We start from the raw sequence: 72089 nt of genomic DNA on the forward strand, positions 1-72089 counted from the left end.
GTGAAGCAAGATTTTCACATTATTGAGATAGAAGATTAGAGTTGGTGCTTATAAGAATCTATGGGGGGATGGAGGAGGGATGAGTTGGAGGCAGACATAGATATTCTGCTGCAAGTATTCTTGAAATAACAGTTACACTTTAAAGGAGTTGTCCACTTTAAAACAAACAAAGTCTTGTGTAGTCCACAAGCTCTCCTTGCATCCCCCTGCACATCGCATATATGTCCCGAAGATTTATGAAATAAAGAACTTTGTATTTTTATAAGGAATGGTGAGTGCGGCACTTTCCTTTTTAATATTTAAGACTGTTTGCTGTACTTTTTTGAGCAGAAGCACCACGATCATTCCTATTGTCGCATAAGCTCAAAGTAGGGAAAGTGGAAACATGTTATAATTGTTTGTTGGAGCCACAACTCTCACTTTACACTAAAAAACATAAAGTCTGCAGGCACTCAGTGTTTGCAGACTGCAGAATCGTGACAGTATGTGATGCGCATACTGTCAAAGATTCCATGTAATCCCGATTTAGGTGTGCGGTCATGTGACCTCTGATAGAACATTGAGAAGTGGAACGATATGACTTCAAGTATGTACAGTAAATTGCATACATGCAAATATGTGACCACATGGGAAATGCAGGGGAATCTTGACAGTGTGCGATATATACATATAGGCCCCAATTCATCAATGCCTTTATGCCTATTTTTTGACTAGATTTTGTGTTTTGCTCCTTTTCTTTGTTTGCACCCAATTCATCATTTTATTAAGCCCTGTTATAATGGTATAAAGAACAGCTACTTCTACTGGAGTGACATGTCTATTATACGTGCCGTAAGAATAATATCAGTGTTGGTAATATGATTGTGGTTATTGTACAGGATGTGTGAGATTATAGATGTGTATGAATTAATGTCATTATCTACAGGAAAAACATATATCTTTGAATCATATTAGCCAGAAAATAGAAAAATATTAAGATTTGAGAGTCGTCAGTAGTTGATACCTTTCAACGGCTAACTGAAAAGATGGTAGCAAATTGCAAGCTTTCAACAATACTCAGGTCTCTTTATCAGGCATAGAATAACACAAAATCTGAAGAGTCCAATATACAGTACAGACCAAAAGTTTGGACACACCTTCTCATTTAAAGATTTTTCTGTATTTTCTTGACTATGAAAATTGTATATTCACGCTGAAGGCAACAAAACTATGAATTAACACATGTGGAATTATATACTTAACAAAAAAGTGTGAAACAACTGAAAATATATCTTATATTCTAGGTTCTTCAAAGTAGCCAGCTTTTGCTTTGATGACTGCTTTGCACACTCTTGGCATTCTCTTGATGAGCTTCAAGAGGTAGTCACCGGAAATGGTTTTCACTTCACAGGTGTGCCCTGTCAGGTTTAAAAAGTGGGATTTCTTGCCTTATAAATGGGGTTGGGACCATCAGTTGTGTTGTGCAGAAGTCTGGTGGATACACAGCTGATAGCCCTACTGAATAGACTGTTAGAATTTGTATTATGGCAAGAAAAAAGCAGCTAAGTAAAGAAAAGCAAGTGGCCATCATTACTTGAAGAAATGAAGGTCAGTCAGTGCGAAAAATTGGGAAAACTTTGAAAGTGTCCCCAAGTGCAGTTGCAAAAACCATCAAGTGCTACAAAGAAGGACATGAGGACCGCCCCAGGAAAGGAAGACCAAGAGTCACCTCTGCTTCTGAGGATAAGTTTATCCGAGTCACCAGCCTCAGAAATCGCAGGTTAACAGCAGCTAAGATTAGAGACCAGGTCAATGCCACACAGAGTTCTAGCAGCAGACTCATCTCTACAACAACTGTTAAGAGGAGACTTTGTGCAGCAGGTCTTCATGGTAAAATAGCTGCAAGGAAACCACTGCTAACGACAGGCAACAAGCAGAAGAGACTTGTTTGGGCTAAAGAACACAAGGAATGGACATTAGACCAGTGGAAATCTGTGCTTTGGTCTGATGACTCCAAATTTGAGATCTTTGGTTCCAACCACCGTGTCTTTGTGCGACGCAGAAAAGTTGAGCGGATGGACTCTACATGCCTGGTTCCCACCGTGAAGCATGGAGGAGGAGGTGTGATGGTGTAGGGGGGCTTTGCTGATTGACACTGTTGGGAATTTATTCAAAATTGAAGGCATACTGAACCAGCATGGCTACCACAGCATCTTGCAGCAGCATGCTATTCCATCAGGTTTGCGTTTAGTTGGATCATCATTTATTTTTCAACAGGACAATGACCCCAAACATACCTCCAGGCTGTGTAAGGGCTATTTAACAAAGAACGAGAGTGATGGGGTGCTACGCCAGATGACCTGGCCTCCACAGTCACCAGACCTGAACCCAATCGAGATGGTTTGGGGTGAGCTGGACCACAGAGTGAAGGCAAAAGGGCCAACAAGTGCTAAGCATCTCTGGTAACTCCTTCAAGATTGTTGGAAGACCAATTCCGGTGACTACCTCTTGAAGCTCATCAAGAGAAAGCCAAGAGTGTGCAAAGCAGTCATCAAAGCAAAAGCTGGCTACTTTGAAGAACCTAGAATATAAGATATAATTTCAGTTGTTTCACACTTTTTTGTTAAGTATATAATTCTACATGTGTTAATTCATAGTTTTGTTGCCTTCAGCGTGAATATACAATTTTCATAGTCAAGAAAATACAGAAAAATCTTTAAATGAGAAGGTGTGTCCAAACGTTTTGTCTGTACTGTATATGCACAATAAGACACTGGAATAATGCAATAGATAAGACAAGTGTGTGAAGCAGAACTATCAATGTGGGAAGGACTACAAGATCCCAAGTACTTTCAGCTGCATCACATCTAATGTGGTGTACTTAACTATATGTACCAAATGTCCAACTTGGAGTCTGTATATTGGGAGACAGGTCAAATGCTTAGAACAAGGATGAATTCTGATCACCACACAATATAAGAAAAAAGAATAGATCTACCTGTGGCCAAATATTTTTGTATCCCTGATAACAGCATCATGGACATGAAATTACTGGTATTAATAGGTAACTTCAAATCTCAGAGAGACAGAAAAATTTGAGAGTACAATCTTATGACAACCTTTGACACCCTCAGTACAGGAATGAATGTATCACATGGATTGATGCCTTTCTACATTAACTAAGAAATATGCTCCTCAGACCATTTGAGGGCATCACAACCATGTACCAGACCACAATCACAGGACAATAAAAATTCACACTCCTTACCTTTGAACTGTTCCAATATTTACGACCACAACTTTTTCTCCCTGTCCCACATTGATAGTGCTGCTTCACGTCAATTGTTTTATCTATTGCATTATTCCTGTGTCCTGTTGTGCATAAATATGTGACTCTTCAGATTTTGTGTTACTCTATGCCTGATGAAGAGACCCTAGTAGTCTCAAAAGCTTGCAAAACTGTAGGGGTTTTATGAGACATATAATGTCAAATGATCATTGCAGCCAATGATCAGCTGCAGCCTTCACAATTCTGTCCGAGTGGAAGAACATTATTTATTCTGCTCTTACAGAGTTGAGAAGGCTGCAGCTGATCATGAAGCATGTGACATTGTTTATGTCATGAGAACATTGGGCAGTTGTCCTTTAAATATGTAAAAGACCCACAGTTTCAACTTATACTATCTACTGAACCTCCCTTTGTAGGAAGTATGTTTAAAGATCGAAGATGGAGTTTTGGTAACCCTTTCAAGAGGAGCAAAAAAAGAGATCCCATGAGAGGCATTATTATGGACAATACATGACATGCAACTTTATAAAATGCAAGATTTGCAACATATCTTGTTAATTCTCTGTTATTATGTCAAAAGAAATTATTCTTCTAGTTATATAGTATGGTGGCAGGAAAAAAGTTCTGGAATGCAATGATGTATAAATGAACCAGTTAAAAAAAGAAGCCTCAATTAAAAAATAAACTTTCATCAGCTTTGGATAGATAAGACACTGGTAGTGGTATAATATAGTCATAACTCATTGCATACATTTGCAGATTTTTTTTTTTCATACTCTCTGAACCTTAATCTACTTGTTCTGCTTGATAAGAAGATGCCATTTGAGCATGGTACGTGTATCATTTTTATTATTTGAAAGAAATAAGAACCAAATCGCCTAACTACACCGAGCTTCTTAAAATATTAATCCACCTTTGCAGGACTCGTTATTATGTTGTATGTGTGAAATTTGAAGAAAAATTAGAACAGTTTATAAACATAAACCTAGTTTCTGTTATTTTCTCCAGGCATTCAGTATGATATCTTATTTCTCAATATTTATCCAAATTGGCTTTAATGCTTAATGTTTATAATACGTTTTATATGAATTGCATGAGAAAATGTACAGTATATATATTCTCCTTCACGTTGATATTGCAACACAAGAAGGAAAAGTTTTTTTATTATTATTATAGCTTGGGAAATTACAGGATCAATTGACATGTAAATGATATGCAAATCATTAAAAATAGAGAACAGCACACGCTTACAGTGGCTTGCAAAAATATTCACCCACATTTTTTGTATTTTACTACCTCACAACCTGGAATTTCACTGTTTTTTTTAGGGTTTTCATTAGTTCATATAAAGTACATGCCTACAACTGTGAATATTTTTTTTCTTTTTATTGTGAAGCAAACCATAAATAGGAAAAAATTACTGAAAACTTCAGAGTGCATAACTATTCACCCCTCCTAAAGTCAGTACTTTGTAGAGCCTCTTTTTGCAATAATTACAGCTGCAAGTCGCTTTGGAAAAGTCTCTATGAGCTTTCCACATCTTGCCACTGGGATATTTGCCCATTACTCAAGCCAAAACTGCTCTAGCTCTTTCAAGTTAGATGGTTTCCTTTGGTGAACAGCAATCTTCAAGTCTGACCCCAGATTCTCAATTGGATTAAGGTCTAGGCTTTGACTAGGCCACTCCAAAAAATTTACACATTTACCCTTAATAAACCACTCGAGTGTTGCTTTAGCAATATGCTTTTGGTCATTACCTTGTTGGAAGGTGAACGTCCATCCCAGTTTCAAATCACAGACAGACTGAAACTTGCTTTGCTCAAGAATACCACAGTATTTTTCACTATCCATCTTTCCCTCGATTGGGACCATTTTACCTGCCCCTTTTTTCTGCTAACTCTTCCATAAAGCCCACCTCTATGGAGTATATGGCTTATTGTAGTTGTGTGGACAGATACTCCAGTTTGTGGTTGGGAACTCTGCAGCTCCTTCTGGGTTACCTTTTTGTCTCTGGCTGCCTATCTAATGCCTTCTTTGTCCAAACTGAGGTTTTCGACGACGGTCCTCTCTTGACAGCTTTGTTGTGGTACCATGTGGCAGCTGGATCTTGTCTTTATTCCAAATACATTAACAGTAGTGATGAGCAAACATGCTCGGTACTCTTCCGAGCAGTGAAGTTATTGACACCAGGTTGCTGTGAAAAAAAGTAACCTACAGGCCAGCTACTTAAAACTGTGGTTTTCCGTCACACGTATCACATACAAGTTCTCTCCAAATTCAGCCATTTCTGGCCTCCATGAAAATTTTGTTGCAGTGTGTTAGTAAAGTTATTTACACCAGGTTGCTGTAAAAATAGTAATCTACAGACCAGCTATTTAAAACTGTGGTTTTCCATCACACGTATCAAATATATGGTCGCTCCATATTCAGCCATTTCTGGCCTCCATGTAAATTTTGCTATAGTGTGTCAGTGAATTTATTGACACCAGGTCGCTGTGACAAATAGTAACCTACAGGCCAGCTATTTAAAACTGTGGTTTTCCGTCACACGTATCACATATATTGTCGCTCCATATTCAGCCATTTGTAGTGAATGTGGAAAATATTGTCCTCCATTTAAAATGGGCAAGGCACGTGGCAAGGGACGGGAAAGTGGACGTAATTGTGATGGTGCATGCAGAGGACGAGGCCGAGGCCGTGGGCAAGCTGAAATTGTGCCAAAACAAACACCCACATCTTCTTGCTCGACCTTTCTGTCCCAATTAATAGGGGACCGCAGAACACCACTATTGAACACAGAACAGTGTGAAAAGGTTATTGGTTGAATAGAAGATAATGCTTCCTGTCACTTAGCCACAACCACCACCACCACTACCCTGTCTTCCACACGGTCAAGTCTCAGTAGCTGTGAGTCTGGACTACATATTCCTCACCCTCATACTCTTTCCTCCCACCATGCTGAGTGCCCGGAGACAACTGATCCCACACTTGGACACTCCGAAGAGCTGTTTTCCATTTATAGATTCGGTCCTCTCGCCCGGTCCACTTGAAGCGGGGCAAGAGGAGTCGCATGTAGCAATGCCCAAATATTTGAGCAGCCACAGTGACACAAAGGCGATGGTGAAAAACTGTCACAAGAGGTAGATGATGATGAGACACAATTGCCAGAAAGTCAGGAGGAGGACCAGGGTACGAAAGTGGAAGATGAGGTGATGGACAATGAAGTCACTGAACCAACCTGGCAAGGTGACAAGCAGAGCAAGGACAGCAGCACACAGGGGTAGGGAGGTGCAGCACCACAACAGGCAAGAACAAGCAGTGTGGTGACCGCAGACAGATGGCGAGCAACCGCTCCCTGTAACATCAACACAATGGAAGTTGCCAGTACAACTGTTAGGTCTACCCGAGTCTGGTTGTTTTTTAAAGACTCTGCCGATAACCCCATAAAGGCCATTTGCACCACCAGCCAGGCCAGCATCAGCAGGGGCAGCAAAACTACAAGCCTGACCAGCATGATCAGGCACATTGCAGCAAAGCACCCGACTAAGTGGGCCAAACCCCAGGGTCCAGCAACAGTGTCTGCGGATGACACCAAAGTTTGATCCACTGTTGTACGTGCACGCCAATCACCTGTCCATGGCACATGCCAAGATGCCTTCTGCCCTGCACCTGTCATTGAACACTCTCAACTAGCACCATCAGCAAGCACATTCACGTCTTTGCCCAGCGCAGCGTTCAGTTGTCCCTACCCCAGTCCTTGGAATGCAAGCGCAAATATGCAGCTAATGCCCCACAGGCCAAACTACTAAATTCACACATTTCACAAATGCTTGAGCTCAAAATGTTCCCTTTTAGGCTCGTGGAGACGGAAGATTTCCACAACCTGATGGCGGTGGCTGTCACACGGTATTCGGTCCCCAGCCGCTACTATTTCTCCCGGTGTGCCATCCCTTCCTTACACAAGCACGTGTCCCAAAACATTAGCCATCCCCTCAACAATGCAGTTACAGGGAAAGTCCACCTACCCACGGATATGTGGACAAGTGCTTGTGGGCAGGGATGGTACATCTCGCTGACAGCACACTGGGTTAACATAGTGGAAGCCAGGACCCAGTCGGATCTTGGGACGGAACGCATCCTCCCGACACCGAGAATTGCGGGCCCTGGGTCAATCACGGTTGCCCCCACAGTCTGCAGCTCCTGCACCTCCTCCTCCTTTTCTGCATCCATCTCCGAAATGACCACATCAGTCGCAAGCTGGAAGCACTGCAGGACTGCCTTTGCCAAGCGGCAACAGGCTGTGCTGAAGCTAATATGCTTTGGTGACAAACCGCACAATGCTGAAGAGTTGTGGACAGCTCTGAAAGAGCAAGTAGATCTGTGGCTGACATCGCTGAACCTACAGCCAAGCATGGTCGTGTGTGACAATGGCCGGAACTTGGTGGTGGCTCTGAGGCGAGGCGAGCTCACATACGTACCATGCCTGGCCAATGTGCTTAATCTCATGGTTCAGTGGTTTCTTAAAACCTACCTGGATCTGTTGGATCTGCTTGTCAAAGTACGCCGCCTGTGTGTCCATTTTAGAAAGTCAGCTACAGCTTCCGCCTCTCTTGCCGTGTTTCAGCAGCGTTTGCAGATTCCGGCTCACCGACTTGTGTGTGATGTACCCACTGTTAGAACCCTCCTGTTTGTTTTTTCCATCTTGTGTTTTGCGGTCACGTGACCATCTGCCTTTATATTCCAGCTCCGCCCTTCTGGCTGTGCTGGACTTCAGTGTTTGACTGTTTCTCTAGCCTGGTGCTTCAGTGCCTTTCTCTGTCAGTTTGCTTGGTCCTTCTGGGACCTCTAGTACCTTTTTGTCAGTTTGTCTTTTTGTGTTCTGCAACAACTTCTCTGTTTAGGAGCTGTCCTATTTTTGTCCCAGTCCTTAGTTCTTTTTAGGGACCCCTCCCTTAATGCTATACGTCTTCGTTCAGACTAGCCGAGGACTAAGCTGGGTCTGTTCGCTAGGAACAGGCAGCCAGCTACATCGTAGGGATTCTGCTTAGTCTTACTGAAGGGACAGCTTTCCCCTATCATTCCTTAGTACATGTTTCAGATCTGAACACCCACGCGTTGGAACTCTATATTGCAGATGTTGGGGAGGATTTGTGAGCAGAAGAGGGCAGCTGTTCACTACCTGCATCAATAAGGCTGTCAGACTCCACACATAAAATCTCTGGAGTTGACATGGATGTAAGACATCTGTACCATCCTCCAAAACTTTGAGGACTCCACCAAGATGGTGAGTGGCGATGACGCCATAATTAGCGTCACCATCCCACTTCTCTGTCTTCTGAACGCTCTCTGCTCTAAATTAAAGAGGATACATCACAGGTGGAGCACGATGAGATGGAGCAAGGAACCATACAGGGTGATTATGCACAGCCCAGTCTCATCTCATCTCTACGTGGATTGGCTGACAATGAGGAAGAGGAGGAGGAAGAACAGGAGCTAGTTTCCTGCGCTATAGATGGTACTACCTGCACAACTGCCATACCGCCTGTTCAACGTGGATAGCCTGAGTACATGGTGAAGGAGGAAGATGAGGAGGAGAGAGCGTGGTCAGTCGTTCTCTTGGTGAGGACGTGGAAGTCTTGCCTTTTTGCAGTCTGTCACACATGGCTGTGTTTATGTTACGCTGCCTTTCTCGTGACCCTCGTGTGGTCCAAATTTTGGGTGACAGTCATTACTGGTTGGTGACGCTTCTAGACCCATCTTACAGGGAGAACTTTATGTATCTTATTCCTTTGCAGGACAGGTATAACAAAATGGGGCAGTACGAGAAGGCCCTTGTTGCAGAATTAGTGAAAAAATTCCCGTTTGAAAATGTTGGCGACAGAGGTCACAGTTCGTTGGACAACCAAAGAGTACAGGTGAGAGAGCCACAAATGCAAATCAACAGAGGCAGGGGAATACTGTCAAAGTTCTGGACAGTTTTCTCAGTCCCTCCCTTCACACAGGCCCTGAGGTGAGGGGTACTCTGAGAAGGAGTGCAAAGTTTTGAAAGATGGTAAGGGAGTACCTTGCCGACCGTACCAACATCCTCCGTGATTCCTCTGTGCCTTATAATTATTGGGAATCCAAGCTGGACACGTGGCATGAACTGGCTCTCTATGCCTTGGAGGTCCTGGCCTGCCCTGCCACTAGCGTTTTGTCAGAGTGGGTTTTTAGTGCCGCCGGTGGAATTATAACTGGTAGGCACATTCGCCTGTCAACTGAAAATGCTGACAGCCTGACTCTTATAAAAATGAACCAGGGCTGGATGGGGCGAGACTTCTGAACACCACCGAATGATAGCAGCGTAACATAAACTCAAATACAGTGTCTTTTTTTGGGGAGGTCTAACTCTATTCCCATGCACCTCTGTTTTCACACCCAGACATGGGTATACGCTTAATGATTTTGTCTATTTGCTCTTGTCCTCCTCCTTCTCCACATTCTCATCCTCCACCATCATATCACCTCCATATGTACAATATCAACAAATCTACGTCTCCTGCAAGGGGCATTGGAGTTCCTCCAAATTTTTGGCAGCCGTTGCTTCACTGCATAGGCAAACACTATGGGAGACCCACTTCCTAATAATGGGAACAAAGTTTTTAGGAGGCTCTCTGACCTCTACATCTCTTGCAAGGGGTATTGGAGTGCCTCCAAATTTTTGGCAGCCCTTGCAGTCGCTGCATACGCAATAACAGTATAAGAGACCCACACATTAATAATGGGAACAACAAAGCATAGCCGACTGCTGGCCCTTTAAGAATAGTAAGGGCCGCCTGATGGCCCTATAAAAATAGGCATTGTGACTTTCAGAGTCCCTCCTTCATAAATGAAACAGGATGTGTCTGACTAAGTGTCACGCACCATATGGCCAGATAAGGTTGTAAAATGTTAAAATGACAGTTCCTGGTGAATGCATTTGTCTTGGTTGACAGCAATGCAAAAGTGCAAAAACACATCAAAAATGCTACATGTGAACATAGCCCAAGGTGTGAAGGAGCGTTTTTATTTTTCGTTATTTATTTTTGCTTATATACAAGTCATTACCCTGGAAAGGATGTTCTTTAACATATTTCCCAGAAAAATCCATTTTGGTTTCATTTTTGCATGTTTTATTGTGAGTCCGTAAAAGTGGCATAATGCCTCTGACAACGTTGCTTACAGCAGTTACCTGGGAGTCAGAAATGCTTCCAGGGGTCTTCCCCATGCTGTTCCCATGTCATTTGAGTACTGTTCCCGTCAATTTGGGCAATTTTTAGGCCCTCTGCTGACCGCCGGCGGGAGCCGCCGGAAAAATGCTCGAGTTTCCCATAGACTTACATTAAGCTCGTTATTCGGACTGAGCACTCGAGCATTCCAATTTGCTCGACCCGAGCAAAGAGTACCCGAGCATTTTAGTGCTTGCTCATCACTAATTAACAGCTTAGAGTCATATGGAGTAAGTCATGGAACCAGTGGAACAGTCATTTCTCCAAAGTGTTCCATGAGTCGTTTTTCAACATGATAACACTAGTCCACTTGTTGCTCATGTTACTTTATGCAGCCTGAGTGGCCTAAACATGCTACCATAGTGTTTCTGGATTATTGGTTGACAAATGCAAAGTGAGCTGCCAGCAGTGGATCTAGATGATTTGTATGTCAAAGTGCATTCAGCATGGAATAACATTCCTCAGGCAGCCAATAATCATCTTATTGATAGCATACCAAGATATGTAAGCATGTCTACTTCTACATGTGGAGACTATTCTAGACACTGAATAAATGAAAATGTTTTGAAAAAATTGCTTACATATTTTCATTAACATTTCTATTGATCTTATGATGTCCATATTTCCACAACTTTTCTTTCTTGGTGTTGCAATTTCAAAGTCGAGGAATATGTGTGTAAACTGTGGAATTATGGACATCACTGGATCAATAAAAATGTTTATGATATGCAAATGATGAAAATATGGAGACATTTTTATTTCCAAAACTTAGTTTATCAAGTATCTAGTATGCAAAAACTATTATCACTATCTTTAGGATGTTTTGCCACCACCCCATACCCTCCCCTCTTGAAAACAAATGTTTCACCACATATAATGAAGCAGATGCTAACTGCAGTCCTTTGTAACACCACAGATAACTCAGCGATAATTATTTGATTACAGGTAATGTAGATGTTTTCTGCAGTCCCAATTAGACTAGTTGACTGGGGCCATTAAACAGTTGATGATCCGCTACATGCAAACTGATTGGTGGTCATTTAATGGCCAATTTAGATAGGCCACTCTCATTTCTATGCTCAGAGTATGATTGTAATGTTAATATGAACATAGAACAACACCCGGAGATGGCGAGGAACGCCAGCCCCGGTACCCTGATGAGTGGCCTGCTGCACGCCGAAGCAGCTCCGTACAGCCTCACGGAGCTGATGGCCCAGCTCCCCAGAGAGGACCCTGAATTCCTACGGGTGGGACTGGAGGATTTGGACCGGAGGATGGTCCAGGCGCAGCGGGAGGCCATCGCGGGATGGAAGGAGGAAATGGACTGGCTGGTCGTGACCCAGCAGCGGGTGGCGTTGCCAGCACCCGACAGCGTGCCTGCCCCTGAGGACAGAGGAGGACCACCGGAGGCTGAGAGCAGCACTGCAAAGGGAGCAGGTAAGGGGGACGCACCTGCTACAAGCCCGGACGCCACTAGCCTGCCCCTGGACCCCGTCGCAGAGCCGATCGCCCCGGAAGTGGCTGCACCTCCTCTGCTCCCGCCGCCTACACCTAGGCCCCAAGCCCCGAACGCAGACACCGGACCACGCCCCACGCCGTGCACCTTGATCCCGGGTTCGGCCGGAGGCGGCCTGCTCCAAGCCTGGTCACAAGGCCTGATGCCCCCAGACGCCTTCCACCAATGAGCGCCCCCGGTCCCAACACTATCACCCCTGGGCGCGGACTTATACAGTCAGCTAGCCGGTCCTAATGGAGAGCCAGTCCCCCTGCTACGTGGATGGGTTCACCCTTGCCATCGGAGGGACCTGTCCGCAGGGGCCAAAGCACTACTTCCTCCGCTCCTGCCCGCTCCGCAGCCAGTCACCATTCCCCAGCTCCGGGATGAAGAGGTCCAAATAGAGTGGGACCAGACCAGGGAGGACTTGATGGGGTTCTTGCAGGAGACGCGGGCGGACGCAGCTCGCAGGCGAGAATTCTGCCGCCAGGAGATAGAACTGCTGGAGAAAGAGAAGTGGGCGTGGCTCCAGAAACAGCAACAGCTACAGGCCCGGAGCGCGGAGGAAAAGACCCGAACCCGCCGATACCCCCAGGCTGCATGCGGTCCCAAAGTCACCGGGATCGTGGTCTGGTTCCACCAGGAGAAGGGGTGGGGTTTCATTCGGGACCCGACGACAAACACAGACCTCTTTTTTAATCGGAGGGATGTGGAGAGTCGCCTACCCAAGAGTCACCCGAAACGGGATCTGTTCCCGGGGGATCAGGTGTCATACACCCGACAACGAGACCTGCGGGGGTGGTACGCCCTCAACGTTCAGTGGGAAGAATAACACCGCTACTCTGAATTCTGCTCCATGCAGGACCTGGATGGGTCTGAAGAGTACGAGGAACAGGAATGCCCACAAGGGGGACACAGCTACTAGATAGCAGCAGCACGCACTGTAAATAGTTACCCGCCAGGGTGGAAGAGGAAGAGTCACACCCGTTTGCGGATTATAAAAAGTTCACCCGGTTCGGTGTTGTTGACAGATTATTTGTTTGCTATAGTTACCCGAAAAGGGTCTGTGAACTATCCGGCTGAGGACTGGGAGCAGCCAACCCTTTCTATCTGGCTGAGGACTGGGAGCAGCCAACCCTTTCTATCCGGCTGAGGACTGGGAGCAGCCAACCCTTGTAAATAGTTGCACTTCTTAAAGTGCCCCCTATTGGTTTTATACACACCTACCTCAAAAGATACCTGAAGGTGTTTGAAAGTTTGCACTTAGTAAAATTGCACCTTGTTGGGTGACATGGACACCTGGTCGCGGCAACAACTGTGGCCTGTTAAAGAGACTTCGCCGTTGAAATATTGCTGATAATGTTTTTAGATTTTCTACTTTAAAAAAAAAAAATGCTTTACATGTGACTGATGTGTTTATGCAGGTGAAGAGAGTTTTGTGGTGTCTTATGTATGTGAAGAAAGTATAATATTTTTGAAAAGAGAAAAAGTTTTATGACAAGTAACGTTTAAAAAAAAAAAACTTTAATTCTGCATGTCTTGAAATCAAATGTCTTTTGCTCTGTTCCAGCCCGCGGACGTGCTGTGATTTACCAGGGGGGAATGTAGCACCCCGAGTGTTCGGTCGCTACAGAGGTATTGCATCTCACCCAGAGGTGTGGTATCTCACTTCCAGGTAAGGATGGAGTGTGTCTCAGGACCCTAACACCCACATCCACTACACCACATTGTAACGGGTCTGGGATGCGGAACCTCTGAGCTACTATACAAGGGGGCGGTCCTTGTAAGGGAGCGGGTGGCGACCAGGGAAGACGGGCAGGCAGTCACAGCAGGTGACCGGGACAGTCTCTGGGTGAACGGGCAGGAGGTCACGGCAAGTGACCAGGGCAGTCTCTGGATGATCGGGCTGGAGGTCACGGCAAGTGACCGGGGCAGTCTCTGGATGAATGGGCTGGAGGTCACGGCAAGTGACCGGGGCAGTCTCTGGATGAACGGGTTGGAGGTCACGGCAAGTGACCGGGGCAGTCTCTGGATGAACGGGCTGGAGGTCACGGCAAGTGACCGGGGCAGTCTCTGGATGAACGGGCTGGAGGTCACGGCAAGTGACCGGGGCAGTCTCTGGGTAAAGGGTAGGTACGACCTGTGATGGCTGAACCTCCAGGTAGGCTAGCAGGCAGATGGAAGATGTGTGCTCCCAGGTGAGCAAGCGAGAGTCTCTGGATGAACGGGTGGTCACAGCATGTGACGGCGGATCCTCCAGGTAGGCAAACAGGCAGGTAGCGGAGGAGCGCTCCCAGGTGAGCGGGCAGGAGTCTCTGGAATAGCAGGTGGTCACAGCACGTGACGGCGGAGCCTCCAGGTAGGCAAGCAGGCAGGTAGCGGAGGAGCGCTCCCAGGTGAGCGGGCAAGAGTCTCTGGAATAGCAGGTGGTCACAGCACGTGACGGCGGAGCCTCCAGGTAGGCTAGCAGGCAGGTAGCAGATGTGCGCTCCCAGGTGAGCGGCCAAGCTGGTCCATAGACAGACTGACAGGAGTAGGAAGGCAGACCGTCGGACCTCAGACTAGCAAGCAGGTAGCAGGAATATCAGGCAGGAAACAGACAGCAAACTGGCAGGACTCTGGCAGGAATCAGGCAGGTAACTGACAGGTAACTGGCAACGGGACCTGAGGGCTGAAGCAGAGTAGTGAACAGTGCAACAACATTGCTCGGGCACCTCCATTTTGGAGGAGGTGCCTTATATATGGTGAAGTCCTCCGGCCATTGGCCGGGGACTCCTTAGGACGGCGCGCGCGGCCCCTTTAAGAGGGAGGGAGAGCCCGCGCGCGCGCCCTAAGCACAGTGGCCGGGAAGGAGCGCGCGCTGCCAGCAGAGCGGGAGGAGGACGCCGGGCACGGAGCAGAGAGGTGAGGTGAACAGCGTCCCTGCCTAGCAGAGGGCAGGGACGCCGGCGCTACAGTACCCCCCCCTTTAGGCCCCCCTTTTTTTAGGCCAGACAGAAATTTAGCAAGGATAAGAGGGGCATGGATGTTCTCCCGGGGCTCCCACGTTCTCTCCTCAGGACCAAACCCCTTCAAATCTACTAGAAAAAAGGTCTTTCCTCTTACCCTTTTGGTGGCAAGAATGTTCTCTACCTCAAACTCGTCCTCAGCAGAAACCGGAGCAGGAGGCGTACCTGTAGACTTGGAAAAAGAGTTAAGTACCACAGGTTTGAGGAGAGATACATGGAAGGAGTTAGGGATCAGTAAGTTGGCCGGGAGTTTCAATTTATAGGCCACCGGGTTGATCTGACTGATGACCTCCAGAGGACCGATGAACCGAGGCCCTAACTTGTAAGAAGGTATCTTGAGTCGGACATATTTAGATGAGAGCAGGACTTTATCTCCAGGACGAAATTGTGGAGGATCCAGGCGTTTTTTGTCAGCGTGTCTTTTCATCCGTTCGGACGACTGAAGGAGTGTGGATCGGGTACTCTCCCAAATGGAGGAAAATTTGCTAACGAGAGATTCCGCAGCCGGGTTGTCCACAGAGGTGGAGACAGGAAAAGGAATCCGAGGATGCTGACCGAAGACTACAAAAAACGGGGATTTGGAGGAGGATTCGCTCTCGTGATTGTTATAAGAGAACTCGGCCCATGGTAGGAGATCCACCCAGTCTGAATGATGGGCATTAACGAAGTGCCGGAGGTAACTGGTCAGGTTCTGATTGATCCGCTCCACTTGACCATTGGACTGTGGGTGGTAAGCGGAAGGGAAGTCCAGGGTGACGTCTAGCAGTTTACAAGTGGCTCTCCAGAAGCGTGAGGTGAACTGTACCCCACGATCCGACACGATGTGGAGGGGCAGGCCATGAAGACGAAAGATGTGACGAATAAAGTCTTTAGCTAGCTCGGGTGCAGACGGGAGGCCTGGCAGGGGAACGAAATGAGCCATCTTGGAGAAGTGGTCAGCGACCACCCAAATGACCGTACAACCGGCAGAGACTGGGAGGTCAGTTATAAAGTCCATTGCTATATGCTGCCAGGGGGCAGCAGGAACAGAAAGCGGAAGGAGGCGACCGGCTGGCAGATGTCTCGGAACCTTGTTGTGGGCGCAGGACACACAGGCAGAAATAAAGTCTATTACGTCCTTGTGCAGGGTAGGCCACCAGTAGTGCCGGGTAATAAGCTGGAGGGTCTTTTTCTGACCGGCATGGCCAGCCAGTTTAGACGAGTGACCCCAGTGAAGGATCTTCTCCCGATCAGGTACTGATACGAACGTCTTTCCGGGAGGGAGACGATTTAGACTCACGGGAGCCACCTGCATTACTCTGGCGGGATCGATGATGTGTTTTGGATCTTCCTCGAGATCAGACACCAGAAAGGATCGAGACAAGGCGTCCGCCTTGACGTTTTTGTCAGCCGGGCGAAAATGAAGAACAAAATCAAAGCGAGCAAAAAACAAGGACCACCGGGCTTGGCGCGGGTTAAGTCTCTGGGCATGCTGGAGGTAAGCCAAGTTCTTGTGGTCAGTGTAAATTATTACCGGGTGAAGAGCCCCCTCGAGCAGGTAACGCCACTCCTCCAATGCCAGTTTGATGGCCAATAACTCTCGGTCTCCTATGGAATAATTGCGCTCTGAAGAGGAGAAGAGTTTAGAGAAGAAGCCCCAAGTTACCATCCTCCCGGAAGATGATTTTTGAGTAAGTACCGCTCCGGCTCCAGAGGAGGAGGCGTCAACTTCCAGGAAGAACTGCTTGTTGCCGTCCGGGCGATGCAGCACCGGGGCGGAAGAGAAGGCCTGTTTTAAGGAAAGAAAAGCCTCCTCTGCTTCGGGCGGCCACTCTTTGGGATTAGTACCCTTACGGGTGAGCGCGGAAATTGGGGCAGTCCGGGAAGAGAAGTGTGGTATGAAGAGGCGGTAGTAGTTGGCGAAGCCCAGGAACCGCTGAATGGCCTTCAACCCCTCCGGTCGAGGCCATTTCTCGATGGCAGACAGTTTCTCTGGATCCATTCGTAGGCCGGTCTGAGAAATAATGTAGCCCAAAAACGGAAGCGAGGTCTGCTCAAAGAGGCACTTCTCGTATTTAGCGAAGAGGTGATTCTGCCTGAGCCTGAGCAGGACCTGACAAACGTCCCTCCGGTGAGTCTGGAGATCCGGAGAGAAGACCAAGATGTCGTCCAGGTACACCACTACGCAGGAGTAGAGAAGGTCCCGGAAGATGTCATTGACCAACTCTTGAAAGACGGCAGGAGCGTTACAGAGACCAAAGGGCATTACCAGATATTCATAGTGGCCGTCCCGGGTGTTGAATGCCGTCTTCCATTCATCCCCCTGACGGATACGAACCAGGTTGTACGCCCCACGGAGGTCCAGTTTGGTGAAGATTCTAGCCCCCCTCAGACGATCAAATAACTCCGGAATGAGTGGAAGGGGGTACTTATTCTTCACCGTGATCTGGTTAAGGCCTCTATAGTCTATGCAGGGACGGAGAGAGCCGTCCTTCTTTTTGACGAAAAAGAAGCCTGCTTCCGCCGGGGAGGTAGATTTCCAGATGAATCCCCTGGCCAGATTCTCCTCAATATATTCGGACATCGACCGGGTCTCAGCAGCGGATAATGGATAAATACGCCCACGGGGAGGAGTAGTACCGGGTAACAGGTCGATAGGGCAGTCGTATGGTCTATGAGGGGGTAGTGTCTCTGCCTCCTTTTTATTAAAGACATCAGCATAAGACCAATAAGGAATCGGAAGTCCAGGTAGATTAGCTGGGGTAGGAGAAGGACGGACGGGATGGACGGGAACCAGACAGGTCTTATGGCAGTCCTGTCCCCAGCGAAGGACCTCTCCGGTCTGCCAGTCAAGCACGGGTGCATGTCTCTGGAGCCAAGGTAGACCTAGCAAGAGGGCGTGAGAGAGTCCAGGCAGAACATGAAAGGAGATACTCTCAGAATGCAGCATTCCCACCTGCAGAGTAATGGATTCGGTGATGAGTTGGATGGGGCGTGGTAAGAGACCCCCATCCACGGCAGCAACAGACAAGGGTACAGCCAGAGGTTTGGTGGGGATACGGTATTTCTCTACCAGGGACTGTGAAATAAGATTCCCGGCTGCTCCAGAGTCAAGTTGGGCTAGTTCGAAATAACGGTTCTCCCCGCAGACGATTGAGACTGACAGCAGCAGAGATGGAGAGGATTTATTCTTGTCTAGGTCGACCTCTCTGAGCGAACCTAGACACAGCCGTTTCCCGACCTCTCCGGGCAGGCACGGATCCGGTGCTCCTTACTGCCACAGTAGAAGCAGCACCCCTCGGCACGGCGTAAGTCCTGACGGGTTTTGACCATCTTGGTCTGGTCGACCTGCATAGGCTCAGGAGAGTGTACCTGGGGAGAGACGGAGGGAGTGACGGGTTTCTGAAAAGTAGGAGCTAGACGTGGAAACTAGTGTTGAGCCACCCCCGTAGTGTTCGAGTTCGGTTCGGTTCGTCGAACACCCGTGTGTTCGCCGAACTGTTCGTCGAACTGTTCGTCGAACACCTTCGAAAACCGTTAAAACCAATGGCAGGCAAACAAAAACACATAGAAACACATAGAAAACACCTTCAAAGGTGTCCAAAAGCTGACAAACTGCTCAGAAGACATAACTAACACATGGAAAAGTGACAAGTACATATAGTCATGCGAAAATAAAAGAGGTGGAGGAGTAAAAGGAGGGGGAGACACAGATATAGGCATGTCATGCCCTTCTAAAATCCAAAAAGTGAGAAGCCGACACGGCCAGTCCGCTCCTGCCCGTGCCACCTGCGTGTTGCCGGGTTTGTGCCAGAGCCGCGGTGAACCCTGACGGCCAGCCCCCCTCTCCCAATACTGGTGCCTGTCCGCTGGTGGGTCGAGCGAGCCCCCCTGTGGTGGAGGCAGCTCTAAGCTTTTTAATTTAAATTGTCTCTCTAATTTGAATGAATACACTTTAAATCGATTTACAAGGATCTATTGGAGGGCAAGTCTCATGCTAGCAGCCGCGGTAATTCCAGCTCCAGTAGCGTCCACTAAAGCTGCTGCAGTTAAAAAGCTTTTATAAGGATCGAGCTCGGCTGTCCACCGCAAGGCATCCTACTGCCAGTCCCAGCCCCTATGCCTTGGGGTGCCTCCTGATGCTCTTCACTAAGTATCCCATGGTCCCGAAGCATTTCCTTTGAAAAAATTAAGTGTCTAAACTACAGGTGGTGCAGCTTGCTTAACAGCCGGGATAATCCGCTCACTAGCAGACACTGCTACTAGGCACAAAGTATTTCCTGGGCTAGATGCAGTTAAAAATTTGTAATTAGATACTCTCGTTGGATGCTGAGAAAGCATTCCATAGAGTCTCCTGGCACGCCATATATGATTCTCTTAAAAAGCTTGGGGTAGGGGTCTAGGGGACCCTTTTATAGCCAAAATCACGGCCCTGTATCGCAATACGTCACCTAGGCTGAAGATAAATGGAACTGTAGCACCCTGAGGGCTCGGTTGCTACAGACGTATTGCACCTCACCCAGAGGTGTGATATCTCACTCTCAGGTAAGGATGGAGTGTGGATCAGGACCCGACACCTGCATGCATTACACCACATTGCCGTGGGGCAGGGCGACCAATATGCCCCTGAGATGGGCACGACAGTCCCTGTCCCTGGCTGGAGTGGGGGGAGGGAACACTGAGGAAGGGGAACCCTGTAGTGCAGGAGCAGGGAGGAAGCAGTTCCTGGGTGCATTGAGAAGGGAGTATAAAAGGTGGGCACCATCTTAGTTCAGTGCAGAGAAGTCTGAGCAGAAGTGGCAGGGAGCAGGGGCTCTGCATGAGCTCTGCTCCGGAGGCGGGCCTAGTAACAGAGGCCCAGGCCTGGAAGAGGGAGAAGGAAGGAAGAGGAGCGGAGAAGGCTCCAGGAACGAGGAATGAAGGGATCCCAGGGGTGCGGACGGGCGAGTCGCCACCGCACGCCCGAATCCACCTGCGTGGAGGGGTCAGGCCAAAGGGGGAGACCGGTCCCCGAACTAGTGGAGGCAGGAAACGACCCTCAGCTAGAAACCGGAGGCTCTTACATTTTATGTGGCGCAGCCCCTCGCTACACCCGCTAGGAAGGCACCACATAGGGTCAGGGAAACTGGCGCCAAGTTTACCAAGAGGAGGCCCGAGGCAGCCGGACAGAAGTGTTGGTAAGAAAGGCCAGACAAAGGACACACAAAGGGGGTCCTGCGAAGTGCTCCAAAGTTATCTGGGAGTTGTCTGAGCCCCTCACCTGGTGAGCACAGTACGACGTGGGCAGCCGTTACCTGCAGACGTGGTCTGGATAATAAGAACTGTGAGTAAAGGCCCTGAACGGCATCACTGACTCCGTGTCGTTACTGCTGCTGCCCTGCACCATCACCCCCATCCTCCGCATACACTGCCCTGAGGCTATACTTCTCCCGTGGGGAGTTATGCTACGCTCTGCTGCACCCACAACACCAGCCTCAGTGGTCTGCCCTGTAGCGGCGGTTCACTCTGACCGCAATCCACGGGTGGCGTAGTCGGACATTTAAACATGAAAACCACATAAATAGTTCCGCCACTGGTTTGACCGCCCTGAGCCACGGAACTGGGTCGCCGCCACGAAGACTACAACCACCAGCATCCACCAAAAAGGGTCCGGCTCCGGGTGTCCCAAGGCCCAGGGGGTGCGTCAGAACATTTTCATCACCTTTCACAATCACCAATGGGACAAGGCAGTGATGTCCTCTGTCCCCTCTCTTATACATCCTAGTGACGGAGCACCTGCTCTCATCAATTCGCCATAACCCCAATATTAGGTGGATTGAGGTGGGAGGCACCGAGTACAAGTGCTCTCTATTTGCTGATGATGTCCTAGTATATATCACTCAATCACATATATCCATCCATGCTGTTATGGCTGAAATAGATCACTTTGTTACATGGTAAAATTTTAAAATCAATGCAGCGAAGTCTGAGGCCCTCGATGTCTCCCTCCCCAAATCCATATAGGATTCCATCCAGTCCAACTTTCCCTTTGCCTGGCCCTCACAGGGTATCAAATACTTAGGAATTCCTATTCATAGAGACCTCTCCCATCTATGTTATCTTAATTTTGGGCCCTTAATTGAACAACTCCATACAGACCACGGTTGGCAAGTTAGAACTGTAAGATTCACTACGTGAACCACTGGTGTTTTGTGGAAAAGCACATGTACACTGCGTTCCAAATTATTATACAAAAAGTGTTTAGGAGTGATAAGGGAAGAATTTGTTTGTTTGTCAGTTAAACTCATTGATGGTGATGTGTGTCAGGACTCTTTATATCACTGTAAGCAATTGCAGACACCTGTGCTAATTAGTTTGGCAGGTGTGTCCAATTAAAGGCAAGACTACTTAAGAAGGCTCTCTCACATTATTAAGCAGCCTACATTTTCTGCCAAAATGGGAAAGAAAAAGGATGTGTCGGCTGCTGAGAAGCAACAAATTGTGGAGTGTTTAGGTCAAGGCATGACTACAATCAACATTGTGCGATGATCAGGATGAAGTGTCTTGGCAATCAAGAAGTATGTAGCTGATTCACAGTACACACGTGTGCGTGCTGATAAGGGCAAATTGAGGACTCTTTCCTACAGGCAATTACGTCAGGTTGAAAGAGCAGCGGCAAAAAAGCCTTGTCATAGCAGCAGACAAGTTTTTGAAGCTGCTTGTGCCTCCAACGTCCCCCGAACAACAAGATGCAGGGTCCTTCAGAGGTTTGCAGCTGTGCATGCGCCATCCTGTCGACCTCCTCTATCCACTTCACACAAGCAGAAACGGCTCCAGTGGGCCAAACATTACATGAAGACTGATTTCAAAACTGTTTTGTTCACGAATGAGTGCCGTGCAGCGCTCGATGGTCCAGATGGATGGAGTGGAGGATGGCTGGTTGATGGACACCCCACGCAAACACGGCTACAGCGCCAACAAGGAGGAGGTGGAGTAATGTTTTGGGCTGGAATCATGGGGAGAGAGATTGTCGGCCCCTTTAGGATCCCTGAAGGCGCTAAAGATGAACTCCATAATGTATGTGGATTTTCTCAAACAGCACTTCCTGCCATGGTTCAAGAAGAAGAACCGTGTATTTCACAGCAAGATCATTTTTCTGCATGATAATGCACCATCTCATGCTGCACATAAAACATCTGCATCTCTGGCTGATATGGGCATAAAAGGTGACACACTTATGGTGTGACCCCCATGCTCCCCTGACCTCTACCCCATTCAGAACCTTTGGAGCATCATTAAAAGGAGTGTCTATGATGGCGGGAGGCAGTTCACATCTAAGCAACAGCTCTGGGAGGGTATTCTGTCCTCATGCAAAACAATTGAAGCAGAAACCATCCAAAACCTGACAAATTCAATGGACGAGAGAGTTCAGAAGCTCCTTTCGAACAAGGGGTCCTATGTGAAAATGTAACATCACCTAGAATAAAGTTTTGAGTTGAAAACTGTTTGATTTCAGTTTCTAACAACCTGCTAATGCTTATAATTTCAAAAATGACCATTTTTTTGGTCTTTATTAAAATGAAAAGGTTGATTGAAAAGTTTGGGGGATCTAAGAGTGTGGCAACCCAGTAGTCATGATTACTTCGAATTCTGACAATATGAGGGTCATGCTGCAGGTAGTGCAGCAAGAAGGCACTTATGTGCCTTGCGCATCTCGGAGCCCCAAAATTATTTTCCGGGCTAGATGCAGCTAAAAATTATTTTTAATTTTAAATCTGCTGAAGCTTTAGTATAGATGGCCTAATAGGATCAGTGCTGCACACTGCTACAAAGCCCAAATTATTTTCCAGTCAAGATACAGATAAACATGATTAGTAATTTGAAAGCTTAAAACGGTTGGTAGGGTGATTTTAACCAATCATCAAGCTTTTACTCTCCCCAGGATGACACAGGGGTAGAAAAGTCGTTTCGGATCCATGATTTGTTCATCTTTATGAACGTGAGTCTGTCTACATTATCAGTGGAGAGCCGCGTGCGCTTATCTGTCAGCACACCACCAGCAGCGCTGAACACACGTTCAGACAGAACGCTGGCTGCGGGGCATGACAAGATCTCCAAGGCGTAAGTGGCTAGCTCCGGCCATTTATCCAGATTGGAAGCCCAAAAAGAGCAAGGGTCCAGTGACACAGTCGTGGCTTCAATGTTTACTTGGAGATACTCCTGTACCATCGTCTCTAGGCGTTGACTATGTGTCAGACTTCTTGTCTCCTGTGGCCTTGCAAAGGATGGGCTAAAAAAGTGGTGAAATGATTCCGCAAAATTGATGTTACCAGCAGATACTGTGGTTCTGTTACGGTTTGAGTGCTGAACACTTGACGGTCCCACGGTTGGCAAGTTGGAACTGTGAGATTCACTACGTGCACCACTGGTATTTTGTGGAAAAGCACATGTAAGATTCTGCAACAGTCTCTGCTGATACTCCTGCATGCGTGCATCCCTTTCTATGGCAGGAATAATTTCTGCAAATTTACTTTTGTACCGGGGATCTAACAGTGTGGCAACCCAGTAGTCAGGATTATTTCTAATTCTCACAATTCGAGGGTCATGTTGAAGGTAGTGCAGCAAGAAGGCACTCATGTGTGTTGCGCATCCAGGAGCACCAAGTCCCTGTTGTGTTGGTGGCGAGGTAACAATCATGCTTCCTTCCTCTGTCCTCTCCCCCCAACCTCGCACAACAGAAATGTGATCAAGGTCTCCCTCATCTGATGAGTCTTCCATCAGTTCGTCCTCCACTTCTTCCTGGGCTCCTGCACCTTCCTCACTAGTTTGGCTGCTACCATGCGCCCTGGTAAAACCATCTCCCCCACCCTCACATGCCTGCCGCCTTGGTGCTGCCGACCGTCTGGACCTTGCAGATGTTAGCCCTTCCGCATACAACTCCTCCTCCTCTACTTCCTCCACCTCCTCTTGTGCCACCACCTGACTCCGAATTCTGTTTAACATGTGCTCCAGCATGTAAATCACCGGAATAGTCATGCTGATAATGGCATCGTCAGCACTAAACATCTTCGTCGCCATTTCAAAACTGTGCAGAAGGGTGCATAGGTCCCTGATCTGAGACCACTCCTCCAGCGTGATTTGCCCCACCTCTGAATCTCGTTGGCCCAGGCTATACGTCAGAACGTATTGCACCAGGGCTTGTCGGTGCTGCCACAGTCGCTGCAACATGTGCAGAGTTGAATTCCACCGGGTAGGCACATCGCATTTTAGCCGGTGAAGTGGCAGGCCCAACGACTTCTGTAGAGATGTAAGTCGCTGAGCTGCGGGATGCGAACGGCGGAAGTGAGCACACAGCGACCGTGCCCTCTGCAGAAGGCCATCTAGTCTGGGATAGTGGGCTAAAAATTGCTGGACAACCAGGTTCAACACGTGAGCCATACAAGGCACGTGTGTGACATTGCCCCGGCGAAGGGCCGCACCCAGGTTTGCAGCATTGTCGCACACGGCCTTCCCTGGTTTCAGGTCCAGTGGAGACAACCATTCATGAAATTGGTTCTCCAGAGCTGACCACAACTCCTCAGCTGTGTGACTCACATTTCCCAGACATTTCAATGTAAAAACCGCCTGATGACGTTGAGCCCTACTGCCAGCATAGTAAGGAGGTGTGCAGGATCCCTTCTGCGCAGTTAGAAAGCTTGTGGCATGACCAGACAGGCTTTGGGTGCAGGTGGAAGACCGAGAGGAGGTTGAGGAGGCAGAAGCAGTGGAGGAACTTTGACATAAAGAGGATTGACGCACAACTCGTGGGGACGGCAAGACTTGGACAGCAGCCCCTTGTCCTGCTGTCACCATAGTTACCCAGTGCCCAGTCAGCGACATGTAACGCCCCTGTCCATGCCTACTCGTCCAAGTGTCTGTGGTGAAATGCACCCTGTCACACACAGAGTTTCTCAAAGAAGCGGTGATGTTGTGTGCGACATGCTGGTGGAGCGCAGGCACACCTTTCTTTGAGAAGTAGTGCCGACTTGGCATCTGGTACTGGGGCACTGCGACGGACATAAGGTCTCGAAAATTCTCTGTGTCCACCAGGCGGAAAGGCAGCATTTCTGTAGCCAAGAGCTTGCAGATGGAAAAATTCAACCTCTTAGCTTTCTCATGGCTAGGAGGAAATGGTCTTTTACTTGTCCACATCTGAGGGACCGAGGGCTGGCTATTGTGCTTAGACGGGGTTGATAAGGGTGTCCCCGGCAAACTGCCGGTCTGTGAGGAAGATGCAGGCGGACATGTTAGGTTGCCTTGATCCAAAGGTGGTGCTATCGATGTCGGACAGCGCTCAACACCAGCTGGTGTTACCACCTCCAAAGAAAATGATGACCTGCCAATCACGCTGGCTGTTGCGGGTAAAGAGGTGGCAGGCCTGCGCCCCAAAACAGGTGTGACTGCTGTCCCCCCAGTCACAGAGGATGAAGAGGCCGCGGATGCACAAGATATGGCAGACGGTGATTGGCCCGGCCGGCTAGGCCGCATTGTAGCACACTGAGCTTCCCACTGCAACTTATGCTTCATGTCCATGTGCCGGTTCATGCATGAAGTACTCAAACTATGTATTTTTTGGCCTCTACTTAGCTTTTGCTGACAAATGTTACAGATAACACGAGTTGGGTCATCTTTATCGATCTGAAAAAATGCCCAGGCTATGCAAGGCTTAGCACCCATGCGACCTGAAGAGCCACCACGACTTGTGGTGAGAGGCAGAGTTGTGTTTGAGGATGCAGTTGTTGACGTGCTTCCAGTACTACGTCTCTGTCCAGGAAGGCGCAACCTGACCTCGTCGTCACTAGCATCTTCCTCCACCTCCTCTGCTGACCTCATCTCTTGGCTGACTGTGGGTTGACAGTAAGTGGGATCTCCGACCTCATCATCATCACCCTGTGCGTTATCACACCCGTCGTCCTCAGAGCCAACCTGTTCCTGCCCTGACAAAAAACTAAAGTTGTCGCTCCAATCAGGTATTTGAGTCTTATCATCGTCTTCCTCATTGTCTCCACCAACAGGAGTTACAGTTTGGGAATGAGGGTCTACATTATGGTCAGAACCTTCTGCGTCTGGTCCTGGATCCGACTCATAAAGATTCTGGGCATCAGTGCAGATCATTTCCTCGTCTGGATTCACAGAAGCGCTGGAGTCGACCTCTGATTCCCAGGCTATAGTATGAGTAAACAGCTCTGCAGACTCAACCATCTGTTCTACCTCATACTCAGACGGGCAGCTGGAGATTTGGGAGCTGTGAGGAAGCAAGTGCGATTTGGGTGACACCTTTGAGGACTGGAGTATTTGTGATGTTGAAGTTGATGTGGAGGAGAGCCCATTTAAAGGAGCACTTGATATCCGTTGAAGCACCTGCTGTTTTTGTGCCTCATCTGGAATTTGTAGCGATTGGCGTGGCCGTAAGAAAGGGATCTTATCACATTGTCCGCTAAAAGAAGTAGACATTTTAGTTTGGCTAGAAGATGGTCTTTCTTCTGCAGATGTTACTGTTGCTTAAAACACCTACCCCACGGACACAACCTTTTTTCCCCTTCCCAACACGCCTATTCCCCTTTCCACCAGCAGCAGGCCTTTTTCCACTCATTTTGGTGGTTAACTAATTCACAACTCTAGAGTTGTTTGCACAAAAAAACAATGGATGGGAACCGAGCAGAGCTGAGTGGCCAAATTGTGGTATTAGGCCAAAACTATTGGCTGGGTTAGATGCAGAAAAATATTATATTCAATTTGCAACCTGATGGAGGTCAGTATAGATGGACTAATACAACAAGTCCCACACACAGCTAGAAGCCCAATATTTTTTCAGAGGTAGATGCAGAAAAAAATATATTCAGTTTGCAACCTAATGGAGGTCTGTATAGATGGATTAATAGAACAAGTCCCACACACAGCTAGAAGCCCAGTATTTTTTCAGAGGTAGATGCAGAAAAAAATATATTCAGTTTGCAACCTGATGGAGGTCAGTATAGATGGACTAATACAACAAGTCCCACACACAGCTAGAAGCCCAATAATTTTTCAGAGCTAGATGCAGAAAAAAATTATATTCAATTTGCAACCTGATGGAGGTCAGTATAGATGGACTAATAGAACAAGTCCCACACACAGCTAGAAGCCCAATATTTTTTCAGAGCTAGATGCAGAAAAAAATTATATTCAATTTGCAACCTGATGGAGGTCAGTATAGATGGACTAATAGAATGATGCTATGCCCAAAAGATTTTACTTCACTAGGTGCAGTAAAAAAATTGGTATTCTATACACAGGTGGTATATCTTGCAACACAGATAGGCTACTCCACTGACTAAGGCTGAGTTCACACGATGCGTTTTTCATGCGTTTCCGCGGCGTTTTTGCAGTTGCGTAAACGCCGCGTAAACGCATGAAAAACGCATGGTAGAAGGGCAGCAATGTTCCCCAATGGAAATCCGCATGTGCTGTGCCCATGATGCGGATTTTTCCGCAGCGTAAACGCTGCGGTCAAAAATCCGCAGCATGTCAATTAATTTTGCGGAAACGCTGCTCTTTTGCCGCCATTGACTTGCATTAGACCGCATGGAATCCGCATCACTGTATATGTTGATGCGCTTTTCATGCGGTCTAATGTGCGGATGGTACCCGGGTGTGGAGGAGAGGACTCTAATCCAGACCCAGGTACCATTAAAAAAAAAAAGAATAAAATAAAAAATATATATATTCTCACCTTCTGACGGCCCGCGCTGCGTCCTGCCGGCTTCCCGGGCACTTCGCGGTTGAATGAAGAAGGACCTTCGCTGACGTCAGAGTCATGTGACGGGTCACGTGACGCTGACGTCGGAAGGTCCTACAGTCTTCACTGCCGGCAGCCGGGACCGATGAAGCAGGACACCGGGGGCCATCAGAGGGTAAAGTATAGATTTATTTTTTATTTTTTGACATTCACACACTACATAAATCCATGCCGGCTGCATGGATTTATATAGTGTGAAGTTGACAAGCACTTTCCAAGTGATGCTAAAATCGCTTGGGAAGTGCTTGTAAACCCGCATGCGGAAATGAAAGTGAAGACCGCTTCATTTCCGCATGTCCCTGGCAGGAAACCGCATGTACAATCCGCATGCGTTTTTTCCTGCCAGAGAGATGCAGAAACGCTCAGGAAAAAATCCTGAGCATTTCTGCATCGTGTGCACATACCCTAACACACTCTGCAATAGGCCAAAAAGGATTAGCTTTGCTAGATTCAGCCAAATGCTGTGAAAAAAACTTGCACAGCACTGGCACAGACCTGCCTGGCAAAAACTGATAGGAACTGATGTAAACTAGTCCTGAAAAGGACTCCAATTACAATTAGTCTTTACTCCCACAATCTATCTATTTAAGAGCACAGACCTGCCTGATAAAAGTCGTAGGAAATGCTGTAACCTAGTCCTTAAAAGGACTGCAATCACAACTATTCCCTAATCCCAAGCTATCTGTAGATTTGTGCGAAAATTGGCTTGAAATTAACAAGGTATAGCGCACACAGCAACAGCGGTGCCGTCTAACACGCAGCTGCAGCAGTGAGAAAATGGTGGCGACGGGGAAAATGGCTTGGTCTTATAGGGCAAGGACATGTGACATACACTGCCAATGACACATGCCCTTGCTTGTGTGAAAAAAAGCACTTCGCTCCGTGTGTGCGCTGCTGATAGGCTGACAGATTGCACCTCCCCACTGTAAATGTGGGAAAGAGAAAAAAAAAATGGAGATCTTCATTGTTCCTGCAGAGATCCATCCCCTGCCCCTCCCCCCACCCCGCTGTACACTCAAACTGCATATTAACATTAATTTTCATCATTACTGAGAAAAAATCCAGTTATGATTTTGGTGCACGAACAGTTATCGAACATAACCTCGAACAGCCAAATTTTTCTCAAATTGTTCGTGTTCGCCGAACGGCTCGAACACCGCCCAAAACAGCTCGAATTTGAGATTGGCGAACAGTTCGAGTAGAACAACGCTCATCTCTAGTCAGTACATTGGTAAACGCAGATTATATGCATTTCAATGTGCGGATGGTACCCAGGTCTGGAGGAGAGAAGACTCTCATCCAGACCTGGGTACCATTGTACCTGTGAAAAAATGAATAAAATAACAAATAAAGATTATATTTACCTTCCGGCGGCATCCGCAGCGCTTCTCCTCCTTAGCCGGCACATCGCGTTGCTCTGTAGGACCTGCGCTGACGTCACAGTCATGTGACGGCAGGTCCTAGTGCAGTGTCCCGCGATCAGCTGGCAGCCAGGACAGGAGCGCGGCAAGACTGCGGGGGAAATCGGGGGGTAAGTCTAGTTTGTTGCTTATTTATTAACATTCTTTCGGTCACACTATATAAATCCATGCCGGTTGCATGGATTTATATAGTGTGACCAAGTTGTCAAGCACTTTCCAAGTGATGCTAAAATCGCGTGGAAAGCACTTGTCAACCCACATGTAGAAATGCATGCAAAGACGCTTCACAAACGCTTCTACCTGGCGAGAAAACCGCATGTAAAATCCGGGGCCTCCCTTTCATCAGGGCCTCCCTTCATCAGGCCCCCTCTCGGGGCCTCCCTTCATCGGGGTCCCCTCCTGCACCCCCCCACTCCGCAGCTTGATTGCCACCGCCGGCACGATCTTCGGGCATGGCCGCGCGCAGTGCGCTATAAGGCTGTGTCTGCTAGTAATGATGGCAGGGGCGACAAGCACAATTAAAGACGCAGTGTCACCCCTGCCATGTCATTACTACAACAAACAGCCGCACAGCGCACTGCGCGCGGCCATGCCGGAAGACAGTGCCTGTGGGTGGCAATCAAGCTGTGGAGCTAGGAGTGCAGGAGGGGGGTGAATACTATGGGCCCCCCCCAGCTCACGGGCCCCATAGCAGTCGTATGGTCTGCCACCACAGGTGTTAGCATAGGTTAGCACAGTATATGGCGGCACATTGGTTACAACTCTAATTACAGTGCAGTACCATTAGTTTGTAATTACTTCTTTTTTCTCCAGCACTTGCAGACCCAGAAGCCCAGCAGGAGTCACCTGGTGACCCAGAGCCGCAGCAGGACTCACCTACAGGCTCATCACCTACAGCATCACTCCGTGAAATGGGTGCAGCTTTTTCTTCCGGTAATTCTTTCACATAAAATAAGGTGCATACGACTTGGAAAGTATAGGGCTGTCATGTACTATGAAGTGTTGTGTCTTTCCCTAGCCAGTGATGCCAGAGGATCCGGGTGGTCCTTAAGCTTGTCATCACCCGAGCAAAACGAAAACCGTAAGTGTTAAATAACAAACATGTACCTGTTAATTAGATGAATGTACAGAATTATTAGTCTTAAGTTTTACCATTCCCTGTGTAGAAATCCCTACATTAGACGACCTCCTGGCGTCACACAGGAGGATGATGGCGTCACACAGGAGGATGCTGGCGTCACGCAGGAGGATGATGGCGTCACTGACTAAAACTGTCAAACAGCACGAAGTGATGCTGGCAACGTATGTGGGGGCCCAACTGCAGCGCGGCAGCCACTAATTTTTTTGTTTTTTTATGTAGTTATATTTGCTTTCTTGTTATAAAAAAATGTTAAAGTTTATATCCGCTGTTGTATACGCTTTGTTAAAAACAAATAACATGTTTCATCACTCACACCCATTATATCTATGCATCTGTATAGATGCACCCAGCAGGGGTGGATTTAGAGTAGCCAGGGCCCCAGGCAGTTCTTTAGGTGTGGACTCCCCCAGGTACCCGATGTATCATGTGACATGACACATGACCCCCTTTGATAGATCATGTGATAGGTCATGTGAGCAACACACAGATGTTCTGATCTCATCTATAGACAGAGAATGCCGAAAAAAAGGACACATACCATGATCTCTGGTGAGGTTTAATAAGTGTGTCGTCGCAATTCATGCATGCGCAGGTGCGAACTCCAGCGCCTCACTCCTCCAGCCAGTTCGAGGATGCGCTGCAAGGGAGAGGGGAAAAGGCGAGCAGGAGTGTTTTTATTTTTTATTTTTGTATGGATGGAAGAACAGCAGAACAGGCAGGAAGGGGAATATATACCAGGATGGGGAAGCATATAGCAGGAGGGGGGAATATATACCAGCAGGGCTGTGGAGTTAGATTAGGTGCTTATTTTAGTGGAATCGGTATAAAATGGACCGACTCGTAAAATATATAATAAATTGGGTACAATAGTTCAATGCAGTTTGTGGGGAATATTTTTTAATAAGAATTTTGGAAAGTTATGAAATGTCCTATAAATGTCTGTCCTATTCCTGATCTAAGGGTCCGGACTTTTAGCTGAGATGAATCTGTGCTACAGGAAATTTATCACTTACACATGAGCCATGTATGAGGGAGTTGGAGTCGTGGAGTCGGAGTCGGAGGTTTGGCTTACCAACTCCACAGCCCTGTATACCAGGATGGGAGAGCATATACCAGGATGGGGGGGACTGGGAGCATGTACCAGAATGGGGAACTAGGATGGTGGACCATATACCAGAATGGGGACAGAGCATATACCAGGATGGGGAGAGAGCATGTACCAGGATGGGGGAGCATTCGGTTTTAGTCATGGGGTCTGGCCCGGTGCAGTTTCAGTCATTACTTTGAGTATACAGAGCAACCGCTGTAATCCTGGCCCTGACTGACAGCCGGCCTCAATGTAGAGCCTGTGTCAGTCAGTGCTGGGGGCTTGGTTACTGCGGATGCTCTGTATACACAGATCGGTGACCAAACCGGCACTGCCCTCATGACTGAAACCGAATGCTGGCGAGGAGAATAAAGTTCATTTTCTCCTCACTGCACTCAGCTGCTGGGAAGTATAATAACGCTTTTAACCTGCAGGTTAATAGCGTTATTTCTGATTAAAGGATCCCTTTAATTTTGTAGATCAATACTTCAATGAAATGGTGCCAGAGTCAGTGCATGCACATACCACGCAATCCGGCGCCATTTTATTGAAGACACTGTATATCAGAATTCGCAGACACAGTGTCTTAAAAAAAGAAATGGCCCAAGAAATGTACCACTAAAAATGCTCGTGACCCAGGTGTAGAACAGATTCAATAGCTAGAATGATATACTGTGATACAGACATTGGACGTTATATATGTAGCGCCCTGAGGGTTCAGTCGCTACAGAGCAATTGCATCTCACCCAGAGGTGTGATATCTCACTCTCAGGTAAGGAAGGAGTATGGCTCAGGACCCTAACACCCACATGCACTACACCACATTTACGGGGGACAGGGCGACAATGCTCCCACTAGTGAGCACAACTGTCCCTAATCCCTGGCTAGAATAGGGGGAGGGAACACGTAGAAAGGAGGAACCCGGTAGTGTGTGGGGAGAGTAGATCCTGGGTGCACCTCAAAGACTCGTGTCATTACTGTCGCCTCACACCACCATAACCCCCACCATCTACACTCATGCTGCCCTGGGGCTAAACTCCTCCAATGTGGAGTCACAACATCTAGCTGCACACCTCATCAGCCTCAGTGGTCTGCCCCGCAGCGGCGGTTCCTCATGACCGCAATCTACAGGTGGCGTAGTCGGACATTTAATTAATCATAAAAGCCCATAAACAGTTCCGCCACTGGTTTGACCGCCCTGGGTCACGGACCGGGTCACCAACACAGTGACTACAGATCCCCCAGCAATTGCAAGGCCCGGCACCGGGTACCCCATGGCCCAGGGGGTGCGTCATATACTATACACATTGTTATATCCATCTGATGTCTGTATCACAGTATACCATACACTAATCTGTATACTGGATGTGACATTTTGGACATGGATATACACCGTACTGATCACACCTGGACCTGCACACAGGACCTCACATATTATATATTGAGCAGTATAGTATTTGATGTCCTGCAGGTTCAGGGTTGATCATACAGTATAGGATCCTGTATGCGATGTCTATGGTCGCTCTGCTGGGCTCAGTCTGATTTATTGCAGGACTCTGAATTTTCCTGCAGATCTGGTGATGCTGGGATGATCCAGAGTGACCTGATCTGCAGCAAAGGTCAAAGTCCTGCAATAACTTATACAGAGCCCAGCAGAGCGGCTGCTGAACTGGCACTATGGAATCCTGTGTGCACTCATCAGAAGGGGAGCAGTGTCCTGCAGCCCCCTTCTCACTCCAGACATTCTCCCCAGACCTCGTATTTACCACCATTCACTGAGGTCTGCTGCGCGAGCTCCTCTCTGGCAGGATGATGCAGCTCCAGGCGCTGCTGTGTGATGTCAGTCCTGGAGACGCAGCACACAGCGTGCAGGGGGGGTGTCTGCCTCCCTGTGATGCGGTCGGCCGGCGTCAAGTACTGTGTGGTCCCCCTGCCAAAGCTGCCCCTTATAATGAGGGCAGTCTGGCCATGGGCCCTTCGGGCCTTCAGGGCCCCGGGCGGTAGCCCGGATTTCCCTCATTATAAACCGCCTATGGTGGATAATTGAGGTTATCAGCTGATGTTGTGCGGGGGCAGGAGAGCCATCTGAAGTCGGCTTTCACAGCCGCCTGCAAATTGAGGTTATCAGCTGATGTTGCGCGGGGCAGGAAAGCCGACTCCGAAGTCGGCTTTCACAGCCGCCTGCTAATTGAGGTTATCAGGTGATGTTGTGTGGGGGCAGGAAAGCCGTCTGAAGTCGGCTTTCACACCCGCCTGCAAATTGAGGTTATCAGCTGATGTTGTGCGAGGGCAGGAAAGCCGACTCCAAAGTAAGCTTTCACAGCCGGCTGCAAATTGAGGTTATCAGCTGATGTTGTGCGGGGGCAGGAAAGCCGACTCCGAAGTCGGTATTCTCAGTCGCCTGCTAATTGAGGTTATCAGCTGATGTTGTGCGGGGGTAGGAAAGCCGACTCCGAAGTCGGCTTTCACAGCCGCCTGCAAATTGAGGTTATCAGCTGATGTTGTGCGGGGGCAGGATAGCCGTCTGAAGTCTGCTTTCACACCAGCCTGCAAATTGAGGTTATCAGCTGATGTTGTCTGGGGGCAGGAAAGCCGACTCTGAAGTCGGCTTTCTCAACTGCCTGTTAATTGCGGTTATCAGCTGATGTTGTGCAGGGGCAGGAAAGCCGACTCCGAATACGGCTTTCACACCCGCGAGCAAATTGAGGTTATCAGCTGATGTTGTGCGGGGGCAGGAAAGCCGACTCCGAAGTCGACTTTCACAGCCGCCTGCTAATTGAGGTTATCAGCTGATGTTGTGCGGGGGCAGGAAAGGTGACTCCGAAGTCGGCTTTCACACCCGCCTGCAAATTGAGGTTATTAGCTGATGTTGTGCGGGGGCAGGAAAGCCGACTCCGAAGTTGGCTTTCTCAGCAGCCTGCAAATTGAGGTTATCAGCTGATGTTGTGCGGGGGCAGGAAAGCCGACTCCGAAGTCGGTTTTCACAGCCGCATGCTAATTGAGGTTATCAGCTAATGTTGTGCGGGGGCAGGAAAGCCGACTCCGAAGTCGGCTTTCACAGCCGCCTGCTAATTGAGGTTATCAGCTGATGTTGTGTGGGGGCAGGAAAGCTGTTTGAAGTCGGCTTTCACACCAGCCTGCAAATTGAATTTATCAGCTGATGTTGTGCGGGGGCAGGAATGCCGACTCCGCAGTCTGCTTTCACAGCCGCCTGCTAATTGAGGTTATCAGCTGATGTTGTGCGGGGGCAGGAAAGCCATCTGAAGTCGACTTTCACACCCGCCTGCAAATTGAGTTTATCAGCTGATGTTGTGCGGGGGCAGGAAAGCCGACTCCGAAGTCGACTTTCACAGCCGTCTGCAAATTGAGGTTATCAGCTGATGTTGTGCGGGGGCAGGAAAGCCGACTCCGAAGTCGGCTTTCACAGGCACCTGCTAATTGAAGTTATCAGCTGATGTTGTGCGGGGGCAGGAATGCCGAATCCGAAGTCGGCTTTCACAGGCGCCTGCTACTTGAGGTTATCAGCTGATGTTGTGCGGGGGCAGGAAAGCCGACTTCGAAGTTGGCTTTCACAGCCACCTGCTAATTGAGGTTATCAGCTGATGTTGAGCGGGGGCAGGAAAGCCATCTGAAGTCGGCTTTCTCACCCACCTGCAAATTGAGTTTATCAGCTGATGTTGTGCGGGGGCAGGAAAGCAGTCTGAAGTCGGCTTTCACACTCGCCTGCAAACTGTGGTTATCAGCTGATGTTGAGCAGAGGCAGGAGAGCCGACTCCGAAGTCGGCTTTCACAGGCGCCTGCTAATTGAGGTTATCAGCTGATGTTGTGTGGGGGCAGGAAAGCGCACTCCGAAGTCGGCTTTCACAGCCGCCTGCTAATTGAGGTTATCAGCTGATGTTGTGAGGGGGCAGGAAAGCTGACTCCGAAGTCGGCTTTCACAGCCGCCTGCTAATTGAGGTTATCAGCTGATGTTGTTCGGGGGCAGGAAAGCCGACTCCGAAGTTGGCTTTCTCAGTGGCCTGCTAATTGAGGTTATCAGCTGATCTTGTGCGGGGGCAGGAAAGCCGTCTGAAGTCGGCTTTCACAGACGCCTGCAAATTGAGGTTATTAGCTGATGTTGTGCCGGGGCAGGAAAGCCGTCCGAAGTCGGCTTTCACACCCGCCTGCAAATTGAGGTTATCAGCTGATGTTATGCGGGGGCAGGAAAGCCGACTCCGAAGTCGGCTTTCACAGGCGCCTGCAAATTTAGGTTATCAGCTGATGTTGTGCGGGGGCAGGAAAGCCGACTCCGAAGTCGGCTTTCACAGCCGCCTGCTAATTGAGGTTATCAGCTAATGTTGTGCGGGGGCAGGAAAGCCGACTCCGAAGTCGGCTTTCACAGCCGCCTGCTAATTGAGGTTATCAGCTGATGTTGTGCGGGGGCAGGAAAGCCGTCTGAAGTCGGCTTTCACACCCGCCTGCAAATTGAGTTTTCAGCTGATGTTGTGCAGGGGTAGGAATGCCGACTCCGCAGTATGCTTTCACAGCCGCCTGCTAATTGAGGTTATCAGCTGATGTTGTAAGGGGGCAGGAAAGCCGTCTGAAGTCGGCTTTCACACCCGCCTGCAAATTAAGTTTATCAGCTGATGTTGTGCGGGGGCAGGAATGCCGACTCCGAAGTCAGCTTTCACAGCCACCTGCTAAGTGAGGTTATCAGCTGATGTTGTGCGGGGGCAGGAAAGCCGTTTGAAGTCGGCTTTCACACCCGCCTGCAAATTGAATTTATCAGCTGATGTTGTGCGGGGGCAGGAATGCCGACTCCGCAGTCTGCTTTCACAGCCGCCTGCTAATTGAGGTTATCAGCTGATGTTGTGCGGGGGCAGGAAAGCCATCTGAAGTCTGCTTTCACACCCGCCTGCAAATTGAGTTTATCAGCTGATGTTGTGCGGGGGCAGGAATGCCGACTCCGAAGTCAGCTTTCACAGCCACCTGCTAAGTGAGGTTATCAGCTGATGTTGTGCGGGGACAGGAAAGACGTCTGAAGTCGGCTTTCACACTCGCCTGCAAATTGTGTTTATCAGCTGATGTTGTGCGGGGGCAGGAAAGCCGACTCCGAAGTCGGCTTTCACAGCCGTCTGCAAATTGAGGTTATCAGCTGATGTTGTGCGGGAGCAGGAAAGCCGACTCCGAAGTCGGCTTTCACAGGCACCTGCTAATTGAAGATATCAGCTGATGTTGTGCGGGGGCAGGAATGCCGAATCCGAAGTCGGCTTTCACAGGCGCCTGCTACTTGAGGTTATCAGCTGATGTTGTGCGGGGGCAGGAAAGCCGACTTCGAAGTTGGCTTTCACAGCCGCCTGCTAATTGAGGTTATCAACTGATGTTGAGCGGGGGCAGGAAAGCCATCTGAAGTCGGCTTTCTCACCCACCTGCAAATTGAGTTTATCAGCTGATGTTGTGCGGGGGCAGGAAAGCAGTCTGAAGTCGGCTTTCACACTCGCCTGCAAACTGTGGTTATCAGCTGATGTTGAGCAGGGGCAGGAGAGCCGACTCCGAAGTCGGCTTTCACAGGCGCCTGCTAATTGAGGTTATCAGCTGATGTTGTGGGGGGGCAGGAAAGCGCACTCCGAAGTCGGCTTTCACAGCCGCCTGCTAATTGAGGTTATCAGCTGATGTTGTGAGGGGGCAGGAAAGCCGACTCCGAAGTCGGCTTTCACAGCCGCCTGCTAATTGAGGTTATCAGCTGATGTTGTTCGGGGGCAGGAAAGCCGACTCCGAAGTTGGCTTTCTCAGTGGCCTGCTAATTGAGGTTATCAGCTGATCTTGTGCGGGGGCAGGAAAGCCGTCTGAAGTCGGCTTTCACAGATGCCTGCAAATTGAGGTTATTAGCTGATGTTGTGCCGGGGCAGGAAAGCCGTCCGAAGTCGGCTTTCACACCCGCCTGCAAATTGAGGTTATCAGCTGATGTTATGCGGGGGCAGGAAAGCCGACTCCGAAGTCGGCTTTCACAGGCGCCTGCAAATTTAGGTTATCAGCTGATGTTGTGCGGGGGCAGGAAAGCCGACTCCGAAGTCGACTTTCACAGCCGCCTGCTAATTGAGGTTATCAGCTGATGTTGTGCGGGGGCAGGAAAGCTGACTCCGAAGTCGGCTTTCACACCCGCCTGCAAATTGAGGTTATTAGCTGATGTTGTGCGGGGGCAGGAAAGCAGACTCCGAAGTCGGCTTTCTCAGCAGCCTGCAAATTGAGGTTATCAGCTGATGTTGTGCGGGGGCAGGAAAGCCGACTCCGAAGTCGGCTTTCACAGCCGCCTGCTAATTGAGGTTATCAGCTAATGTTGTGCGGGGGCAGGAAAGCCGACTCCGAAGTCGGCTTTCACAGCCGCCTGCTAATTGAGGTTATCAGCTGATGTTGTGCGGGGGCAGGAAAGCCGTCTGAAGTCGGCTTTCACACCCGCCTGCAAATTGAGTTTATCAGCTGATGTTGTGCAGGGGTAGGAATGCCGACTCCGCAGTATGCTTTCACAGCCGCCTGCTAATTGAGGTTATCAGCTGATGTTGTAAGGGGGCAGGAAAGCCGTCTGAAGTCGGCTTTCACACCCGCCTGCAAATTAAGTTTATCAGCTGATGTTGTGCGGGGGCAGGAATGCCGACTCCGAAGTCAGCTTTCACAGCCACCTGCTAAGTGAGGTTATCAGCTGATGTTGTGCGGGGGCAGGAAAGCCGTTTGAAGTCGGCTTTCACACCCGCCTGCAAATTGAATTTATCAGCTGATGTTGTGCGGGGGCAGGAATGCCGACTCCGCAGTCTGCTTTCACAGCCGCCTGCTAATTGAGGTTATCAGCTGATGTTGTGCGGGGGCAGGAAAGCCATCTGAAGTCGGCTTTCACACCCGCCTGCAAATTGAGTTTATCAGCTGATGTTGTGCGGGGGCAGGAATGCCGACTCCGAAGTCAGCTTTCACAGCCACCTGCTAAGTGAGGTTATCAGCTGATGTTGTGCGGGGACAGGAAAGACGTCTGAAGTCGGCTTTCACACTCGCCTGCAAATTGTGTTTATCAGCTGATGTTGTGCGGGGGCAGGAAAGCCGACTCCGAAGTCGGCTTTCACAGCCGCCTGCTAATTGAGGTTATCAGCTGATGTTGTGCGGGGGCAGGAAAGCTGACTCCGAAGTCGGCTTTCACACCCGCCTGCAAATTGAGGTTATTAGCTGATGTTGTGCCGGGGCAGGAAAGCAGACTCCGAAGTCGGCTTTCTCAGCAGCCTGCAAATTGAGGTTATCAGCTGATGTTGTGCGGGGGCAGGAAAGCCGACTCCGAAGTCGGCTTTCACAGCCGCCTGCTAATTGAGGTTATCAGCTAATGTGCGGGGGCAGGAAAGCCGACTCCGAAGTCGGCTTTCACAGCCGCCTGCTAATTGAGGTTATCAGCTGATGTTGTGCGGGGGCAGGAAAGCCGTCTGAAGTCGGCTTTCACACTCGCCTGCAAATTGTGTTTATCAGCTGATGCTGTGTGGGGGCAGGAAAGCCGACTCCGAAGTCGGCTTTCACAGCCGTCTGCAAATTGAGGTTATCAGCTGATGTTGTGCGGGGGCAGGAAAGCCGACTCCGAAGTCGGCTTTCACAGGCGCCTGCTAATTGAAGTTATCAGCTGATGTTGTGTGGGGGCAGGAATGCCGACTCCGAAGTCGGCTTTCACAGGCGCCTGCTACTTGAGGTTATCAGCTGATGTTGTGTGGGGGCAGGAAAGCCGACTCCGAAGTTGGCTTTCACAGCCGCCTGCTAATTGAGGTTATCAGCTGATGTTGTGCGGGGGCAGGAATACCGTCTGAAGTCGGCTTTCTCACCCACCTGCAAATTGATGTTATCAGCTGATGTTGTGCAGGGGCAGGATAGCCGTCTGAAGTCTGCTTTCACACCAGCCTGCAAATTGAGGTTATCAGCTGATGTTGTCTGGGGGCAGGAAAGCCGACTCCGAAGTTGGCTTTCTCAGCCGCCTGCAAATTGAGGTTATCAGCTGATGTTGTGCAGGGGCAGGAAAGCTGACTCCGAAGTCGGCTTTCACACCCGCCTGCAAATTGAGGTTATAAGCTGATGTTGTGCAAGGGCAGGAGAGCCGACTCCGAAGTCGGCTTTCTCAGCCGCCTGCAAATTGAGGTTATCAGCTGATGTTTTGCGGGGGCAGGTAAGCCGACTCCGAAGTCAGCTTTCACAGCCGCCTGCAAATTGAGGTTATCAGCTGATGTTGTGCTTGGGCAGGAAAGCCGTCTGAAGTCGGCTTTCACACCCGCCTAAAATTTGAAGTTATCAGCTGATGTTGTGCGGGGGCAGGAAAGCTGACTCCGAAGTCGGCTTTCACAGCCGCCTGCTAATTGAGGTTATCAGCTGATGTTGTGCGGGGGCAGGAAAGCTGACTCCGAAGTCGGCTTTCACACCCGCCTGCAAATTGAGGTTATTAGCTGATGTTGTGCGGGGGCAGGAAAGCAGACTCCGAAGTCGGCTTTCTCAGCAGCCTGCAAATTGAGGTTATCAGCTGATGTTGTGCGGGGGCAGGAAAGCCGACTCCGAAGTCGGCTTTCACAGCCGCCTGCTAATTGAGGTTATCAGCTAATGTTGTGCGGGGGCAGGAAAGCCGACTCCGAAGTCGGCTTTCACAGCCGCCTGCTAATTGAGGTTATCAGCTGATGTTGTGCGGGGGCAGGAAAGCCGTCTGAAGTCGGCTTTCACACCCGCCTGCAAATTGAGTTTATCAGCTGATGTTGTGCAGGGGTAGGAATGCCGACTCCGCAGTATGCTTTCACAGCCGCCTGCTAATTGAGGTTATCAGCTGATGTTGTAAGGGGGCAGGAAAGCCGTCTGAAGTCGGCTTTCACACCCGCCTGCAAATTAAGTTTATCAGCTGATGTTGTGCGGGGGCAGGAATGCCGACTCCGAAGTCAGCTTTCACAGCCACCTGCTAAGTGAGGTTATCAGCTGATGTTGTGCGGGGGCAGGAAAGCCGTTTGAAGTCGGCTTTCACACCCGCCTGCAAATTGAATTTATCAGCTGATGTTGTGCGGGGGCAGGAATGCCGACTCCGCAGTCTGCTTTCACAGCCGCCTGCTAATTGAGGTTATCAGCTGATGTTGTGCGGGGGCAGGAAAGCCATCTGAAGTCGGCTTTCACACCCGCCTGCAAATTGAGTTTATCAGCTGATGTTGTGCGGGGGCAGGAATGCCGACTCCGAAGTCAGCTTTCACAGCCACCTGCTAAGTGAGGTTATCAGCTGATGTTGTGCGGGGACAGGAAAGACGTCTGAAGTCGGCTTTCACACTCGCCTGCAAATTGTGTTTATCAGCTGATGTTGTGCGGGGGCAGGAAAGCCGACTCCGAAGTCGGCTTTCACAGCCGCCTGCTAATTGAGGTTATCAGCTGATGTTGTGCGGGGGCAGGAAAGCTGACTCCGAAGTCGGCTTTCACACCCGCCTGCAAATTGAGGTTATTAGCTGATGTTGTGCCGGGGCAGGAAAGCAGACTCCGAAGTCGGCTTTCTCAGCAGCCTGCAAATTGAGGTTATCAGCTGATGTTGTGCGGGGGCAGGAAAGCCGACTCCGAAGTCGGCTTTCACAGCCGCCTGCTAATTGAGGTTATCAGCTAATGTGCGGGGGCAGGAAAGCCGACTCCGAAGTCGGCTTTCACAGCCGCCTGCTAATTGAGGTTATCAGCTGATGTTGTGCGGGGGCAGGAAAGCCGTCTGAAGTCGGCTTTCACACTCGCCTGCAAATTGTGTTTATCAGCTGATGCTGTGTGGGGGCAGGAAAGCCGACTCCGAAGTCGGCTTTCACAGCCGTCTGCAAATTGAGGTTATCAGCTGATGTTGTGCGGGGGCAGGAAAGCCGACTCCGAAGTCGGCTTTCACAGGCGCCTGCTAATTGAAGTTATCAGCTGATGTTGTGTGGGGGCAGGAATGCCGACTCCGAAGTCGGCTTTCACAGGCGCCTGCTACTTGAGGTTATCAGCTGATGTTGTGTGGGGGCAGGAAAGCCGACTCCGAAGTTGGCTTTCACAGCCGCCTGCTAACTGAGGTTATCAGCTGATGTTGTGCGGGGGCAGGAATACCGTCTGAAGTCGGCTTTCTCACCCACCTGCAAATTGATGTTATCAGCTGATGTTGTGCAGGGGCAGGATAGCCGTCTGAAGTCTGCTTTCACACCAGCCTGCAAATTGAGGTTATCAGCTGATGTTGTCTGGGGGCAGGAAAGCCGACTCCGAAGTTGGCTTTCTCAGCCGCCTGCAAATTGAGGTTATCAGCTGATGTTGTGCAGGGGCAGGAAAGCTGACTCCGAAGTCGGCTTTCACACCCGCCTGCAAATTGAGGTTATAAGCTGATGTTGTGCAAGGGCAGGAGAGCCGACTCCGAAGTCGGCTTTCTCAGCCGCCTGCAAATTGAGGTTATCAGCTGATGTTTTGCAGGGGCAGGTAAGCCGACTCCGAAGTCAGCTTTCACAGCCGCCTGCAAATTGAGGTTATCAGCTGATGTTGTGCTTGGGCAGGAAAGCCGTCTGAAGTCGGCTTTCACACCCGCCTAAAAATTGAAGTTATCAGCTGATGTTGTGCGGGGGCAGGAAAGCTGACTCCGAAGTCGGCTTTCACAGCCGCCTGCTAATTGAGGTTATCAGCTGATGTTGTGCGGGGGCAGGAAAGCTGACTCCGAAGTCGGCTTTCACACCCGCCTGCAAATTGAGGTTATTAGCTGATGTTGTGCGGGGGCAGGAAAGCAGACTCCGAAGTCGGCTTTCTCAGCAGCCTGCAAATTGAGGTTATCAGCTGATGTTGTGCGGGGGCAGGAAAGCCGACTCCGAAGTCGGCTTTCACAGCCGCCTGCTAATTGAGGTTATCAGCTAATGTTGTGCGGGGGCAGGAAAGCCGACTCCGAAGTCGGCTTTCACAGCCGCCTGCTAATTGAGGTTATCAGCTGATGTTGTGCGGGGGCAGGAAAGCCGTCTGAAGTCGGCTTTCACACCCGCCTGCAAATTGAGTTTATCAGCTGATGTTGTGCAGGGGTAGGAATGCCGACTCCGCAGTATGCTTTCACAGCCGCCTGCTAATTGAGGTTATCAGCTGATGTTGTAAGGGGGCAGGAAAGCCGTCTGAAGTCGGCTTTCACACCCGCCTGCAAATTAAGTTTATCAGCTGATGTTGTGCGGGGGCAGGAATGCCGACTCCGAAGTCAGCTTTCACAGCCACCTGCTAAGTGAGGTTATCAGCTGATGTTGTGCGGGGGCAGGAAAGCCGTTTGAAGTCGGCTTTCACACCCGCCTGCAAATTGAATTTATCAGCTGATGTTGTGCGGGGGCAGGAATGCCGACTCCGCAGTCTGCTTTCACAGCCGCCTGCTAATTGAGGTTATCAGCTGATGTTGTGCGGGGGCAGGAAAGCCATCTGAAGTCGGCTTTCACACCCGCCTGCAAATTGAGTTTATCAGCTGATGTTGTGCGGGGGCAGGAATGCCGACTCCGAAGTCAGCTTTCACAGCCACCTGCTAAGTGAGGTTATCAGCTGATGTTGTGCGGGGACAGGAAAGACGTCTGAAGTCGGCTTTCACACTCGCCTGCAAATTGTGTTTATCAGCTGATGTTGTGCGGGGGCAGGAAAGCCGACTCCGAAGTCGGCTTTCACAGCCGCCTGCTAATTGAGGTTATCAGCTGATGTTGTGCGGGGGCAGGAAAGCTGACTCCGAAGTCGGCTTTCACACCCGCCTGCAAATTGAGGTTATTAGCTGATGTTGTGCGGGGGCAGGAAAGCAGACTCCGAAGTCGGCTTTCTCAGCAGCCTGCAAATTGAGGTTATCAGCTGATGTTGTGCGGGGGCAGGAAAGCCGACTCCGAAGTCGGCTTTCACAGCCGCCTGCTAATTGAGGTTATCAGCTAATGTGCGGGGGCAGGAAAGCCGACTCCGAAGTCGGCTTTCACAGCCGCCTGCTAATTGAGGTTATCAGCTGATGTTGTGCGGGGGCAGGAAAGCCATCTGAAGTCGGCTTTCACACTCGCCTGCAAATTGTGTTTATCAGCTGATGCTGTGTGGGGGCAGGAAAGCCGACTCCGAAGTCGGCTTTCACAGCCGTCTGCAAATTGAGGTTATCAGCTGATGTTGTGCGGGGGCAGGAAAGCCGACTCCGAAGTCGGCTTTCACAGGCGCCTGCTAATTGAAGTTATCAGCTGATGTTGTGTGGGGGCAGGAATGCCGACTCCGAAGTCGGCTTTCACAGGCGCCTGCTACTTGAGGTTATCAGCTGATGTTGTGTGGGGGCAGGAAAGCCGACTCCGAAGTTGGCTTTCACAGCCGCCTGCTAATTGAGGTTATCAGCTGATGTTGTGCGGGGGCAGGAATACCGTCTGAAGTCGGCTTTCTCACCCACCTGCAAATTGATGTTATCAGCTGATGTTGTGCAGGGGCAGGATAGCCGTCTGAAGTCTGCTTTCACACCAGCCTGCAAATTGAGGTTATCAGCTGATGTTGTCTGGGGGCAGGAAAGCCGACTCCGAAGTTGGCTTTCTCAGCCGCCTGCAAATTGAGGTTATCAGCTGATGTTGTGCAGGGGCAGGAAAGCCGACTCCGAAGTCGGCTTTCTCCGCCGCCTGCTAATTGAGGTTATCAGCTGATGTTGTGCAGGGGCAGGAAAGCTGACTCCGAAGTCGGCTTTCTCACCCGCCTGCAAATTGAGGTTATAAGCTGATGTTGTGCAAGGGCAGGAGAGCCGACTCCGAAGTCGGCTTTCTCAGCCGCCTGCAAATTGAGGTTATCAGCTGATGTTGTGCGGGGGCAGGTAAGCCGACTCCGAAGTCAGCTTTCACAGCCGCCTGCAAATTGAGGTTATCAGCTGATGTTGTGCTTGGGCAGGAAAGCCGTCTGAAGTCGGCTTTCACACCCGCCTAAAAATTGAGGTTATCAGCTGATGTTGTGTGGGTGCAGGAAAGCCGCCTCTGAAGTCGGCTTTCTCAGCTGCCTGTTAATTGCGGTTATCAGCTGATGTTTTGCGGGGGCAGGAAAGCCGACTCCGAATACGGCTTTCACACCCGCGAGCAAATTGAGGTTATCAGCTGATGTTGTGCGGGGGCAGGAAAGCCGACTCCGAAGTCGACTTTCACAGCCGCCTGCTACTTGAGGTTATCAGCTGATGTTGTGCGGGGGCAGGAAAGCTGACTCCGAAGTCGGCTTTCACACCCGCCTGCAAATTGAGGTTATCAGCTGATGTTGTGCGGGGGCAGGAAAGCCGTTTGAAGTCGGCTTTCACACCCGCCTGCAAATTGAATTTATCAGCTGATGTTGTGCGGGGGCAGGAATGCCGACTCCGCAGTCTGCTTTCACAGCCGCATGCTAATTGAGGTTATCAGCTAATGTTGTGCGGGGGCAGGAAAGCCGTCTGAAGTCGGCTATCACAGCCGCCTGCTAATTGAGGTTATCATCTGATGTTGTGCGGGGGCAGGAATGCCGACTCCACAGTCTGCTTTCACAGCCGCCTGCTAATTGAGGTTATCAGCTGATGTTGTGCGGGGGCAGGAAAGCCGACTCCGAAGTCGACTGTCACAGCCGCCTGCTAATTGAGGTTATCAGCTGATGTTGTGCGGGAGCAGGAAAGCTGACTCCGAAGTCGGCTTTCACACCCGCCTGCAAATTGAGGTTATTAGCTGATGTTGTGCGGGGGCAGGAAAGCAGACTCCGAAGTCGGCTTTCTCAGCAGCCTGCAAATTGAGGTTATCAGCTGATGTTGTGCGGGGGCAGGAAAGCCGACTCCGAAGTCGGCTTTCACAGCCGCCTGCTAATTGAGGTTATCAGCTAATGTTGTGTGGGGGCAGGAAAGCCGACTCCGAAGTCGGCTTTCACAGCCGCCTGCTAATTGAGGTTATCAGCTGATGTTGTGCGGGGGCAGGAAAGCCGTCTGAAGTCGGCTTTCACACCCGCCTGCAAATTGAGTTTATCAGCTGATGTTGTGCAGGGGTAGGAATGCCGACTCCGCAGTATGCTTTCACAGCCGCCTGCTAATTGAGGTTATCAGCTGATGTTGTAAGGGGGCAGGAAAGCCGTCTGAAGTCGGCTTTCACACCCGCCTGCAAATTGAGTTTATCAGCTGATGTTGTGCGGGGGCAGGAATGCCGACTCCGATGTCAGCTTTCACAGCCACCTGCTAAGTGAGGTTATCAGCTGATGTTGTGCGGGGACAGGAAAGACATCTGAAGACGGCTTTCACACTCGCCTGCAAATTGTGTTTATCAGCTGATGTTGTGCGGGGGCAGGAAAGCAGACTCCGAAGTCGGCTTTCACAGCCGTCTGCAAATTGAGGTTATCAGCTGATGTTGTGCGGGGGCAGGAAAGCCGACTCCGAAGATGGCTTTCACAGGCGCCTGCTAATTGAAGTTATCAGCTGATGTTGTGTGGGGGCAGGAATGCCGACTCCGAAGTCGGCTTTCACACTCGCCTGCAAACTGTGGTTATCAGCTGTTGTTGAGCAGGTGCAGGAGAGCCGACTCCGAAGTCGGCTTTCACAGGCGCCTGCTAATTGAGGTTATCAGCTGATGTTGTGCGGGGGCAGGAAAGCCGACTCCGAAGTCGGCTTTCACAGCCGCCTGCTAATTGAGGTTATCAGCTGATGTTGTGCAGGGGAAGTAGAGCCGACTCCGAAGTCGGCTTTCACAGCCAACTGCTAATTGTAGTTATCAGCTTATGTTGTGCGGGGGCAGGAATGTGGACTCCGAAGTCAGCTTTCACAGCCACCTGCTAAGTGAGGTTATCAGCTGATGTTGTGCGGGGACAGGAAAGACGTCTGAAGTCGGCTTTCACACTCGCCTGCAAATTGTGTTTATCAGCTGATGTTGTGCGGGGGCAGGAAAGCCCACTCCGAAGTCGGCTTTCACAGCCGTCTGCAAATTGAGGTTATCAGCTGATGTTGTGCGCGGGCAGGAAAGCCGACTCCGAAGTCGGCTTTCACAGGCGCCTGCTAATTGAAGTTATCAGCTGATGTTGTGTGGGGTCAGGAATGCCGACTCCGAAGTCGGCTTTCACAGGCGCCTGCTACTTGAGGTTATCAGCTGATGTTGTGCGGGGGCAGGAAAGCCGACTCCGAAGTTGGCTTTCACAGCCGCCTGCTAATTGAGGTTATCAGCTGATGTTGTGCGGGGGCAGGAAAACCGTCTGAAGTCGGCTTTCTCACCCACCTGCAAATTGACTTTATCAGCTGATGTTGTGCGGGGGCAGGAAAGCCGTCTGAAGTCGGCTTTCACACTCGCCTGCAAACTGTGGTTATCAGCTGTTGTTGAGCAGGTGCAGGAGAGCCGACTCCGAAGTCGGCTTTCACAGGCGCCTGCTAATTGAGGTTATCAGCTGATGTTATGTGGGGGCAGGAATGCCGACTCCGAAGTCGGCTTTCACAGGCGCCTGCTACTTGAGGTTATCAGCTGATGTGCGGGGGCAGGAAAACCGTCTGAAGTCGGCTTTCTCACCCACCTGCAAATTGAGTTTATCAGCTGATGTTGTGCGGGGGCAGGAAAGCCGTCTGAAGTCGGCTTTCACACTCGCCTGCAAACTGTGGTTATCAGCTGATGTTGAGCAGGGGCAGGAGAGCAGACTCCGAAGTCGGCTTTCACAGCCGCCTGCTAATTGAGGTTATCAGCTGATGTTGTGCAGGGGCAGTAGAGCCGACTCCGAAGTCGGCTTTCACAGCCAACTGCTAATTGAAGTTATCAGCTGATGTTGTGCGGGGGCAGGAATGCGGACTCCGAAGTCAGCTTTCACAGCCACCTGCTAAGTGAGGTTATCAGCTGATGTTGTGCGGGGACAGGAAAGACGTCTGAAGTCGGCTTTCATACTCGCCTGCAAATTGTGTTTATCAGCTGATGTTGTGCGGGGGCAGGAAAGCCGTCTCCGAAGTCGGCTTTCACAGCCGTCTGCAAATTGAGGTTATCAGCTGATGTTGTGCAGGGGCAGGAAAGCCGACTCCGAAGTCGACTTTCACAGCCGCATGCTAATTGAGGTTATCAGCTGATGTTGTGTGGGGGCTGGAAAGCCGACTCCGAAGTCGGCTTCACAGCCGCCTGCTACTTGAGGTTATCAGCTGATGTTGTGGGGGGCAGGAAAGCCGACTCCGAAGTCGGCTTTCACAGCCACCTGCTAATTGAGGTTATCAGCTGATGTTGTGCGGGGGCAGGAAAGCCGACTCCGAAGTCGGCTTTCACAGCCGCCTGCTAATTGAGGTTATCAGCTGATGTTGTGCGGGGGCAGGAAAGCCGTCTGAAGTCGTCTTTCACACCCGCCTGCTAATTGAGGTTATCAGCTGATGTTGTGCGGGGGCTGGAAAGCCGACTCCGAAGTCGGCTTTCACAGCCGCCTGCTACTTGACGTTATCAGCTGATGTTGTGCGGGGGCAGGAAAGCCGACTCCGAAGTTGGCTTTCACAGCCACCTGCTAATTGAGGTTATCAGCTGATGTTGTGCGGGGGTAGGAAAGCCGTCTGAAGTCGGCTTTCACACTCGCCTGCAAATTGTGGTTATTAGCTGATGTTGTGCAGGGGCAGGCGAGCCGACTCCGAAGTCGGCTTTCACAGCCGTCTGCAAATTGAGGTTATCAGCTGATGTTGAGTTGGGGCAGGAGAGCCGACTTCGAAGTCGGCTTTCACAGCCGCCTGCCAATTGAGGTTATCAGCTGATATTGTGCGGGGGCAGGAAATCCGACTCCGAAGTCGGCTTTCACAGCCGCCTGCTAATTGAGGTTATCAGCTAATGTTGTGCGGGGCAGGAAAGCCGTCTGAAGTCGTCTTTCACACCCGCCTGCAAATTGAGTTTATCAGCTGATGTTGTGCGGGGGCAGGAAAGTCGACTCCGAAGTCAGCTTTCACAGCCGCCTGCTAATTGAGGTTATCAGCTGATACTGTGCGGGGGCAGGAAAGCCGTCTGAAGTCGGCTTTCACACTCGCCTGCAAATTGTGGTTATCAGCTGATGTGCGGGGGCAGGAGAGCCGACTCCAAAGTCGGCTTTCACAGCCGCCTGCTAATTGAGGTTATCAGCTGATGTTGTGCGGGGGCAGGAAAGCGGACTCCGAAGTCGGCTTTCACAGCCGCCTGCTAATTGAGGTTATCAGCTGATGTTGTGCCGGGGCAGGAAAGCCGACTCCGAAGTCGGCTTTCACAGCCGCCTGCTAATTGAGGTTATCAGCTGATGTTGTGCGGGGGCAGGAAAGCAGACTCCGAAGTCGGTTTTCACAGCCGCCTGCAAATTGAGGTTATCAGCTGATGTTGTGCGAGGGCAGGAAAGCCGACTCTGAAGTCGGCTTTCACAGCCGCCTGCTAATTGAGGTTATCAGCTGATGTTGTGCGAAGGCAGGAAAGCCGTCTGAAGTCGGCTTTCACACCCGCCTGCTAATTGAGGTTATCAGCTGATGTTGTGCGGGGGCAGGAAAGCCGACTCCGAAGTCGGCTTTCACAGCCGCCTACTAATTGAGGTTATCAGCTGATGTTGTGCGGGGGCAGGAAAGCCGACTCCGAAGTCGGCTTTCACAGCCGCCTGCAAATTGAGGTTATCAGCTGATGTTGTGCGGGGGCAGGAAAGCCGACTCCGAAGTTGGCTTTCACAGCCACCTCCTAATTGAGGTTATCAGCTGATGTTGTGCAGGGGCAGGAAAGCCGACTCTGAAGTCGGCTTTCACAGCCACCTGCAAATTGAGGTTATCAGCTGATGTTGTGCGGGGCAGGAAAGCCGACTCTGAAGTCGGCTTTCACAGCCGCCTGCTAATTAAGGTTATCAGCTGATGTTGTGCGGAGGCAGGAAAGCCGTCTGAAGTCGGCTTTCACACCCGCCTGCTAATTGAGGTTATCAGCTGATGTTGTGCGGGGGCAGGAAAGCCGACTCCGAAGTCGGCTTTCACAGCCGCCTACTAATTGAGGTTATCAGCTGATGTTGTGCGGGGGCAGGAAAGCCGACTCTGAAGTCGGCTTTCACAGCCGCCTACTAATTGAGGTTATCAGCTGATGTTGTGCGGGGGCAGGAAAGCCGACTCCGAAGTCGGCTTTCACAGCCGCCTTCTAATTTTTCGTTATCAGCTGATGTTGTGTGGGGGCAGGAAAGCCCACTCCGAAGTCGGCTTTCACAGCCGCCTGCTAATTGAGGTTACCAGCTGATGTTGTGCGGGGGCAGGAAAGCCGACTCCGAAGTCGGCTTTCACAGCCGCCTGCTAATTGAGGTTATCAGCTGATGTTGTGTTGGGGCAGTAGAGAAGACTTCGAAGTCGGCTTTCACAGCCGCCTACCAATTGAGGTTATCAGCTGATGTTGTGCGGGGGCAGGAAAGCCGACTCTGAAGTCGGCTTTCACAGCCGCCTGCTAATTGAGGTTATCAGCTGATGTTGTGCGGGGGCAGGAAAGCCGACTCTGAAGTCGGCTTTCACAGCCGCCTGAAAATTGAGGTTATCAGCTGATGTTGTGCGGGGCAGGAAAGCCGACTCTGAAGTCGGCTTTCACAGCCGCCTGCTAATTAAGGTTATCAGCTGATGTTGTGCGGAGGCAGGAAAGCCGTCTGAAGTCGGCTTTCACACCCGCCTGCTAATTGAGGTTATCAGCTGATGTTGTGCGGGGGCAGGAAAGCCGACTCCGAAGTCGGCTTTCACAGCCGCCTACTAATTGAGGTTATCAGCTGATGTTGTGCGGGGGCAGGAAAGCCGACTCTGAAGTCGGCTTTCACAGCCGCCTACTAATTGAGGTTATCAGCTGATGTTGTGCGGGGGCAGGAAAGCCGACTCCGAAGTCGGCTTTCACAGCCGCCTTCTAATTTTTCGTTATCAGCTGATGTTGTGTGGGGGCAGGAAAGCCCACTCCGAAGTCGGCTTTCACAGCCGCCTGCTAATTGAGGTTACCAGCTGATGTTGTGCGGGGGCAGGAAAGCCGACTCCGAAGTCGGCTTTCACAGTCGCCTGCTAATTGAGGTTATCAGCTGATGTTGTGTTGGGGCAGTAGAGAAGACTTCGAAGTCGGCTTTCACAGCCGCCTGCCAATTGAGGTTATCAGCTGATGTTGTGCGGGGGCAGGAAAGCCGACTCTGAAGTCGGCTTTCACAGCCGCCTGCAAATTGATGTTATCAGCTGATGTTGTGCGGGGGCAGGAAAGCCGACTCTGAAGTCGGCTTTCACAGCCGCCTGCTAATTAAGGTTATCAGCTGATGTTGTGCGGAGGCAGGAAAGCCGTCTGAAGTCGGCTTTCACACCCGCCTGCTAATTGAGGTTATCAGCTGATGTTGTGCGGGGGCAGGAAAGCCGACTCCGAAGTCGGCTTTCACAGCCGCCTACTAATTGAGGTTATCAGCTGATGTTGTGCGGGGGCAGGAAAGCCGACTCTGAAGTCGGCTTTCACAGCCGCCTACTAATTGAAGTTATCAGCTGATGTTGTGCGGGGGCAGGAAAGCCGACTCCGAAGTCGGCTCTCACAGCCGCCTTCTAATTTTTCGTTATCAGCTGATGTTGTGTGGGGGCAGGAAAGCCCACTCCGAAGTCGGCTTTCACAGCCGCCTGCTAATTGAGGTTACCAGCTGATGTTGTGCGGGGGCAGGAAAGCCGACTCCGAAGTCGGCTTTCACAGCCGCCTGCTAATTGAGGCTATCAGCTGATGTTGTGCGGGGGCAGGAAAGCTGACTCCGAAGTCGGCTTTCACACCCGCCTGCAAATTGAGGTTATCAGCTGATGTTGTGCGGGGGCAGGAAAGCCGTTTGAAGTCGGCTTTCACACCCGCCTGCAAATTGAATTTATCAGCTGATGTTGTGCGGGGGCAGGAATGCCGACTCCGCAGTCTGCTTTCACAGCCGCATGCTAATTGAGGTTATCAGCTAATGTTGTGCGGGGGCAGGAAAGCCGTCTGAAGTCGGCTATCACAGCCGCCTGCTAATTGAGGTTATCATCTGATGTTGTGCGGGGGCAGGAATGCCGACTCCACAGTCTGCTTTCACAGCCGCCTGCTAATTGAGGTTATCAGCTGATGTTGTGCGGGGGCAGGAAAGCCGACTCCGAAGTCGACTGTCACAGCCGCCTGCTAATTGAGGTTATCAGCTGATGTTGTGCGGGAGCAGGAAAGCTGACTCCGAAGTCGGCTTTCACACCCGCCTGCAAATTGAGGTTATTAGCTGATGTTGTGCGGGGGCAGGAAAGCAGACTCCGAAGTCGGCTTTCTCAGCAGCCTGCAAATTGAGGTTATCAGCTGATGTTGTGCGGGGGCAGGAAAGCCGACTCCGAAGTCGGCTTTCACAGCCGCCTGCTAATTGAGGTTATCAGCTAATGTTGTGTGGGGGCAGGAAAGCCGACTCCGAAGTCGGCTTTCACAGCCGCCTGCTAATTGAGGTTATCAGCTGATGTTGTGCGGGGGCAGGAAAGCCGTCTGAAGTCGGCTTTCACACCCGCCTGCAAATTGAGTTTATCAGCTGATGTTGTGCAGGGGTAGGAATCCCGACTCCGCAGTATGCTTTCACAGCCGCCTGCTAATTGAGGTTATCAGCTGATGTTGTAAGGGGGCAGGAAAGCCGTCTGAAGTCGGCTTTCACACCCGCCTGCAAATTGAGTTTATCAGCTGATGTTGTGCGGGGGCAGGAATGCCGACTCCGATGTCAGCTTTCACAGCCACCTGCTAAGTGAGGTTATCAGCTGATGTTGTGCGGGGACAGGAAAGACGTCTGAAGACGGCTTTCACACTCGCCTGCAAATTGTGTTTATCAGCTGATGTTGTGCGGGGGCAGGAAAGCAGACTCCGAAGTCGGCTTTCACAGCCGTCTGCAAATTGAGGTTATCAGCTGATGTTGTGCGGGGGCAGGAAAGCCGACTCCGAAGATGGCTTTCACAGGCGCCTGCTAATTGAAGTTATCAGCTGATGTTGTGTGGGGGCAGGAATGCCGACTCCGAAGTCGGCTTTCACACTCGCCTGCAAACTGTGGTTATCAGCTGTTGTTGAGCAGGTGCAGGAGAGCCGACTCCGAAGTCGGCTTTCACAGGCGCCTGCTAATTGAGGTTATCAGCTGTTGTTGTGCGGGGGCAGGAAAGCCGACTCCGAAGTCGGCTTTCACAGCCGCCTGCTAATTGAGGTTATCAGCTGATGTTGTGCAGGGGAAGTAGAGCCGACTCCGAAGTCGGCTTTCACAGCCAACTGCTAATTGTAGTTATCAGCTTATGTTGTGCGGGGGCAGGAATGTGGACTCCGAAGTCAGCTTTCACAGCCACCTGCTAAGTGAGGTTATCAGCTGATGTTGTGCGGGGACAGGAAAGACGTCTGAAGTCGGCTTTCACACTCGCCTGCAAATTGTGTTTATCAGCTGATGTTGTGCGGGGGCAGGAAAGCCCACTCCGAAGTCGGCTTTCACAGCCGTCTGCAAATTGAGGTTATCAGCTGATGTGCGCGGGCAGGAAAGCCGACTCCGAAGTCGGCTTTCACAGGCGCCTGCTAATTGAAGTTATCAGCTGATGTTGTGTGGGGTCAGGAATGCCGACTCCGAAGTCGGCTTTCACAGGCGCCTGCTACTTGAGGTTATCAGCTGATGTTGTGCGGGGGCAGGAAAGCCGACTCCGAAGTTGGCTTTCACAGCCGCCTGCTAATTGAGGTTATCAGCTGATGTTGTGCGGGGGCAGGAAAACCGTCTGAAGTCGGCTTTCTCACCCACCTGCAAATTGACTTTATCAGCTGATGTTGTGCGGGGGCAGGAAAGCCGTCTGAAGTCGGCTTTCACACTCGCCTGCAAACTGTGGTTATCAGCTGTTGTTGAGCAGGTGCAGGAGAGCCGACTCCGAAGTCGGCTTTCACAGGCGCCTGCTAATTGAGGTTATCAGCTGATGTTATGTGGGGGCAGGAATGCCGACTCCGAAGTCGGCTTTCACAGGCGCCTGCTACTTGAGGTTATCAGCTGATGTTGTGCGGGGGCAGGAAAACCGTCTGAAGTCGGCTTTCTCACCCACCTGCAAATTGAGTTTATCAGCTGATGTTGTGCGGGGGCAGGAAAGCCGTCTGAAGTCGGCTTTCACACTCGCCTGCAAACTGTGGTTATCAGCTGATGTTGAGCAGGGGCAGGAGAGCAGACTCCGAAGTCGGCTTTCACAGCCGCCTGCTAATTGAGGTTATCAGCTGATGTTGTGCAGGGGCAGTAGAGCCGACTCCGAAGTCGGCTTTCACAGCCAACTGCTAATTGAAGTTATCAGCTGATGTTGTGCGGGGGCAGGAATGCGGACTCCGAAGTCAGCTTTCACAGCCACCTGCTAAGTGAGGTTATCAGCTGATGTTGTGCGGGGACAGGAAAGACGTCTGAAGTCGGCTTTCATACTCGCCTGCAAATTGTGTTTATCAGCTGATGTTGTGCGGGGGCAGGAAAGCCGTCTCCGAAGTCGGCTTTCACAGCCGTCTGCAAATTGAGGTTATCAGCTGATGTTGTGCAGGGGCAGGAAAGCCGACTCCGAAGTCGACTTTCACAGCCGCATGCTAATTGAGGTTATCAGCTGATGTTGTGTGGGGGCTGGAAAGCCGACTCCGAAGTCGGCTTCACAGCCGCCTGCTACTTGAGGTTATCAGCTGATGTTGTGGGGGGCAGGAAAGCCGACTCCGAAGTCGGCTTTCACAGCCACCTGCTAATTGAGGTTATCAGCTGATGTTGTGCGGGGGCAGGAAAGCCGACTCCGAAGTCGGCTTTCACAGCCGCCTGCTAATTGAGGTTATCAGCTGATGTTGTGCGGGGGCAGGAAAGCCGTCTGAAGTCGTCTTTCACACCCGCCTGCTAATTGAGGTTATCAGCTGATGTTGTGCGGGGGCTGGAAAGCCGACTCCGAAGTCGGCTTTCACAGCCGCCTGCTACTTGACGTTATCAGCTGATGTTGTGCGGGGGCAGGAAAGCCGACTCCGAAGTTGGCTTTCACAGCCACCTGCTAATTGAGGTTATCAGCTGATGTTGTGCGGGGGTAGGAAAGCCGTCTGAAGTCGGCTTTCACACTCGCCTGCAAATTGTGGTTATTAGCTGATGTTGTGCAGGGGCAGGCGAGCCGACTCCGAAGTCGGCTTTCACAGCCGTCTGCAAATTGAGGTTATCAGCTGATGTTGAGTTGGGGCAGGAGAGCCGACTTCGAAGTCGGCTTTCACAGCCGCCTGCCAATTGAGGTTATCAGCTGATATTGTGCGGGGGCAGGAAATCCGACTCCGAAGTCGGCTTTCACAGCCGCCTGCTAATTGAGGTTATCAGCTAATGTTGTGCGGGGCAGGAAAGCCGTCTGAAGTCGTCTTTCACACCCGCCTGCAAATTGAGTTTATCAGCTGATGTTGTGCGGGGGCAGGAAAGTCGACTCCGAAGTCAGCTTTCACAGCCGCCTGCTAATTGAGGTTATCAGCTGATACTGTGCGGGGGCAGGAAAGCCGTCTGAAGTCGGCTTTCACACTCGCCTGCAAATTGTGGTTATCAGCTGATGTGCGGGGGCAGGAGAGCCGACTCCAAAGTCGGCTTTCACAGCCGCCTGCTAATTGAGGTTATCAGCTGATGTTGTGCGGGGGCAGGAAAGCGGACTCCGAAGTCGGCTTTCACAGCCGCCTGCTAATTGAGGTTATCAGCTGATGTTGTGCCGGGGCAGGAAAGCCGACTCCGAAGTCGGCTTTCACAGCCGCCTGCTAATTGAGGTTATCAGCTGATGTTGTGCGGGGGCAGGAAAGCAGACTCCGAAGTCGGTTTTCACAGCCGCCTGCAAATTGAGGTTATCAGCTGATGTTGTGCGAGGGCAGGAAAGCCGACTCTGAAGTCGGCTTTCACAGCCGCCTGCTAATTGAGGTTATCAGCTGATGTTGTGCGAAGGCAGGAAAGCCGTCTGAAGTCGGCTTTCACACCCGCCTGCTAATTGAGGTTATCAGCTGATGTTGTGCGGGGGCAGGAAAGCCGACTCCGAAGTCGGCTTTCACAGCCGCCTACTAATTGAGGTTATCAGCTGATGTTGTGCGGGGGCAGGAAAGCCGACTCCGAAGTCGGCTTTCACAGCCGCCTGCAAATTGAGGTTATCAGCTGATGTTGTGCGGGGGCAGGAAAGCCGACTCCGAAGTTGGCTTTCACAGCCACCTCCTAATTGAGGTTATCAGCTGATGTTGTGCAGGGGCAGGAAAGCCGACTCTGAAGTCGGCTTTCACAGCCACCTGCAAATTGAGGTTATCAGCTGATGTTGTGCGGGGCAGGAAAGCCGACTCTGAAGTCGGCTTTCACAGCCGCCTGCTAATTAAGGTTATCAGCTGATGTTGTGCGGAGGCAGGAAAGCCGTCTGAAGTCGGCTTTCACACCCGCCTGCTAATTGAGGTTATCAGCTGATGTTGTGCGGGGGCAGGAAAGCCGACTCCGAAGTCGGCTTTCACAGCCGCCTACTAATTGAGGTTATCAGCTGATGTTGTGCGGGGGCAGGAAAGCCGACTCTGAAGTCGGCTTTCACAGCCGCCTACTAATTGAGGTTATCAGCTGATGTTGTGCGGGGGCAGGAAAGCCGACTCCGAAGTCGGCTTTCACAGCCGCCTTCTAATTTTTCGTTATCAGCTGATGTTGTGTGGGGGCAGGAAAGCCCACTCCGAAGTCGGCTTTCACAGCCGCCTGCTAATTGAGGTTACCAGCTGATGTTGTGCGGGGGCAGGAAAGCCGACTCCGAAGTCGGCTTTCACAGCCGCCTGCTAATTGAGGTTATCAGCTGATGTTGTGTTGGGGCAGTAGAGAAGACTTCGAAGTCGGCTTTCACAGCCGCCTGCCAATTGAGGTTATCAGCTGATGTTGTGCGGGGGCAGGAAAGCCGACTCTGAAGTCGGCTTTCACAGCCGCCTGCTAATTGAGGTTATCAGCTGATGTTGTGCGGGGGCAGGAAAGCCGACTCTGAAGTCGGCTTTCACAGCCGCCTGAAAATTGAGGTTATCAGCTGATGTTGTGCGGGGCAGGAAAGCCGACTCTGAAGTCGGCTTTCACAGCCGCCTGCTAATTAAGGTTATCAGCTGATGTTGTGCGGAGGCAGGAAAGCCGTCTGAAGTCGGCTTTCACACCCGCCTGCTAATTGAGGTTATCAGCTGATGTTGTGCGGGGGCAGGAAAGCCGACTCCGAAGTCGGCTTTCACAGCCGCCTACTAATTGAGGTTATCAGCTGATGTTGTGCGGGGGCAGGAAAGCCGACTCTGAAGTCGGCTTTCACAGCCGCCTACTAATTGAGGTTATCAGCTGATGTTGTGCGGGGGCAGGAAAGCCGACTCCGAAGTCGGCTTTCACAGCCGCCTTCTAATTTTTCGTTATCAGCTGATGTTGTGTGGGGGCAGGAAAGCCCACTCCGAAGTCGGCTTTCACAGCCGCCTGCTAATTGAGGTTACCAGCTGATGTTGTGCGGGGGCAGGAAAGCCGACTCCGAAGTCGGCTTTCACAGTCGCCTGCTAATTGAGGTTATCAGCTGATGTTGTGTTGGGGCAGTAGAGAAGACTTCGAAGTCGGCTTTCACAGCCGCCTGCCAATTGAGGTTATCAGCTGATGTTGTGCGGGGGCAGGAAAGCCGACTCTGAAGTCGGCTTTCACAGCCGCCTGCAAATTGATGTTATCAGCTGATGTTGTGCGGGGGCAGGAAAGCCGACTCTGAAGTCGGCTTTCACAGCCGCCTGCTAATTAAGGTTATCAGCTGATGTTGTGCGGAGGCAGGAAAGCCGTCTGAAGTCGGCTTTCACACCCGCCTGCTAATTGAGGTTATCAGCTGATGTTGTGCGGGGGCAGGAAAGCCGACTCCGAAGTCGGCTTTCACAGCCGCCTACTAATTGAGGTTATCAGCTGATGTTGTGCGGGGGCAGGAAAGCCGACTCTGAAGTCGGCTTTCACAGCCGCCTACTAATTGAAGTTATCAGCTGATGTTGTGCGGGGGCAGGAAAGCCGACTCCGAAGTCGGCTCTCACAGCCGCCTTCTAATTTTTCGTTATCAGCTGATGTTGTGTGGGGGCAGGAAAGCCCACTCCGAAGTCGGCTTTCACAGCCGCCTGCTAATTGAGGTTACCAGCTGATGTTGTGCGGGGGCAGGAAAGCCGACTCCGAAGTCGGCTTTCACAGCCGCCTGCTAATTGAGGCTATCAGCTGATGTTGTGCGGGGGCAGAAAAGCCGACTCCGAAGTCGGCTTTCACAGCCGCCTGCTAATTGAGGTTATCAGCTGATGCTGTGCGGGGGCAGGAAAGCCGACTCCGAAGTCGGCTTTCACAGCCGCCTGCAAATTGAGGTTATCAGCTGATGTTGTGCGGGGGCAGGAAAGCCGACTCCGAAGTCGGCTTTCACAGCCACCTGCTAATTGAGGTTATCAGCTGATGTTGTGCGGGGGCAGGAAAGCCGACTCTGAAGTCGGCTTTCACAGCCGCCTGCAAATTGAGGTTATCAGCTGATGTTGTGCGGGGGCAGGAAAGTCGACTCCGAAGTCAGCTTTCACAGCCACCTGCTAATTGAGGTTATCAGCTGATGTTGTGCGGGGGCAGGAAAGCCGACTCTGAAGTCGGCTTTCACACTCGCCTGCAAATTGAGTTTATCAGCTGATGTTGTGCGGGGGCAGGAAAGTCGACTCCGAAGTCAGCTTTCACAGCCGCCTGCTAATTGAGGTTATCAGCTGATGCTGTGCGGGGGCAGGAAAGCCGTCTGAAGTCGGCTTTCACACTCGCCTGCAAATTGTGGTTATCAGCTGATGTGCGGGGGCAGGAGAGCCGACTCCGAAGTCGGCTTTCACAGCCGCCTGCTAATTGAGGTTATCAGCTCATGTTGTGCGGGGGCAGGAAAGCCGACTCCGAAGTCGGCTTTCACAGCCGCCTGCTAATTGATGTTATCAGCTGATGTTGAGCAGGGGCAGGAGAGCCGACTCCGAAGTCGGCTTTCACAGGCGCCTGCTAATTGAGGTTATCAGCTGATGTTGTGCGGGGGCAGGAAAGCCGACTCCGAAGTCGGCTTTTACAGCCGCCTGCTAATTGAGGTTATCAGCTGATGTTGTGCAGGGGCAGTAGAGCCGACTCCGAAGTCGGCTTTCACAGCCAACTGCTAATTGAAGTTATCAGCTGATGTTGTGCGGGGGCAGGAATGCAGACTCCGAAGTCAGCTTTCACAGCCACCTGCTAAGTGAGGTTATCAGCTGATGTCGTGCGGGGACAGGAAAGACGTCTGAAGTCGGCTTTCATACTCACCTGTAAATTGTGTTTATCAGCTGATGTTGTGCGGGGGCAGGACAGCCGTCTCCGAAGTCGGCTTTCACAGCCGTCTGCAAATTGAGGTTATCAGCTGATGTTGTGCAGGGGCAGGAAAGCCAACTCCGAAGTCGACTTTCACAGCCGCATGCTAATTGAGGTTATCAGCTGATGTTGTGCGGGGGCTGGAAAGCCGACTCCGAAGTCGGCTTTCACAGCCGCCTGCTACTTGAGGTTATCAGCTGATGTTGTGCGGGGGCAGGAAAGCCAACTCCGAAGTTGGCTTTCACAGCCACCTGCTAATTGAGGTTATCAGCTGATGTTGTGCGGGGGCAGGAAAGCCGACTCCAAAGTCGGCTTTCACAGCCGCCTGCTAATTGAGGTTATCAGCTGATGTTGTGCGGGGGCAGGAAAGCCGTCTGAAGTCGGCTTTCACACTCGCCTGCAAATTGCGGTTATTAGCTGATGTTGTGCAGGGGCAGTAGAGCCGACTCCGAAGTCGGCTTTCACAGCCAACTGCTAATTGAAGTTATCAGCTGATGTTGTGCGGGGGCAGGAAAGCCGACTCCGAAGTCGGCTTTCACAGCCGCCTGCTAATTGAGGTTATCAGCTGATGTTGTGCGGGGCAGGAAAGCCGACTCCGAAGTTGGCTTTCACAGCCACCTGCTAATTGAGGTTATCAGCTGATGTTGTGCGGGGGCAGGAAAGCCGTCTGAAGTCGGCTTTCACACTCGCCTGCAAATTGTGGTTATTAGCTGATGTTGTGCAGGGGCAGGCGAGCCGACTCCGAAGTCGGCTTTCACAGCCGTCTGCAAATTGAGGTTATCAGCTGATGTTGTGTGGGGACAGGAAAGCCCACTCCGAAGTCGGCTTTCACAGCCGCCTGCTAATTGAGGTTATCATCTGATGTTGTGCGGGGGCAGGAAAGCCGACTCCGAAGTCGGCTTTCACAGCCGCCTGCTAATTGAGGTTATCAGCTGATGTTGAGTTGGGGCAGGAGAGCCGACTTCGAAGTCGGCTTTCACAGCCGCCTGCCAATTGAGGTTATCAGCTGATATTGTGCGGGGGCAGGAAATCCGACTCCGAAGTCGGCTTTCACAGCCGCCTGCTAATTGAGGTTATCAGCTAATGTTGTGCGGGGCAGGAAAGCCGTCTGAAGTCGTCTTTCACACCCGCCTGCTAATTGAGGTTATCAGCTGACGTTGTGCGGGGGCAGGAAAGCCGACTCTGAGTCGGCTTTCACAGCCGCCTGCTAATTGAGGCTATCAGCTGATGTTGTGCGGGTGCAGAAAAGCCGACTCCGAAGTCGGCTTTCACAGCCGCCTGCTAATTGAGGTTATCAGCTGATGCTGTGCGGGGGCAGGAAAGCCGTCTGAATTCGGCTTTCACACCCGCCTACAAATTGTGGTTATCAGCTGATGTGCGGGGGCAGGAGAGCCGACTCCGAAGTCGGCTTTCACAGCCGCCTGCTAATTGAGGTTATCAGCTGATGTTGTGCGGGGGCAGGAAAGCCGACTCCGAAGTCGGCTTTCACAGCCGCCTGCTAATTGAGGTTATCAGCTGATGTTGTGCGGGGGCAGGAAAGCCGACTCCGAAGTCGGCTTTCACAGCCGCCTGCTAATTGAGGTTATCAGCTGATGTTGTGCGGGGGCAGGAAAGCCGACTCCGAAGTCGGTTTTCACAGCCGCCTGCAAATTGAGGTTATCAGCTAATGTTGTGCGGGGGCAGGAAAGCCGACTCTGAAGTCGGCTTTCACAGCCGCCTGCTAATTGAGGTTATCAGCTGATGTTGTGCGAAGGCAGGAAAGCCGTCTGAAGTCGGCTTTCACACCCGCCTGCTAATTGAGGTTATCAGCTGATGTTGTGCGGGGGCAGGAAAGCCGACTCCGAAGTCGGCTTTCTCAGCCGCCTACTAATTGAGGTTATCAGCTGATGTTGTGCGGGGGCAGGAAAGCCGACTCCGAAGTCGGCTTTCACAGCCGCCTGCAAATTGAGGTTATCAGCTGATGTTGTGCGGGGGCAGGAAAGCCGACTCCGAAGTCGGCTTTCACAGTCACCTGCTAATTGAGGTTATCAGCTGATGTTGTGCGGGGGCAGGAAAGCCGACTCCGAAGTCGGCTTTCACAGCCGCCTGCAAATTGAGGTTATCAGCTGATGTTGTGCGGGGGCAGGAAAGCCGACTCTGAAGTCGGCTTTCACAGCCGCCTGCTAATTAAGGTTATCAGCTGATGTTGTGCGGAGGCAGGAAAGCCGTCTGAAGTCGGCTTTCACACCCGCCTGCTAATTGAGGTTATCAGCTGATGTTGTGCGGGGGCAGGAAAGCCGACTCCGAAGTCGGCTTTCACAGCCGCCTTCTAATTTTTCGTTATCAGCTGATGTTGTGCGGGGGCAGGAAAGCCGACTCCGAAGTCGGCTTTCACAGCCGCCTTCTAATTTTTCGTTATCAGCTGATGTTGTGCGGGGGCAGGAAAGCCGACTCCGAAGTCGGCTTTCACAGCCTCCTGCTAATTCAAGAAGAAGAGAGAAGAGGAAAGAATAGGAAAGAATAGGAACATAGTATGAAAAGTTGATGGAAGACCTAACATGTTGATCCAGAGGAAGGCAAAAAAAAAACATCCTCCGTTTCGGGGGAAAAATTCCTTCCTGGCTCCACATACGGCAATCAGACTAGTTCCCTGGATCAACGCCCTATCAACAATCTAGTATATATAACCTGTAATCAGAGTCAGACTTGTGGTGCACGGTATGGCAGATCATTGCCATAGAGTGCACCATGACTATGACCCCAAAGACTAAAACAAGGGAAATAGGAAGACAAGGGGAAGAAGACCAGCTGGGAAGAAGACCAGAGGACACAGGGAGAAGACAGAAGACAGGTGATGAAGCATGGAGCGGGAAGAGGAGAAGGGGAGGAGGTGATCACCAGCGGACAGCAGGGATGGGAATGGAGGGGAGGGAACGGAGGGTGGGGTGGGGTCGGAGGGCAGGGGTGAGGGGTCCCACCCTCGGGAAGAGGTAAAGCAGAAAAGAAGACAACAAAAAACATTTTTATTTCAATCAGGGGGAGATCGCAGGGCAGGGGCAAAGTAAAAAAAGAGGACTATAAAACATTTTTTTATAAACAAACAAAAATGTGAACAATTTTCACAATTTAAATAAGTATTAAATTAACAATATTTACAAAATGATAACAAAAATTGAAATGAAACATCACTACAGTTCTTCGTATCGATTGTCTGTATTTGTGCATCCATGCCTGGGGGAAACAAAAGAATCTGAAAACATGGGTTACTGGGGGGGGGGGGCAAGGCTTTGTGGATGCCGTATCCTCTGCACAGGTGTGCTGCGAAGTGGGTCCGGCATATGGGTCCAAGAATGTTGTTGAAAAGGGCCAGGGTCGATCAGAGTATGTACAGTAGAAGTCTCATTAAGTTCACTGGCTGCCGCTTTATTTAAAGTCTCAAACATGACCCTTTCTGCGTGCGCCCTCTGTCGGTCATCCAGCCTCTGTAGTCTCTCGCCAGCAAATGTTGCGAAGTTGTCCCGCTTGGCCTGGGTCTGTAGCAGTAGAATCTTGTTCGCCAGAGATATTAGATCTGGCGATGGCGGCAAGCTGGCCTTTCTTTTACTTGATTTTCTTTGTCGCCAAGGCACAAGGTCTTCACTTGTAGAGGCCATAGGGTCTTCATTCTCCGATGCCATAGGTTCCTCATTCCTTGACAGCACACTCGCCTCCTCCATACCATGTTCCGTAGCCTTGATGTCGTCATCTTGCCGATGGTGCTGTGGGAACACAAAATTAAAGTTAAGATTTTGGTTACAACATCCAGCAGGTATGTCATGACCAGCATGGGTACACGTGCACTTAAAAACAAATGTGAGGGGCGGCTAAACTATGGCATGTACATTGAAAGTATAAATGCTATTTACAGGGAAGCAAAGAAGGTACTTACATCTTCAACAGGGGAGTCAGTCCGCATATCAGGGTCTTCTTCCGGGGTCGGCCGCATCGTATACGCCATTCACCGAGGTAGCTCCTGGTCACGGGTGAAGGCAAGCAAGTCATAATACCATAATATTGGCACATAAACCTCATCTGTGCCGGTACCCGACTTCTTTGACTTCTCCACCCGGTTAATTTCTTTCTTATATACGGTGCGTAGACCCTGGATTTTTCTCTTCACCAGCTCTTCATCCACCTTCTCGTTGGGGCCATGCCTTTTAAAGAGATCAATCAATTGCTGGCACGCCTCCCTCTTTTTCTCTCTATTGCAGTAGTCTGTTGATTTTATCTGCCAAAGGCACGGCAGGGAGCGATACAGGTCAATCAATTCCCTGAGGAATTCTTCTGTTTTAAAAGCCATCTGAAAAAAGGATAGCATACAGTGAGCATACATGAAACATTTTAAAACACAGTAAAAAATACCACACACTGTTTGTTGACCCCCTTAAAATGGCCTCCGATGCATAAGCAAATGTATACTTGTTGGGGGCGGCAGAAACCCACTAAAATAACTTACCGTGTAAACAAAGCAATATAGGAGCCTGAAGAACCAAGAAATTGATGTGGAGTCACAGCTCAAGAAAATCCACAAACCAGAACACTTGTCAGGAACAAAGCCCAGATGAATGGAGTCACAGCTGAAGAACGCTACTAGAATCCAAAAATCAGGACGCAGACAGGGCCTTAACAAAGCCCAGATGATCGAATATTGCCCGGAGAACACTGCTACAATCCGAAATCAGAGAGCAGATAGGAACAAAGGAACGATCCGAAACCAGAGCGCAGATAGGAACAAAGGAAAGGAACGGAATTGCTGCAACGTGGCCTTATTTTAAACCTGCCGCCCAATCAGAACGCAGTAGCGTCCACCAATCGGAGATGAGGGGGCGCGGAAAATAATTTTATGCACGCCTTTGTGACACTGTACAATTCCTATCAAGGTGTGGATCGTTGAAATATCTGCTGTGTGAAAGTGCCCCAATGACCAACGAGATCGTTAGTTAGATCGCTGGGGCGGCCGAAATCGTTGGCAAGTTCTGCATGTTTGACGGCTCCCCAACGATCACGATAAGACTCTCCAGCGATCTCAAAAAAGTGACGTAATAACAATCTAACTAGCGATCTCGTTATGTGTGACGGGGCAAGGATTGCAGGGAAACCAAATATTTCCATGTTATTTGCTACTTTGTGATGTTTATTCTTTTTTAAAGAGGTGCATTAAAGATGACATTTATGTAACTGTTTTTAATTTTTTTAGTAGTTTTATAGGAAGAAAATAATCTGACTTTTTCTTTACCTTTAGGTACATTGAAATACACTGCTATGTACAAATGTATCTCTATGTGACAGCATAAACTGCTTGTAATTTTAGAGTATGCAATGTAGCTTCAAGTATACAAAATTCCAAAATTCTCCTACGCTGAATAGTGCAGGCTGTGGCTCATAGCTTTAGCTGCTGCCTACAAGGGCACACAATGTGTGTTCCAATCCTAGGGATACTAACTGTGCACAACAGACATGTTGGCCCCACACCCCATTGAGGAAGAAAAGCAGTGAAGATGCTGACAGAAGACATTGCATAGCGAGGGTGAGTGAAAGTCAGGACAGAGTCCTGACCTGCCGGGACAGAGCCCTGACCTGCCGGGACAGCCCCCTCAAATCATGACAGTCCATCTGAGGCTGAGATGGTTGGGAGCTATGGCAATTACAACAAAAAAGACTTCCTTGTTATTTTTAGAAACACTTATTGAACAGTAGAAGAATGCTATATTTACTTCTCTTGTGGGCTGGTTCAGTGTGACTTGCAGAAAAGCAGCCTGCAATTTAGATGTAGCCTTCATGCAAGAGCAGTGAAGATAGTTCAGTACGCATTCGGTAGCATCCTTCTGTTAGTCAGCATGCCATAAGCTGTGATATCTCTGGATGGCGCAACATAATTTTTTTGCCACCTCACAATGATGATCAAAAAAAGAGCAGGGAATACAGAAAGGTAAGAAAATATAAAGGACTTTCATCCAGCACTCACAGATTACTGACTGCTCTGATTCTCCCATCTCTATGTAGCTACACATTAACTTCGTCTATGCAGTAGTTGAGGAAAACCCTTTTAAGGGGTTAAAGTAGAATATTATTTCTTTGCTTTTACTCTTTTATTATAACAGTGTATGAGTTATAAACAACATTTTAGTTGTATACTCATGCTGTTAAAGCACTGAATTCGGATAAAATCAAATTGACGAATCATACAGACCTGCCCATTCTCTATTATTTAGCAATTTTAAAAGACAAAACAACATGAAGTCTGAAAAGATCAATAGTAATGTTTAAAATTCATATTCATAGCACAGTTTTTTACTGAATATTTTTATCCTGAAGGCTCTTGAAATAGACTTCTTACTAGGAAGCAGTGTAACATATTTCTTTAGTCATGTACATTGATTCAAATAGATTAACCCTATGCCAACCCTTTGGCTATGTGCGCACGATGCGGATTTGAAGCAGAAATTTCCTGAACATTTTTTTCCTCTCCCTGGCAGAAAAAACGCATGCGGATTTTACATGCGTTTTTGATGCGTTTTTTCATGCGCTTTTGAAGCTTTTTCTGAAGCATTTTTGTACATCAATGAATGCTTTTTGGAGCTAAAGAAAGTTATTTGGTGAGACATTGCTTAATCCATTGGATTACCATAGAACTGTGGTGAGTATATTGGTTCATTTCAATGATTACAGAATGTGTCTGTTGTATTTCAAAGTGTTTACATTGTGACTGTGTGTTTATTTAACATTTAATTAAAGTAAAGTTTGGTCATGAAAAGGTCTGATTGACACCTTGTCATCACCAAACAAAAGAGCTAGGTGTCAGCTGAGTCCCATTCACCCAATTTTCATTAGCATTTCTATTCCTGTAATTTATGAGGCTGCTGTTAGCTGCTAATTTTAGCCTGGGAAGGTGACGTGAGGCAAACATGGTCCCTGGCCATAATTAACATCTCACAGCTGGTTAGTTAGCCACTATGTCCCACTGATCAGCACTCAGCAGTAGTGTTGAGCAATACCTTCCGATATCAGGAAATATCGTATCGGATTGGATCGGACCGATACTCAAAAAGTATCGGATATCGCCGATTCCGATACCGGAAACCAATGCAAGTCAATGGGACACTAATATCGGAATGAAAATAAACCCTTTCTTTCCTTGTAGGTTAATTCTACATGAAGTAAAACAACTAAGAATAATGTAGAATGTATTATGCGAAAAGCCGGCAATTCATCAGCGCATACACCGCTACTCGACAATTTACAACAGAAAGAATAGAGCATCACACATAGATTAGATAGATAGAAACATGTCAGTCACATATATATGAAGTACAGTGACAGTGTTGCTTACTGTACTTGTCATTTAGTGTAAATGATTTATTAAAAAAAATAATAGTGTTTTCATGCACCGTCTCTTTAAAAAAGCCGGCCGGCAATTCAGCAGCGGTACCCGACAATTTAGAACAGAAAGATAGAGCATCACACATAGATTATATAGATAGAAACATGTTAGTCACATATATATGAAGTACAGTGATAGTGTTGGTTACTGTACTTGTCATTTAGTGTAAAGGATTTATTTAAAAAAATAATAGTGTTTTCATGCACCGTCTCTTTAAGAAAGCCGGCCGGCAATTCAGCATCTGTACCCGACAATTTAGAATAGAAGGAATAGAGAATCATACATAGATTAGATAGATAGAAACATGTCAGTCACATATATATGAAGTACAGTGACAGTGTTGATTACTGTACTTGTCATTTAATGTTAAAATAAAGGATTTATTTAAAAAAAAAATTGGCGTGGGGTTCCCCTTAATTTTAGTCTCTAGCGGAGGTTAAGCAGACAGCTGGGGCAGATGTTTGAAGCCTGGGAAGGGGGTAATACCCACGGAGCTTCCCAGGCTACTAATATCAGCCCCCAGCTGAATACATAGCTTTTACTAGCTATTAAAATGGGGGACCCCCCCAAAAAAATGACGTGGGGTCCCCCCTAATTTAATAGCCAGCAAAGTCTAGGCAGACAGCTGAGGGCTGATATTAATAGCCCAGGAAGGGAGCCATGAATATTGGCCCCCTCCCAGGCTAGAAACACCAGCCGTCAGCCGCCCCAGAAATGGAGCATCCATAGGATGCGCCAATTCTGGCACTTAGCCTCGCTCTTCCCACTGCCCTGTAGCGGTGGCAGTGGGGTACTAGGGCTGGGGTTGATGTCATCTTATAATGCCAGCTGACATCAAGCCCAGGTTAGTAATGGAGAGGCGTCTATAAGACACCCCCATTACTAACCCCATAGTCAAAGTTAAAAAAAAAACACAAACACCCAGAATAAAGTCCTTTAATTGAAATAAACACACAATTCTTTATTGTTTTAAATTAAACCATACTTACCATCATGCCCATTCCAGCTGAAGCCAACGATCTCCTGCAATAAAAGAAAAATAATAAAGCAACCTCATCCTTACCTTTCCATGGTTCCCACGATGGCTCCAGCTCTGCTACATCGAGATGACAGGCTGGACCGCAGCAGAACGCTGCCATCCAGCCTGTCATCCTGCAGACACTGAGAAGCGCAGGTATGCTTGCGCTCCTCAGTGTCTCTCTGTGACGGCATCCAGATGAGCCGACAATGAACTCGGCTCACCTCATGCACGTCACTGACAGCGTGGGAAAATTCTCCTGCACTCAGCGCTTCAGCGTGAGAATTTTCCCACGCTGTCAGTGACGTGCATGAGGTGAGCTGAGTTCATTGGACATGACCTCGGCTCATCTGGATGCCGTCACAGAGAGACACTGAGGAGCGCAAGCATGCCTGCGCTTCTCAGTGTCTGCGGGATGACAGGCTGGATGGCAGCGTTCTGCTGCGGTCCAGCCTGTCATCTCGATGTAGCAGAGCTGAAGCTGTCGTGGGAACCATGGAAAGGTAAGGATGATGTTGGTTTATTATTTTTCTTTTATTGCAGGAGATCGTTGGCTTCAGCTGGAATGGGCGTGATGGTAAGTATAGTTTAATTTAGAACAATAAAGAATTGTGTCTTTATTTCAATTAAAGGACTTTATTCTGGGTGTTGTGCTTTTTTTAAATACTTTACTAGAAATTCATGGTGGTCATGTCTAATATTGGCGTGACCCCATGAATTTCGGGCTTAGGGCCAGCTGATAATGCCAAGCTGGCCTTAACCCTTTTATTACCCAGTGAGCCACCGCGCCAGGGCCCTGGATGAGTTGGGTACAGCGCCAGAAGATGGCGCTTCTATGAACGCGCCATTTTCCGGGGCGGCTGCGGACTGCAATTTGCAGCGGGGGGGGCCCAGAAAGCTTGGGCCTCCCTGCGCTGCAGATTCCAGCCCCCAGCTGCCTAGTTGTACCTGGCTGGACACAAAAATAGGGCGAAGCTCCACGTATTTTTTTTTTTAATTATTTCATGAAATTCATGAAATAATTAAGAAAAAAAGGGCTTCCCTATATTGTTGTGTCCGGCCAGGTACAAATAGGCAGCAGGTGGTTGGGGGCAGCGCGTTCCTGCCTGCTGTACCTGGCTGGACCCAAATATAGTGCGAAGCTCCACGTCAATTTTTTTTTAATTATTTCATGAAATAATTTTTTAAAAAAAGGGCTTCCCTATATTGTTGTGTCCGGCCAGGTACAAATAGGCAGCTGGTGGTTGGGGGCAGCCCGTTCCTGCCTGCTGTACCTGGCTGGACACAAATATAGGGCGAAGCCCCACGTCAATTTTTTTTTAATTATTTCATGAATTTCCTGAAATAATTAAAAAAAAATTGACGTGGGGCTTCGCACTATATTTGGGTCCAGCCAGGTACAGCAGGCAGGAACGGGCTGCCCCCAACCACCAGCTGCCTATTTGTACCTGTCTGGACACAACAATATAGGAAGCCCTTTTTTTAAAAAATTATTTCATGAAATAATTAAAAAAAAATTGACGTGGAGCTTCGCACTATATTTGGGTCCAGCCAGGTACAGCAGGCAGGAACGGGCTGCCCCCAACCACCAGCTGCCTATTTGTACCTGGCCGGACACAACAATATAGGGAAGCCCTTTTTTTCTTTATTATTTCATGAATTTCATGAAATAATTAAAAAAAAAAATACGTGGGGCTTCTCCCTATTTTTGTGCCCAGCCAGGTACAACTAGGCAGCTGGGGGATGGAATCTGCAGCGCATTGAGGCCAAAGCTTTGTGGGCCCCCCCCGCTGCAAATTGCAGTCCGCAGCCACCCCGGAAAATGGCGCGTTCATAGAAGCTGGATGCTGTACCTGGCTGGCATACAAAAATATAGCAAAGCCCACGTCAAAATTTTTGTGAAAAATTAATTAAAAAATAAATAATAATTTAGGGACTGCATCTTTATTAACTCCTCAAATGTCATTTAGTGTTAAAATAAAGGATTTATTTAAAAAAAAAATTGGCGTGGGATCCCCCATAATTTTAGTCTCTAGCGGAGGTTAAGCAGACAGCTGGGGCAGATGTTTGAAGCCTGGGAAGGGGGTAATACCCACGGAGCTTCCCAGACTACTAATGTCAGCCCCCAGCTGAATACCTAGCCTTTACTAGCTATTAAAATGGGGGACCCCCCAAAAAAAATGACGTGGGGTCCCCCCTATTTTAATAGCTAGCAAAGGCTAGGCAGACAGCTGGGGGCTGATATTAATAGCCCAGGAAGGGTGTCATGAATATTGGCCCCCTCCCAGGCTAGAAACACCAGCCGTCAGCCGCCCCAGTAATGGCGCATCCATAGGATGCGCCAATTCTGGCACTTAGCCTCGCTCTTCCACGCTGCCCTGGTGCGGTGGCAGGGGGTAATAGGGCTGGGGTTCATGTCAGCGCCTGCTGCCATGAAGTCCAGGTTAGTAATGATGGGCGTCTATAAGACACCCCCATTACTAACCTACAAAGTGTTAAAAAGAAAAAACACACTACACCCAGAAAAAAATAATTTATTTGAAATAAAACACACCATTTTATTTAATTCTTAGTTTACTAAAAAAAAAAAATAGTTACCTGTCCACGTTCCTGCGCTGATCTCCCATTCACAGCTGTCACATCTGGAGATGGTGACAGCTGTGCATGGCTGCTGTAAGCTCACGCTGCCGGGAACACGTCCACTCCCGGCAGCGGGAGCCCCTGACTGAGGTCACCGGAGTGCATTCAGGTAGCGCTGCTCCGGAGACCTCCTTTACGGCACTGCTGTACCGTGGGAATTTCTCACGATACAGCAGGGCCGTAAAGGAGCTGACCGGAGCAGCGCTGCCTGAACTCCGGTGAACCCGCTTATGCAATGACGGGGCTGCTTTACGGCCCCGTCATTTTAGCGGCGGCAGCGGTTCAGAGCGGTCACATTCTATGTGGCCGCTCTGAACTGGAGATCATCGTGGGACACTCGTGGACTACTACGGAGGGGTAAGGATAAGGTTGTGGTTTATTATTTTATATTTTATTACAGGAGATTGATGGCTTCGGGGAATTAGGTGTCTAGGTGAGTATAGGTGTAGTTTTTTATTTTTTACTTTATTTTAGGTGGCGATCGGCGGGGACAGGTAATGTATAAACTAATTTATTGTAGGCAACCACTGGCCACCAATGACATGTATTTAAAATGTATTGGGGACACAGTAGGGCAATTTAAATAGCAGGATCAGGCTGATGGGAACTACTGCTCCCATCGAGCTGATCCTGCTGGCACGAGTGGACGGGGGACAGACATAGGTCGATGGGAGTAGTAGTGTCACATCGGCCTATGTCTGCCTGCACGCACACACCCGCAGACATCGCACACACCCGCACACACTCGCAGACACACGCACAGACACCGCACAGACACCGCACACACTCGCAGACATCGCACAGACACCCTGCGCACACCAATCATGACGGGCTGATGGTCTGGGAGGTGTGGCTGACCTGTGCGGCTGTGGGAAAGTTCATGTGAGTTCATGCAATGCAGTCAAGCATGAACTCACATGAACCCTCTGAGGGCACCACGGCTACTTCAAATGAACAGCTGATCAGCATCACCTGATACCTCAGCTGTTCATTTGAAATAACCGGCGGGAAAGCGCAGCACAGAACGGGAAAGCCGGCGGTGAAGTCTTTTCACTGCCGGCTTCCCCGCCCGGGTCCTTCGCTCCCCGCTCCTTGGTGCTGCGCTCCCTGCCCGGTCCTAACTTACGATTGGGATTGGAGGTGGCGAGAGGAGCGGATGATCGGGGTGGGAGGCTGCGGGGAAGCAGTATGGGGCTGTGCGATTGTTTAAAAGCCGGCGGCTTTTTACCGCCGGCCGGCTTTTAAACAATCAGGAGAATTCTCCCACGCTGGGATGGCATTCTGATGACAGGCTGGATCTCAGCTGAGCGCTGCCACCCAGCTTGTCATCCTTCAGAGACACTGCAGAGCGCAGGCATTATGGGAACTTCCGATTCCGGTATTCGATATTGTAAAAGTATCGGAATTAAGTATCGGAATTCCGATACGGCGAATATCGGCCGATACCCGATATTTCAGTATCGGAATGCTCAACACAGCGCTTTGGATACAAAGTATTTTTGTTGCATCCAAAATGTGGTGTTCTAATGCCACACTTTTGTTGTCGGTACATGTGAATCCACTTCATATAATGACACTTCAATCAATCAAAATCTGCAGTGAAGACTGGATGTTATGTTCTGCTACCAAAGCTAAGGAAAGAGAGGAGATCTGTCCCTACTATGAGACTCAGCTGAATCCCTACGATGTAACAGGGAACCTGATCCTGCGATCAGACCTGCTAAAGTCCTAATCTAGTCTGTACGAAGACCTATAGATGTGGGGAGGGAATCCCTACAAGTACTAAGGACTGGGAGGAATATGGGACACCTCCTAACAGAAATAGTAGCAGACAGAAGAACAAACAAAATAGATAGAACATAGAGGTCCGTAGACCAAGCAAACTAACAGAGTTAGATACAGAGCACAGGCTAGCTAGAAAGTAGATATACAATGAAGTCCAGCAAAGCCAGAAGGGCGGAGCAGGACTAAATAGGCCAACAAGGTCATGTGACCAGCAAAGGAAAAAAAACCTAACAGCAAGGTTCTAACAGTACCCCCCCTTCTAAGAGGATCCTCCGGATCCCCTAGGACCAGGCTTATCAGGAAATCTCCTGTGAAACGCTCTGATAAGTCTGGACGCGGAAACATCATCTGACCTCACCCAAGAGTTATCCTCGGGTCCGAAACCTTTCCAGGCCACAAGATACTGCAAACTACCTCTATACCGTCTAGAGTCAAGGATGCGAGAAATTTCATATTCCCCGTCCTCCACCGCCGGAGGAACAGAGGCAGAGGCGTCACCATCCGACACAACAGCTTTTTTTAACAGAGAGACATGAAAGACCGGATTAATTCTCCAGGAGGTAGGAACCTCCAACCTAACAGCAGATTGGTTGACAACCTGAAGCACCTTAAAGGG

Source organism: Phyllobates terribilis, unplaced genomic scaffold (assembly GCF_046119375.1).
Source record: "Phyllobates terribilis strain yellow unplaced genomic scaffold, ASM4611937v1 Scaffold_1__5_contigs__length_1240528914, whole genome shotgun sequence".
NCBI lineage: Eukaryota > Metazoa > Chordata > Amphibia > Anura > Dendrobatidae > Phyllobates > Phyllobates terribilis.